The sequence below is a fragment of the Neofelis nebulosa genome, chromosome 7 (genome assembly GCF_028018385.1).
Source record: "Neofelis nebulosa isolate mNeoNeb1 chromosome 7, mNeoNeb1.pri, whole genome shotgun sequence".
NCBI lineage: Eukaryota > Metazoa > Chordata > Mammalia > Carnivora > Felidae > Neofelis > Neofelis nebulosa.
The window spans coordinates 73,483,607-73,555,695 of record NC_080788.1 but is presented as its reverse complement, the minus strand read 5'-3'; the positions used below and the strand labels follow the sequence as shown (position 1 = coordinate 73,555,695).

Here is a 72,089-nt window from a genome sequence, read left to right as displayed (position 1 = left end):
AATCTTAACGGATCTGGACAATTTCTGCTATCGGCTGGGAAAATGGGATGAAATACCCTACGTCATGGCCTTTTGGGATCTCAGGTCTCGCCCCAACCTATGTTCCTCCTGCCCCTCTGCATGCATGCTCCTTGCCGGCCCACAACCCCCCCATGACCCCACCTCACCAACTTCCCCCATCTCCGACCCCTTAGAGGATCTAGCCACGCTGCCCACTGGTCCTCGCCCCCCTCCGTACTCCCAACCCCCAGCCGCCCCGCCCTCGCCTCCCATATCATCCCAAACCCGTGCTCACGCCCCTCCCAGCGAACAGAACCCAGCGGCCATTTTTCCTCTCCGTGAGGTTGCAGGACCTGAAGGTCTAGTTCGAGTTCACGTCCCCTTCTCCCTCCAAGACTTATCCGCCATTGAAAAGGGGCTAGGGTCATTCTCGGCTGACCCCACCCAATACACTAAGGAATTCCAATACCTTGCCCAAGCCTACAGTCTCACATGGCACGACATCCATGTAATCCTCACCTCTACCCTCACCCCTGAGGAGAGGGAGCACATCCAGGCCTTAGCCAGGGAACATGCAGACCAAACCCACATGACCAACCCCACTATGCCTGTAGGGGCTGATGCTGTCCCGGCGGCCGACCCCAACTGGAACTACCAACTTGCACGCAATGGTCACTGGCGCCGGGACCAGATGATCCAGTGCCTACTAGCAGGCATGAGGGCAACTTCAACCAAATCACTAAATTTTAACAAACTTCAAGAAATAATACAGGACCCCGATGAAAACCCGCAGCCTTCCTTAGCCGGCTCACAGAGGCACTTACCCAGTATACCAGACTAGACCTTACCACCCCCACCGGGGCCACAGTATTGGCCACCTATTTTATTTCCCAATCAGCCCCTGATATTCAAAAAAAACTAAAAAAGGCCAAAGATGGTCCTCAAACCCCTATGGCCGACCTGGTAAAGATGGCTTTTAAAGTTTTTAATGGCCGAGAGGAAGCTCAAGAACAACGGTGACAGGCCGGTCTCCAACAAAAGGTACAATTACAGACCCAAGCCTTGGTAGCTGCCCTGAGGCCAGCCACAATAAAGCCCTCCGGACCACGGCCCCCTCCAGGGCCATGCTTTAAATGTGGCCAAGAAGGCCATTGGTCTCGTCAGTGTCCCCATCCCCAAAAGCCTACCAGTCCATGCCCATTGTGCCAGCAAATGGGCCATTGGAAATCCGATTGTCCTCACCCAGGGGACGACATACTCGCAAGGCCCCCACGTGGCAAGGCTTCACCCCGATTGTACTCTGCCTTCCAACTGCTGGAGATGGAGGATGACGACTGACGAGGCCCAGACTCAGTAACTCCGGTGACCCACACTGAGCCCAGGGTAAAACTCCAGGTAGCGGGTAAGTCCATCTCCTTTCTGTTGGACATGGGGGCTACCTATTCCATCCTGCCGAGCTATTCCGGCCCCACCACGCCGTCCTCCGTTTCGGTCATGGGCATAAATGGCACCCCCTCCGTTCTCCCATGCACACCGGTACTCACCTACTGCCTGGATGGCTTCCACTTCTCCCACTCCTTCCTAGTCATCCCCTCCTGCCCCGTCCCCCTGTTGGGCCGAGACATCCTCAATAAATTAGAAGCCTCAGCCACCTCCCTATCCTCCTTACAAAGGCAGATCAACACACTAGCACAGGTCACTCTACAAAACCGACGAGCCCTAGATCTCCTGACAGCAGAAAAAGGGGGAACATGCCTGTTCCTGAGGGAGGAATGTTGCTACTACCTCAATGAATCAGGCTTAGTTGAAACCAATATAGAACACCTAAAGGAAATCCAAAAAACTCTATCTGCCCACCCAAGATCCTCACACCCCCTAACCTCCTGGTGGCAATCACCCCTCCTAACTTGGCTCCTCACCATAGTCACCCCACTAGTTGCTATCTGTATAATACTTATGCTCTTACCTTGTTTTCTCCGTTTTGTACAAAAACGAATTCATGAAGTTTCCCAGGTGGTCCAGCCATATTCCCACATTCCAACCTCAGACCCCACATACCATGACGTCGCCCTTACACCCGTAGGAAGCAGCCAGATCAGATCCATCGCCCATTATCACCAATAAGAGGTTAGAATGTTAGGATGTCCTTGGAACCACAGTAGAGGGGACGGCCATCTTGCCAGGGCAATCCAACGAAAAGCCCCGAGCAGCGCGCCAGAACTGGAGGTCAACCAGTCACTGAGTGACAGCATGACCCGACACAAAAAAGGCCCACCTGGACCTAAACCCGGAACTTAAAAACCCCACCACACCTGGGGGCGACTTCCCTGACTCCTCTCTCTCTCTCTCTCTCCCTGAGTCAGGGAACCTCCCCCGAGACCTTAGTTCCCAAATATAGCCTTTGACTGCTAACATTTTTTAGCCTCTGACTCCTATCTTTACCCTACCTTACGCCTGACCCTAACAGCTAGAACATAGCAAATAGTTGATTAATATTAGCTATTATTGGTGCAATTTTCCTTTGGCAAGTTAATCTACTTACTGATTTTAAAAAGCTCTATATTTTAAAGTTACATTTTCCCTGTTTTTGAATCTTTTTATTCCATTTTGGCATTTGCATTTGGCTTTTTAATGGTGTTTTTCCCATGTAGAAATGTTTGCTTTGATGTGCTCTTATTTATTGCTTACTTATTATTTTGCCTGAAATTTGAAATTTGAGTCACGCTTAGAAAGTCTTGATTCATGCCAAAATTGTTTTTTAAAAGTCCTAAAATTTTCTATTATGTTTAAATTTTAATATTTTCAGGCTACCTCTTGGGATTACTTTGATCTAGGGAGTAAGGTTAGGGGTCAGGTTTTTTTTTCAAATGGCTGGTCAGTTGCCCCAACATTATCTGCTGATCCATTGTCTTCTACTTGATACAAATTACCTTTGTGGTATAGTAATTCCCCATTCAGAATTTGCTTCTATTTCTGTCTTCTCTCTTCTCGTCCATAGTCACTCTTGTTCTACATTTGCTAGTACTATTTTTAATTATTCCAGCTTTGTAACATTATTTGATGTGTGATACAGCTTTGACGTCACCACATTCCCATTATTCTTCTGTTTCCAAATTGTTTCTGATTTTCTGCATATTTGTCTTCACTTGAATTTTAGAAATAGCATGTCTTGTTTCAAATTTCACAAATAAATATGTAAGAGTTTCAAAGTAACATATTATAGACAGTCTCATATTACATACAAAAATAAGAGCTATTGAATTTAGAGAGTAGCTAATAATATTTCAATACTGATATTGAAATTACTAACACTGGACTAAGGTATCTATGGCAAAACTAATATTGCCTAATTTGTTTGATTCTATGACACTCCATTGGATTTTGTCATTGAAGATGTGTTTACCTTGGTGAGTTACCACCATTTGTGTGAGTTGTCCTCAGACTTGTCCAAACAGCATGCTTTGCTCTCTGTTAGCTACAACCCAGAAAAAAAAAGCATCAACTCTCAGATGCACAGCTTTGATGTTGTTACTCCATCCATTCTCTTACTTAGTAACCAGAAAATAAAAGCTACCCAGAATTTGTAGTACTAATAGTACAACGTTCATTGCTTTTTGGCTTTTTCTTTGAGAATTAGGTAATTTCTCAGTGATCTAAAAATCATTGTGCTAACTTGTATACTATTTATTATCTACTGATATGATTTATTGTAGCCACACTTAGCAAACTCTGACTGCTATAAATCATATTTCACAGGCAGTTTTTCTCTGTCATTGAGTGTGTGTATCTCAGAAAGAAGGTGAGAAAGGTAACTGCAAGATTAGTGCAGGAGCTCTGTGCAGGAAAGGAACTACAAGAACGGAGGAGCTGAATTGGTGATGTGTAACAGAGCCAAAGGAGACAACTCAGTTGTGAGTTTGATGAGAATTTTAACTTTGATGAGTTCAACTTTAAAAATATTTTTGATTTGAGGGGCGCCTGGGTGGCGCAGTCGGTTAAGCGTCCGACTTCAGCCAGGTCACGATCTCGCGCTCCGTGAGTTCGAGCCCCGCGTCGGGCTCTGGGCTGATGGCTCGGAGCCTGGAGCCTGTTTCCGATTCTGTGTCTCCCTCTCTCTCTGCCCCTCCCCCGTTCATGCTCTGTCTCTCTCTGTCCCAAAAAAAAAAAAAAAAAAAAAAAAAAACGTTGAAAAAAAAAAATTTTTGATTTGAAATGATTATAGATTCATGGAAGCTTCAAAAAAACATATAGGGAGGTCACACATACTCTTTACCCAGTCTACTCCAATGATACCTAAATCAGGAAACTAACATTGGTACAATCCACAGAGCCTACTTAGATTTCCACAGTATTGTTTGTACTTGTGTGTGTGTGTGTGTGTGTGTGTGTGTGTGTACTGTGCAATTTTATATATGTACAGAGACATGAATTCATGTGTATTATATGTATAGATCCTCTGTCACAATCAAGATGCAAAACCAAACCTTCCTCATGCTACCCCTTTGTAGCATGACATCATTAAGCTCTGACAATCACTAATCTGTTCTTCATATCTACTATTTTATTTCAATAATGCTGTGTAAATAGAATTGTATAGTCAGAGCATATTGAGATTTTTTTTTCATTCCACATGAGTACAAAAGCATAAAATCTCTCCAAATTATTGGATATATATATAATCTGTTGGTTCTTTTTTATTTCTGAGTAGTAATCCATGGTATGGATGTGCCACAGTTTGCTTAATCAGTCACTCATTGAAGCACATTTGGGTTCTTTCCAGACTTTGTCTGTTAGGAATAAAGCTGCTATGAATATTCACATACAGGTTTTTGTGTGAATATAAACTTTCATTTCTCTAGGATAAGTGCCCAAGTATGCAATTGCTGGATCATATGGTAAGGCATATCTAGTTTTTAAGAAACTACCAAACTATTTTCCAGAGTGCTTTACCATTTTACATCCCCACTTGTGATTTGTAAATGATCCAGTTTCTCCACAGGTTTGTCAGCATTTGGTATTATCACTAATTTTTATTTTAGCCATTGTGATAGGTGTGTAATGATATTTCATTGTGGTTTTATTTGTTTAATGCTTATTTATTTATTTTAAGAGAGGGGAATGGTAGAGAGAAAGGGAGTGGGAGAATCCCAAGCAGGCTCCACACAGTCAGTGCAGAGCACAGCATGAGGCTTGATCTCACAAACTGTAAGATCGTGACCTGAGCCAAGATCAAGAGTTGGATGCTCAACTGACTGAACCACCTAGGTGCCCTTCATTGTGGTTTTAATTTGCATTTGTCTGATGAATAATCACATTGAACATCTTTTCATGTGCTTATTTGAAAAATAAGCTTATCTTTTCATTTTCTTAACGGGGTCTTTTGCAGAGGGCAAGTTTTTAATTTTGAAGTAGTCCAGTGTGTGTGTGTGTGTGTGTGTGTGTGTGTGTGCGCGCGCGCGTGCGTGTGCACGCACTTGTGCAATGCTTTTAGTGTCAAATCTAAGAACTTTAGTGTCAAATTTAGCTCCAGGTTATGAAGATTTTCTCCTATGTTTTCTTTTAAAAGGTTTATAGTTTTACTTTTTGTGTTTAAGTCCACAATTCATGTTAATTTTTTTTTATTTTATTTTTTTATTTTTTTTAACTTATTTATTTATTTATTTATTTTTGAGACAGAGAGAGACAGAGCATGAATAGGGGAGGGACAGAGAGAGAAGGAGACAAAGAATCGGAAGCAGGCTCCAGGCTCTGAGCTATCAGCCCAGAGCCCGACGTGGGGCTCGAACTCACGGACCGCGAGATCGTGACCTGAGCTGAAGTCGGATGCTTAACCGACTGAGCCACCCAGGCGCCCCTCATGTTAATTTTTTATAATTGTCTTTAAAGATTTTTTTTAAAAAGAGGAATGTGTATTATCTTTGTCTTAAGCTTTACCTTTATGCTGTGATCAGGTAACTAGCTCAAAACAGCACAACCAAAATGTAAGCTGAAGACTTCTTACAGAGGAGTGAGCCTGCAAATTTTTATACTTACTATGATTTCTCTACCTAAAAAGTAAATTTAAAAACATGGTACCCAAACCAAAATCTTCTCAACTCATCAGTCTCAGAAATGTTTTCTAGTATAGATTTACAAAGTGATTACATCTATGTTATGACAAAGGATAACTGTAATATTTCCTAACATTCACATTCTTTTAAACTTTAAATTCTCTGAGAAAAATTCCCATCCACCATCTTTAAATCTGAACTTTAAATTGAACTAAAAGTGAGATATGCCCTCCTTGTTTATAACTTCTTTCCTGGTAATTGAGCACATGTTTCTTAAAGAAAAGAATATTCTGTACAAACTCTCCGGAGAATGAAAAATTCCTCTTCTTGTTATTTTGCTAAAACTACATGCTTTTTTCTACCTGTTCCCACAGACATGTTTCCAAGGCCAAATAGCTCAGTTCCTCAAGGACATAGTGTTGCTTCTTCCTACCATCCTAGGGACAGAGTCTTGATTTTGCTCTCTTGGGGGATTCTGAAAAGATAAATATTACAATTGATGATAATACTTCCTTAAAAGTTTTCTTAAGGGCTAAGAATACAGGAGCTTTAAAGGATTCTTGACTGAAATAATTCAGGCCTTGGAACTAGAATCAGGAAATTAGAAAAACAGGCTCATTTTCGTTGTCTCAGGCTAGGACTTCCAACAATAGGAATATCTACCCAAAAGCTAAGTAAACCAACTAAGTCACTGGACTTGAAGGAAAAGATATACAATAAAGCAGTGCGATCAATGACAATGGTAAAGACACAAGGCAATGGATAGTTTGCCCGTATCCAGCTATACGTAGGGGCAGCATCTAGTGTATGGAGAACATCTACTGTATAAAGGTCATTAAATTTGTGTTTCAGAAATTAGTATTAAGTGGAGAAGTGTGGGGGTACAGAGAACTCAGTTAACTGTGATTTTCTTTCAACCTGGATGACCTTGTGCTCTGCCATTATCACCCCTAACTTTACAGGATTCATATCTCCAGCCACAGTAAATACTTGAGGCTCAAATCCTAAGACAAAAATCCTGGAGATCAAACCAGAAAAGAGATAAAACAGAGGGATGTCATCAGTAGCTGAAACCAAGAGGAATCAGCATACATACATGAGGGACATCCAAATTCACAAGAAACTGAATCAGACATAAACCTTCTTATAGTCTCACTCAGGTGATGAAGATGCCTCCATCTATACCAACAAGATAGAGACCATCTAAATCGCAAACCTGGAAATAGCACCATATGAGGAAAATCTGTAGAAACAGAAAAGGAATCTATGGCACATGCAAACAGAAAGAGTATTCTCATGGTCATGAGGAAAGGGCAAATACAAGAAATAATTGATCCATACTTATCTTACAACATCCAAAGGATTGAAGTTCAGTATCTGTTGATGTTATCAATGTATTCTTCAATCAACAAATAATGTGCAACCACTGTGTGCCAAATACTGTGTAATGAATAATATATACAGGTTTCCTGAGCCTGTGGAGCTTACAGTTATAGACATATCAGGCATTTTTAAAAAAATTTATACATAAATATAGATACAGATGTCAATATGTAGAAGTATATTAGTTACAATGTTTCTTTTTGTCTTGGTCTTTGGGAAAAGCCCTGAATACACAAGAACATGTATAGAGAAACAACAACACGTGCTTGGGGATGCTCACAAAACATACATAAAACCCAACTTTTAAACTTTCCTTGGCCTATTACCCAGACACATGAGATATATGAGATAAAGCTACCTGAGAAAACTGAGAAATTCTCTAAGGAGCTGGAGATCACAGGAGTGAGTCTGTGGTGTTGTGGTATTTCCAGTCTGCTCAGAGAATCTGCAATGAGCATCACGGAGTTCGGAGGAGTTAGAAATCACGCTAGGTTGCATGACAATTTCTCTCACTTTGCTATGTTTATGTACAGAATGCTGACTATTGTGTTATTTTTACCTGTGTATGTACATGGCCACCAGGTGACATACTTTTTTAATTGAGTAGAAGTAAGAAAAGTGTATGTCAGCTAACTTGAATTTAAATAAAATCTTGAAAGAAAAAAAAAAGAGAAAGTAGATCGTGAGGCCTGGCACAGAGATATAACTATGTGAGTCATATAGGCATGAATAAAATGTCATATAGAGAGGAGGGAAAACATAAGGAGAGGTGTGGAGTTATTTCTAGAGAAGGTATTGTAAGCCCTAGGAAAGTGAATGGAGTCATCGTTGAAATGTCAGTGAAGTTCTGTTCTCAAGCCTGCTGAATGTGATAGCACTATGAGAACAGAACCCCATGATCTCCCAGGAGCCTGTTAGGGAACAGACCCACTGTAACTGTTTAGCAGCCCTTGAAACTGTACATCTTCCCTACAGGCTTTCCCATAAACACCAGATGTGTGTTTGGTCTGTGTCTGGAGGCTCCTTGTGTATTCCTCCCATGCTTTAACATTCTTTGATTTTTATGTCTGGCGAACATGAAATAAAGACTATGTGCCGTTTGCTGCTACTGCTGTTTTGCTGCCAGAGGCAGTCCTGTGTGTCCACTCAGTCTAAGTGTCTGAGAACTTTCTCTTCAGTGTGAGGCTACAGAGAGGGCTTGGCCCAGGGCTAGCTAACCCTCGAGGACTTCCAACAGCTAGTGACTGGAAGGGAGATGAGAGTGTGCACAGGAGTCAAGGTGGCTCATCAGGGGAAAGGAAAAGAGAGCTTTAAGAGTAAGTGGTCACAACTCATGTGTCGAAAGTTTCTGAGAGGTCAGCTATGGGGATACCTGAAAATTTCTGTTGATCTACAACACAGAGGTCATTAGTAGTCTTTTTGAGGGCTTAACTAGTGGAGGAATTCAAGCCAGATCGATCTATGCTCTTTAATCCAGAAATTCCAATGGATAAGCACAACAGCAGTGTATAATTACATTCACCAAAGAACATGTTTAAGAATATTCATGCAGGGCACCCGGGTGTCTCAGCAGGTTGAGCGACTGACTCTATTTCAGCTCAGGTCATGATCCCATGGGTCATGGGTTTGAGCCTGCCTGGGATCCTCTCTCTCCCTCTCTTTCTGCCTCTCCCCTGTTTGTGCTCTCTCTCTCTCTCTCTCTCTCTCTCAAAATAAATAAATACACCTAAAAAAAAAAGAATATTTATGCAACACTGCAAATGAACAGGCAAACAGGCAAAACAAATCTATCTATGGGATTGTGGTTTCCCCAGAAGAGCAGGTAGTGACCAGAAGGGGACATACGGGAGGGCCATACATGACAGAGCAGCAGACGTAGCTTCAGTCTCTGGAAGATACTAAATCCTTCAAAGGAAGCTTCCTAAGAGTCCCTTTGACACCAGGACAGATCTGGGCTTTGACGCTACAGGCTGAAGCAACTTTGGCACTACAGGTCAACACAGGGAAGCCGTTTAGATTTTGGGTCTTCCGCTTTAATGTAATCATCACAAACCACTTAAAAAAATCTTTTGTGAAATGTCTACTGCGAGGTAAAGAATTGAAGATAAAGATGCTTTTGATGAATGACACTGTTTGATATGTTCTCTGAGCCAGAGAAATAGCATTTTCCTTAGAGTGAAGCATCCACCTGAAAACCCCCACTGCCTCAGGCACAGCCCCCCGCTTCTTCCTTCCACACCGCTGCTCTCCCTGGTGTCCATAGCTGGGGGATGCTTGAGATCTGAGGTTTTTGTGGGGCTCCCACAGGTGCCGCATCACTGTGGTGTCTCTCAGAGCACAGAAATACACTGCTGAGTCCCTGAGTTGTAATCCTGTGATGGTGAGGCTGATGGATCTGTCTGGTTTCTGGAAGTTCAGAGAATACCGCCCCTCTGTTGCATTCTGCTCACTGTAGGACTCCTGATAAATAAGGAGAATCATTTCCCCACTTGGTGGTTGTTTGTACCAGAATAGATAATAAGTATAACCACTGGCTTCGTATACACAATCCAAGGTCACAGCCTCCTTCTCTGGCATAGAAATTGCAGGTTGGGCTTGAGTTACCTTCTGTGCCATGCTGGCTCCTGCAAAAAGAGAAGAGAGAATTAGGCTGATTCTCCTGGTAGTGGCCCTAGGGTCTTAGGGAACTCAGGTAGGACTGAGAGTTCTGATTCCCCTGCCCATTATTCTACTCTCCTAAACCCCAGCAGACAATGATAACCTGCGTCTACCCCTGAACTTGGGACTCGGCACAGCCTGTCTGTGCTTGTGGCTGTCTTTACTAGCCCTACCAAGGCAGATGGAGGCTGTGACTATTCTCAGCAGGCTGGGGAGCAGCATGTTGGAGGCTCTTCCTGTGAGTGAAATGTGCCGTGTTCCGTCTCAAATTCAGGTCTAAATGCCTGCCCTGTGCCTCAGAGGGCGGACACACACACACACACACACACACACTGACTAAGCTGTAAGATGCTACCGTGCCAGAACAGGAAATGTAGTTTGCTATCAGTTTGCTTGTGTTGCGCTGTGGCTTTGTTGACATGGTGGGAGAGTCTAACTTGCCTATTAAGTCTTTTTCTAATTTAATTCACAACAATGATATGTATAGGAGTTAAGCTGAATTGTAGGACACTGATGGTAGAACCATTTGCCATATTCAGCCAATGCATCTACGATGGACTGGTAAATCTGAAAAGAAATACAATTTATTATGATTATGGTGACTTCTGAGAGCAAATAGTCATCCATCTTTTTGCGCAGTGTATGCTTCTTTTTGTCCCCAGCCAAAATCTACAGTGAAATATACTCACAGATTTTTCTTCTGGACAAGAAGATAAAACTATTCATTCTCAGTCATCATAACTTTTCTTCTTACACTGCAAGGCATTGGTTTCTGAGGAATTTTCCATTGGATAAAGCTCTTTGTCTGTTTAATGCTACCACAGCAAGTTTCCTGATTGACAAAATTTGGCTAACTGCACATGCCTAATAGCAATCAATAGTAAGTCTGTTAGAAAACTCTTGCTTTGGAGGTGCCTGGGTGGCTCAATCGGTTAAGCATCTGATTTCAGCTAAGGTCACGATCTTGACTTCGGCTCAGGTCATGATCTCAGGGTTGGTGGTGACAGCTCAGAGCCTGGAGCCTGCTTCAGATTCTGTCTCCCTCTTTCTGCCCCTCTCCCACTTGTTCTCTCTCTCTCTTTCCCTCTCTCTCTCTCTCCCTTCCTCTCTCTCCCTTCCTCTCTCTCTCTCTCTCTTTCTCTCTCTCAAAAATAAATAAACATTTTTTTAAAGGAAAAAAAAAAGAAAAATCTTGCTTTTAAATATTGCCCCCTCCAGTCATAATAAGGCCAAATTCACCAGGTCATGCATTCTTATTTTCTTATATCAAAAGTGTAGCCTTTCAAAAATTGCAAATATCACTTGTCTGTGTTGCAGCAGCTGTGGCTCAGAGGCTCTCACTGGACTCAGTCCCTCAATAGCTTCATGACTTAGCAACACGGAAGTTGGTGCCTGATTCGCTTGGCATCAATGTGCTGATTTATGACTGTGATTCAGTTGACTGCAGCTTTTAATTGCCTATTTATTTTCTCATCCCTAAGTGAATATATCAATTTAGTGGCATCTAACGTCCATGTTATATAATGAGAAAACAGAATTTTTTAGAAGTCCAGGATGGTTCAACTATCAGAAAAATGTTGTCTCTAAGAGGAGGGATTTGACTGGAAAGAGGCACGAGGGGACTTCTGAGGTGAAGGATAATTTCAAGACACACTGAACAGAACATGTAAAATCTTGCATTTCATTGTAGAAAAAATGATACCTCAATAAAAAAGTGAACTACAATAAAATAAAATATACAGAGAAAATTAATTCGTCCAGCTTTCTGTAGGTGTTGTAGAAATATATTTATACTTTTTAATTGCTACGGAACAGCTGTAGTCTGCTGTGATCACAGCCCAATTCCAACCCTTCTGACAACCACTCGAGACCAGGAAGCAACAAAGACTAGCGGGACATTAATATGCTGAGAGGCTAAATATACACAAAAGAAATGATTAAACAAAATGGAATACCATACAGCTCTCAGAATCAAGGTCCACACAGTTACACATAATTATACGAATAAATCTCGCAAAGGTAAGATCATCTAAAAGAAACCAGCTACGACAGTACATGCTAAATGATTCCTTTTATATACAGTACAAAAGCAGAGAAAACTATTCTGTGAGTTGATGTCAGCATAGTGATTACTGGGGGTGGTAGACACAGGAAGCAGGTCCAAGAGTGGCCTGGCACAGGGGTAATGTCCTGTTTTTCAACGTGGGTGCTGGCTCCAATATGTGGCAGTTCATCTAGCTCTGTAATTATTCAGGTCCACATTCTCTACCTGTAAGTTATTTCATTTATTTTGGTTCCTTTTTATTGAAGTATAATTTATCTGTAATACAATGCATGGTCCCTATATGTTCATTTCAGTGAGTTTAAGTATTTTATGTACTTGTGTAATCACCACCCAAACAAAATCAAGAACATTTACCTAACCCCAGGAAGTCCCCTTGTGACCCTCTCCAGTCAAACCTTCCTCCCCAGAGGGAACCACTTTCTACTTTTAACCAAGCTTAGTTTTTTTCTGTTCTTGAATTTCATACTAATGGAATCATACTGCATTTGGAAGGAAGGGTCTGGCTTCTGTCAGTTACCAGAGATTTTAGAGATCCATCCTATTATTGTAAATATTGGTTGGTGGTTCGTTCCTTTTGATTGCAGAGTAATATTCCCTATATACCATTAATTATTTACATACTCTCTGTGGATATTTTGGGTCGTTTCCAGTTTGTGGTAAATATGAGTAAACCTGCTACGAACATGTTTGTGTGTCATTTGTGGGTCTGTATTTTCATTTCTCTTCGGTAAATACCTATTCATGGACTTGGTAGGCCACAGCAGTTTCCCAAAGTGATGGCACCAGTTTCCCCTTTACCAGCAGGGCACGGAAGGTCCACTTGCTCCATGTTTTTGCTGATATTTGAGGCTGTTACCTGATTTGTTTGTAGGCCTTCTAGTGGAGGTGAATGACATCTGAATGTGAATGTAATTAGCATCTCCCTAATGATTAATAGTGTTGAGTGTATTTTATATACTTATTAGTCATCCTACTTAAGTATTTTATTATTGTTTTATCTTTCTATTGTTGGCTTATGAGAGTTCTTTATATTTTCTGGAAACAATCCTTTTCCAAATATTTCTTTCTAGCATACTTCTGCCTAGACTTTAGATTGCTTATTGATTTTCTTTCTTTCTTTTTTTAATGTTTATTTATTTTTGAGAGAGACAGAGCGTGAGCAAGGGAGGGGCAGAGAAAGAGGGAGACACAGAATCTGAGGCAGGCTCCAGGCTCGAACTCAGGAAATGTGAGTTCATGACCTGAGCCAAAGTTGGACAGTTAACCAAGTGAGCCACCCAGGTGCCTCAAGATTGCTTATTGGTTTTCTTAAAATTGTTTTTTGATGAGTAGAAATCTTAAATGTTGCTCATGTCCTATTTATTAATTTTCTTTTATGGTTAGTGTATTTTGTACCATGTCAAGAAGTCTCTTCCTACTCTGAGGTCTCAAAGATATTCTCTACTGTTTTGGGCTATTTTTAGTAGTAGCATCTGAAATTAAATTAAGCATCTTAATTTATCCTAGCCTGATTTCAAATAATATTATTTCCCTTTAATAAGAAAATGTTTTTTATTGCATCTGGATATGCTGTAATACCACAACACATTGTTTTTATGTTGCCTTAAAGAAACAGTGGCTTTTTAAAGTAAGTGAAGTTATTAAAATTACTAACAAAACTTAAAAATGTCCACTCAGGCATCTACCCTTTCTGGTATTCTTTGTGTCTTTTTGTGAATCTGAGTTTCCATGTGATATTATTTCCCAATAGCATGAAGTCTTTCAGCATCTCTTGTACTGCAAGTCAGGTGGAGACAAATAATCTTTGATTTTGTCTCTTTGAAAATATATTTAGGGGCACCTGGGTGGGTCAGACACGGTTAAGTGTCTGACTTAAGCTCAGGTCGTAATCTTACGGCTTGTGAATTCAAGCCCTGTGTCGGGCTCTGTGCCGACAGCTCAGAGCCTGGAACCTGCTTTGGATTCTGTGTCTCCCTCTCTCTCTGCCCCTTACCCACTCGTGCTTTGCCTCTCTTCCTCTCTCAAAAAAAAAGTAAATAAACATTACAAAAATTTTTTTAAAGAAAATCTACTTATACTGCTTTTATTTAAGGGTATTTTGGCAAGTGATGGAATTCTAGGTGGTCATATTTTTGTTCTTTCAGTACTTTGAAAGTGTTTTATTGTCTTTATACTACTGTTTTTGGTAGTAAGTCAGTTATCATTTGTATTTTTATTCCTGCGTGCATGTAATGTGGCTATCTTTTTCCTTTGACTGCTTTTAAAAATTTTTTAAATTAAGTTTATGTATTTACTTTGAGAGAGAGAGAGAGAGAGCGAGCACTCTGGGGAGGGGCAGAGAGAGGGAGAGAGGAAGAATCCCAAGCAGGCTCCACACTGCCAGTGTGGAGACTGATGTAAGGCTTGAATTTACAAACTCTGAGGTTGTGACCCAAACCAAAATCTAGAGTTGGATACTTAACTGACTAAGCCACCCAGGAGCCCTTTCCTTGGACCACTTTTTAAAAGCTGATCTTTATTTAATTTTTTTTTTTTTTCAGAATTTTGACTGTGATGTGCCTAGATGGGGCCTCCTTTGTGTTTATCATCTTTGGGATTCTCTGAACTTGTTTAATCTATCCATTAAGAATTTTCTTCAAATGTGAAAGTTCTCAGCCATTATCTCTTTTTGTGTGTATATATAGATATATGTGCGTGTGTGTGTGTGTGTATATACACCATATATATATACATACATATACATATATGTACATATATCATATATATACATATATCATATATATACACATATATATATATCATATATATATACATATATATACATATATATATATATATATATACACACATCCATTTTCCCCCTTCCTTATGGGAATTTTCAATCATTAATATGTTAGACCATTTGTTATTGTCCCTCAGATCTCAAAAACTTGTTCTGTTTGTTTATTCTTACCATTTTACCTTTTATGAAGTTGAGATAATTCTACTGACCTGCCTTCAGCTTCAGAGATTATATATATAATCTCTCCTAAACTTCTGCATCTCGGCATGCATATTGTTTACATTTCCTGTTAAGTCCTTTGGCATTTTTACCATAGTATTTTGTAGTACATGTCTGACAATTCCAACACCTGGGTCATCTTTTTGTGTCTGCTTCTATTAACTGTTACCTTTTTGACCATGGGTCACATTATTGTTTGTTTATATGTTTATTTGCTGCTTCTTTGGGTATCTCATAATATTTTATTATATTCCAGATGATTTATATAAACTAGAAATAGAAACTGAAATAAACAAAATTTCTCCCCCCAAATTCATGCCCTTCTTCTTCCTGCTGTTAAGGTGTATGTGTGGTAGGGGTAGAGTCTGAATCAATCTGATTTATGGTTCAGAGTCTTAAAGAAAATAGAATCCAACTTATGTTTGAAAACTTTTGTAGCTTCAGGTTTGGTATTTGTTGCAGCATTAGTTTCATTCAGGGTAAGGTCAGGACTTTCCATCAAAGGGTTTGGTATCAGCACGCTGGAAAAATTCCAGATATCTCTTCATGCTTTCCTACCAGATCTGCCTTCTTTCTCACCTATTGGAAGTCTCTCTCTTGCTTTATAGTCTGGGGGCCTGCTTTTGAGTCACCAGGGAGTTCTCTTTGTTTGTTTGTTTGTTTGTTTACTTATTTTGAGATGGGGAGGGGCAGAGAGAGAGGGGGAGAGAGAGAGAGAATCCTAGGCAGGCGCTGCACTGACAGTGCAGAGCTCGATGCTGCGCTCAGTCATGGCCCGAAGTCAGATGCTTAACTGACTGAGCCACCCAGGTGCCCCTAGGGACTTCTTACTGATTCCCAGCCCTGGACTTGGCTTTTTGCTCCCTGAGCAAATTCTTTCTCCCCTGCTGCCTGTTCCAGTCTTCAGAGAGCTCTTGATCTATACTATATAAAAGCCCAAAACGTCTCAGAGGATTTTCTCCCCACTCTCATCTTTTTCCCACGGCTTCAGCATGCTACCTATGAACCCTGTGAAGACCCATGGAGAAGGATTGGTGGATGGGTGTACACTTAGCAGTAGCTGGGGCTCTTCAGAATTCTAATATGTCTTAGCAGCCACCACATGGCCCTTAGAGGTTCCTTAAACGTTTGACTAATTTCCTCTTGTCCCTCTCTATAAAAGATTCCTTCTTCTTCCACTATTTCAGCAGTGATGAAAGTTGCCACTTTCTGGAATTTAGTTCATTTAGGTTTCTTTGCATCCTCAACTTTCTGACAGTTATTTGTTTTAAGCTAATTGGAAGCAGAGATTCACATATGTATTTTACATTAATAACAAGTTTTACTTTTTTTTAAATCAGAGGGATCAAATTTCTAATCTAATATTAACCATCAACGGCCTCTCCAAATCTCAGTTTTCATGGGAGTAATAGTAGTACTTGCCGTAAAGCAGTACTATAACAGAAAAATATAAGGGCACATGCCTGGTATGTGTTAGTGCTTAGAAAGTTTAATAACTAGGAAATATTGTTATTATTCCATAATACAATTCATATTTTTTTTAATTTTTTTTCAACGTTTTTTAAAATTTATTTTTGGGACAGAGAGAGACAGAGCATGAACGGGGGAGGGGCAGAGAGCGAGGGAGACACAGAATCGGAAACAGGCTCCAGGCTCCGAGCCATCAGCCCAGAGCCTGACGCGGGGCTCGAACTCACAGACCGCGAGATCGTGACCTGGCTGAAGTGGATGCTTAACCGACTGCCCCACCCAGGCGCCCCTACAATTCATATTTTTTTATAACAATGTGAGAGCGATGTGATAGTAAAATAATGAAGTTCTTTTTTTTTTTTTTATTTGGATTTGTGCAGATTTGGAAGATATATTTTTTTAAGTGAGTTCCACACCCAGTGTGGGGGCTTGAACTCATGACCCTGAGATCCAGAGTCACATGTTCCACAAACAGAGCCAGCCAGGTGCCCCAATTTTTGGAGAGTATCTTTAAAGCACAAGACTCTTAGCTCACCAAAGAAAAGGCTCGTGTACTTTGTAATAGCCCCAGAACCTAGCAAACTGCCTCTGTATAGCATTTCTTAAATAGATTCATTAACAAATGGGAATAATAGCATCTTACAATTGTATAATTCATTATTACTTAAATGATATTTCTACTTGTATATTTTATATATATATATATATATATATATATATATATATATATATATATAACATATTTTTGGAGAATATTTTTAAAGCACAAGAGACACACATACACATATATACATGCATACACAACATATATATACATAATATATATATACACATATATGTTTTATATATTAAACAGGTTATATTTATATATAACACTTATATATAAATATAAGTGTATATATATAATTTATGGTATATATAACTGGAGAGGCTTAAGTTAATGACATTTAAAATTTCAGTTTCTGAACTTGGTGAAGGGGATTAGAGAGAAGTTGCCTCTATCAGAACGGACTAAGAAGATTAAGACAGGCAGATCTAGAAACACAACCATAAACGATGTACTTAATGCAAGCATACAAAGTGGATACAGGCTGATGGACAGGGCTCAAAGGATCCCACAACACTAGGAACTTTAGAGCACAGTAGAGAACTTACCCTGGGTAAGGAGGTTGAGGGGAATGAGTCAGGACCAGATCCTAACAGAAACATAATCCAAATAAAATTCAAAAGTCTTTGTATCCCCTCCCTGAAATGGTCTCCTTAGGGGTATCTGGACCATACTTGAATGACAACAGCCTCACCCCTTACGAGGGCACACTTATTTATGTAACTTGGTTCCTGAAATACCTTCCTTCTATTTCTTGTCACATCATTGTTTTAATCCAGCTAAGTATTTTCTTCTAGAAAGCCAGATTTAGATGCTTAACATTCTTAGCCAGGCTCTCTTCATTCCAGAGGCATGTTGGTGGTATTTAGCTGCCTCCTGTTGTATTGTTTTATTAGAGAATTCAGGAATCTCAGCTAAGGGTTCTGTGTCAGTTGGCTTGTTTGTCTAGTTTCCTTTGTAATTATTTATGCTGGTGAAACAGCACAGATGTAAAAGGGTCATTTCCATAGCTTGTTATTTCTCTATTTGTCTAGATTGTGTTTACTTTATGCAAAGTAAGATTGTGTTATAGTAAGAAGTCAAGACGTTATAATTTTAAAGCGTTGGGATTTGTTATTACAGACAGCTGTGACATTTTCTTATGTAGGCTCTGAAGGATAGTGTCTTCGATACAATGACAATTGCTATGACCAAATCAGCTGAACACAAGAATCATCTTCTGATGACACAAATTCACCTTGAATAGATTTTCCCACCTATTGCAATGAACTTTGTTTTAACTCTTATTAAAATTAGGGTCTTGAGTAGAGATAGGCTGGCAAGGTTCTCCAGCTAAGCACATTACCTAGCTGCCCTTAAACTACTGTGCATGTTCAGGAATCCCTAAGCTCAAGCATTCATTCTGGAAATCTACAGTTATCTGTGATGTGCAAAACTCTGTAAAAAGCACATAAACCAAAACAAGATATGATTTCTATCTCAAATTGCTTTCAGTTGGCAAGGATCAGATAAGTGGAGCAAATTCCATTTCCTGCCTGTACTCCCTGTAGCCCAGGCCCAGGCAGGTGGAATTAGGAATCAGACAGGAAATAGATAGCTGAGGCATTTATCATTGAGCAAATAAACCCTGTTTGAATATCTTATTTCTAGTGTTTAGATTTATTTTTGCTGTTCCATCTCCCTCTCCCTTTCTTAGACCTGTTTATCGAGATGTTTAACCTGCACTGCTCAGGTATCTAACACCCAGTGTGAAGGAGTCCAAAATGTTAGGGAAGAAGGCAGTATTTACCTTCAGGGTTGGGTGTCCAGACATTCGCCTAGAACTTTCTCCTTTCTCATTTCATCACATTAGTTCTCTGACTTGCTTCAAGAAAGATTTAGTATTATCTAGCCTTGGAATAAATAAAATTAAGTTCTTTATTGATATATCTTAAATATTATACACTGAGTTTCAGAATCAAAAAGTTCTCCATTTTGCCTGCCATTTGAGTTATTTGAGAAATGATCTCTGGAATGTGATCAAATTGAAATTTATTTTACTGTGATTAATTAAATGGAGGTTCTTGAAGCTCATTGTCACTGCCTCTGCTGGCTTCCTTTGAACCTTTTTTTCTTTTTGTCTTTTTTTTTTCAATTTTGAGGCTAGGGTATGAAGGTAAAATTAAGGCCACCCTGGCCTTGGAAGGGCTCTTTTCTCCCTACTCCCCAAGGTAAATAGTTTGGAGGTGAAGTGATGTGTTTCTTCAGCTTTTACTACAGGAGTCTCATAGAGCCAAAGTAATATGCTTTTATCAGTCCTTGAGCTGAGTGGGGGCAATGTAGAAATACAATAACTTAGCTTTGCAGAGTGCCCTAAACACCTTGTCCAGTACTTGAGGGATACAAAGTGTAAGCACATTTTAAAAATGTATAATCTTTTGGGGGGTGGTAATATAGCCATTCCTCATAGCCAGATAATTAATTCTGTGTAGAAAGCTTGGATGAGCCTGGGCTGTACCCTTTGCCAAGTGCACTGGTTTAAGTCACCTCACCTCTCTGAACCTTTGGGGTTTTCATCTATGAAGTGAGATTAACTCTCTGTATCTTGGCTTGCTCACATGATGATGAGGAGCAAATGGGATAACGCATATGAAAGTGCATTGCAAAATTAGGTGGTACAACTGAAATACTTTTAAAAATGTTAGGTAACTTATCAAAGGCAATAATTAGTGGCGGGGCTTTTCACAGAAAAGGAGAGATCACTGTGGGCTGGAATGACCAGGACATTCTTCAGGAGGAATGGTCTGAGTTGGTCTCCAGGATTGGGAGGAGAAATGACGGTAAGTACTCAGGTCGAGGTGATTATGGGAGCAACAGGCTGTAGGCAGGGCTATTTAAGGAGGACAGCGAGTCCTCCCCAACTTCATTCTTAAAATTTTTTTTTAATGTTTATTTATTTTTGAGACAGAGAGACACAGCATGAGCAGGGAAGGGGCAGAGAGAGAGGGAGACACAGAATGTGAAGCAGGCTCCAGGCTCTGAGCTGTCAGCACAGAGCCCGATACGGGGCTCGAACTCACAAACTGTGAGATCATGACCTGAGCCGAGGCCAGGCACTTAACCAACTGAGCCACCCAGGTGCCCCCCCAACTTCATTCTTGAGTCAGACTTAATCTACCGAAGCAGAAAGTTCCTGAGAAAACTGTAGAGGCCACTGAGATCCACAAAAAGAGCTTTAACCTTATTACCATAAACAAAGGGTGGTCACTGAAGTTTGTTAAATAGTGGATTGATGTGATTGATGCTGTTTTTGTTTTGTTTTGTTTTAAAGAAATTATTCGCTGGGATATGGAGTAGGATCCAGGGAGGAGACGTTGGTAGTAAGGAGGCTAGTTAAAAGGCTGTTACAGAAAACCAGATGTGAGACGCCGAGGGTCTCATCTTGGGGCAGTTGTAGAGAGAAGCAAGCACTAGAAGGACGTTCAAGGCCACCTGGTAGCATGTTGTATTCCTGGAACTGGGAGAAGAGAATATTGCAACTATGTATCAGAAATAACTAAGTCCTTTATTGATCAAATATTTATGAAGACTCTGTTAAATGAGGGTACAGTGTGAGGGACAATGGGGATATGAAAATAGATTGAATGTGAGTTGTGTTCTCAGAATTCAGTTAATGGGGTAAATGTGTAACTTTTAAAAGCTTATTAAGGTATGATACACATAAATTTATAAAAATTAAGTGTAGAGCTTGGTGAATTCTCTCAAAGTGAACTCACCCATATTACTAGCACCTTCATTGAGAAATAGAGCATTATCAACATCCCAGAAATCTCCCTTGTTCAGTCTCCCGTTACTATCTACTCGTAAAGATAACCACTATCTCCACTCTCTCTCAACTTAGGATTTCATAGATTAGTCTTATTTATTTTTGAACTCCTTTTGTGTCTGCCATATTTCACTCAGTCATATTTGTGGGATTCCTTCTATACAGAGAATATGGCAAGTTTATTCATTCTCTTGCTGTGTAGTCTGTTATCAGAATCTATCCTTGAAATTGAGGATGGATATTTGGGTTGCTTTCTAGCTTTAGGGTATTACAATTACTGATGCTATACATGTTCTTACTCTTGTACATTCCTTGTGAATGCGCAGGGGTCACATTTTGGGCGGGGGTATATACCTACAAGTATAATTGCTGGACCTTAGGTTATGCATATGCTCAGCTTTAGTAGCTATTGCCAAATGTTTTCAATTCACCAATTTACATTGCCTCTGGTGGTACCTGAGAACGTTGCCCCACGTTCTTTTTTTTTTTTTTAATTTTTTTTTTCAACATTTTTTATTTATTTTTGGGACAGAGAGAGACAGAGCATGAACGGGGGAGGGGCAGAGAGAGAGGGAGACACAGAATCGGAAACAGGCTCCAGGCTCCGAGCCATCAGCCCAGAGCCTGACGCGGGGCTCGAACTCACGGACCGCGAGATCGTGACCTGGCTGAAGTCGGACGCTTAACCGACTACGCCACCCAGGCGCCCCGCCCCACGTTCTTACAGACACTTGGTGTCGTCAGTCTTCTTCATTTTACCCATTTTGTTTTCTGGTGTTGTTATAGGTATGAATTTTCAGGACCACAATACAAGGTATCAAGTGGCAAGAGCCAGGAAGGGTTAAAGAGTGAATGGAAAGCTTAGAGGAGGGATTACATCTATTGTGTTTGGTAGGAGAGCTAGGCCTCGTAAGGTAAGAATGGTGACTATATATTCTCCAGGACCACTCTACATTTTAATAATCGTGCTGAGAAATTATGAAATAACAATGACTCGGTGCCTAGGCCACATCTCCCAGCAGCAAAATAGATCTCTTTCTCACCTGCTGTGCTCCACATTTTCCTTCCAGAAAATATGATCACAGGAGGTATAGCCAGGTTGCCAGCCACAGAGATGCAGAGGAGATGCCCTGTGCAATTGCAACAACGGATCAGTGACCAAAGTAGCATCCATATTCCTGTTGATGAGCAGAGGAGTAAAAGGGTGTCTCGTGCTTTGGGAGTGGGTGATACTTTCTCCTAGTTTCTTGGAGCAGATTAGAAAGCTCATCCCACTCCCAAGAAAGCTTGCATTTTAACTGGATATAGGATGAGAGCATCCTCTTTGCTAACAATGACCTCATCTCAGGGAAAATTCATCCACCAGTCATATTTTAGGTATATCAAAAGGTATTTACATACTCTTAAAATAAGAGGAGAAAAAAACCCCACCATAACCTGTAGAGATTTAGTGCCTCACACCTTATCTGTTAGCTGCATATTTGCTCAGAGGAAAAAAATGCCATTTCCTTGTTAGCTTTTATCTTGACATGTGGAAGTTTTCTGGCTGTTCATTCCAGTAGCTCAAGGTTGAAACCAAATCAGTTTGAAGGCTGGTGTGACTACTGCTCATGTCTGAGAGCATTTCTTCTTTGGGTGTCAGCAAATGCGAGGAAATATACCTGAAATTGTTTAGGTAGGGGGATAAAGTGGCCCTGCCTACCCCTGAGTAGACATAGGAGCTACTGTCCAGAAAGTTCTACTCAGTCCCTAAGTATAGGAATTTCCGTTGTGACTCAATACACATACTTCTGAAATACCTCCTGCTCTTCCAAACCACACACATTAATTACGGTGGAAATAGGGAAAACCCTAAAAAGTACAACTCTAGCCAAAGCATTACCAAAAACAATAGAAATCCCATTAAAAAAATACCAGCAGAGTGCAGTACCTGTTAGCACTTGCCCTTTTCATCACACTCAGGAAATTCTTTGAAGCCTTAAATATTGGAACTTGTGTTTTGCCTCTCTAGATATAGGTCCACGAGAACATGTGCTGCCGGTAAGATCAGGTTCACCAATATTTTTAATGCCATTATTCTTCATAAATCAGCAGGAGAGGCAAAGACAGCCGCATGATCTTTTTATCCTCACTCTCAGTTTCATCAGGTAGCTTTACTTTGAAAACCCTAGAAATTCTTGAAGCCACTAAAACAAACTCGGCTAACACTAAAGTAGAGCTGAGGCTTTTTTTATAGTGAGAAATTTGTCCCCAATAGTTCTTTGATTTGAAATTATTATTAAGGTGCTTAGAAAAATCCATGAGAATAAATAAAACTTCCACATCATATTGACATTATACTGGTATTTACTAAATACACGAAAAGAGTTTGTTTTAATGAGATATATGCTGTAGCAAAACCAAAAATGTTGTGTCCTGCACTCTCAGTGAGTAGACATATTTGCGATATGAAGAATTTTTGTTTGTATTTGGAAAATATAATCCCCATTTCCATGGCAAGTACCTGTATGTCTCCTGATAACAGCCACTGGGGCTCAGCTGTGGCTCTTCAAATATGAGAGCTGTATTCAATCAGAGAGCATATGAGCAACTTCAGTGTTCAAGAACATAAAAGATGGTGACTGGGTTTTTTGGCTTATGTAGATATATATATATAGACTTCTGTGGTTGCCAAATGAGTAAACTGCAGCTTTTAATATTGCATTGGGTTCTTCTTCAAATGAAAACATCAACAATTATGAAATCTAAGATTACAGTTGAATTCTGGGAAAAAAAGAAGACAGATTTCTAGAACGTTCAACCAAATAGTTGTTAAAATATTGGTCACACGTCAGATTTGGGTCTGGCCAACTTCTGCTCCCAGCTGGTTATGTAACCTTGAATAAGTCACTTAACATCACTAAACCTCAATTTCGTCATCTGTCAAATGAGAATTTGGTAGTATCTAGGAGGGGGGGATTTTAAAGTGCTTAGCCCAGTGCCCATAAAACTGTAAGCACCATAGAGGTGCTTGGGCAGCTCAGTTGGCTGAGTGACCGACTCTTGATTTTGGCTCAGGTCATGATCCCAGGGTCATGAGATTGAGCCCCATGTCAGGCTCTGCACTAAGTGTGGAGCCTGCTTAAGATTCCTCTCTCTCTCTCTCTCTCTCTCTCTCTTTGTGTCTCTCTCCCCCAGTCACTCTTGCCCTAAAAAACAACAACAGCAACACCACCACCACCACCAAAAACCCAAAAAGCAGAGCTGTAAGCACCACAAATATTTAGGAACAAACACAGTTCAGTAAATGAATAAAATGATTTGTTAAAAAAAAAACATAATTTTAAGACTTGTGTGGTATTTTAATGCACTATGTTATAAAATCCTAAAGGAGGAGACTCTGTTACCTGAAATATATTCCCAATACTTATTAAAATGACTGGCACATATGAGTAGGTGCCAAATTTTCTTGAATGAATATATATATATATATAGCTTAGAATAATATCTTACTTTAGTATAAGTCATTATTTGTAAGGAGCATTTTCTCATATTTACTCAATTGCATAGCCACAAAGAAACGTTAGTCCCAAATAAAGCAAAAAACAAAACGAAAAAATACCCAGAAATCTCTAACTTAAAATATATTCAAGTTTGAAAGAGCAGAGCTTCTGTACATGAGTGTTTTCACAAAAAGTGGAAACAACCAAAATGCCCATCAACTGATGAATGGACAAAGAAAATATAGGGTATCCATACAATGGATTATTGCGCAGCCACAGAAGTACTAAAGTACTGATACATGGATACACCTTGAAAAGGTGATGCTGTGTGAAAGAAACCAGACACAAAAGGCCATTGACTATAGGATTCTATGTATAGGCATAATTATAATCTAAGTTTTCACCTACATTGCCTCCTTCCATTCCTAGCTCGAAGTAAAACTCGGGGTGCCTGAGGGCGGAGGCATCAGGTATCTGTTCCCTGGAGGCCGCGCCCAGCACAAGACTCTAACTAGAGAGAAATCATCATTCTCCCCTCCCAGGCTGCTCACATCCAGGGCCCTCCTGCGCCCCTCTGGGTTTGTGCTCGGCTCCCCCTGCAGGCGATCTCGCTGTGCCTCCTAGGACGCAGTAGTACACAGCAGAGTCTGACATTCTCACAGAGCGTTTCTGCAGGTGGAAGGAGCTGTCACTCTTAACAAGACTGGCGTGAAAACCGTGATGCTCTGCCCTCTGGTTTTCTGATAAGCCTTTCAGGAGCAATTGAGGAGCTTTGTTTTGGTACTGGACATACCAGAAAACAAAAACTGTGTAGCTACTCTGGTAAGTGCAATTCAGGGTCAAAGGTGTCCCCTCAAAGAGGGTAACAGAACCTTCTGTCTGGGTCACTGAGTCTCCATTGATCCCTCCTGGAAAAAAAAAAAAAGTTAAAGACTTTGTTATATTGATAATGTAAGGATAGTCTCCAGTTTGGCAGGGGTTAAAAGTCATCCTATAATCAAGGACTAGAACATCTTAGGAATTTTGAATAAATGTTACTTACTCAATATCAGCAAGATTGAAAGTCCTAAGTAGGAAGCAGACAGCATGGCCTGTGGAGAAGCAGTGGAAGGTTTCATTTGGGAATACACCCAAAGCTGAGAGGGTTGTTCCTCCAGTTTCTTGATCCTTTGGTGGAATCGCCTAGGAAATCTTGACTCCCGTGTTAAGCAAGCCAAACGGCCCTGCAAGGTCATATCACAGGCTCTAAAGAAAGATATACGTGCTCAGAAACACATGACGAATGTGTGATGAATTTGTGTCAAACGACTAACTGAAGGAAGCAGCGCCTCCCTGTGGTACCTCTCTGACCCTGCAGGCTGCTTTACAGCTGAACTGGTATTTACCCTGGAATGGAGTTTGAGCTGCAGGCATAGAAGGGAAATAGGTGTCTGGGGTGAGGGGTAGGCCTCCAGGAAGCAAACACCAAACACTTTTTGTAGACTTCAAGGTGGTGCCTAAGGCTGAGACAGTGGGTAATCCTCTGTCACCCTCTTTAAGACACAGGGCAATATGGCTCCTTAAATCTCCCTAATCCCAGCATCTAACGTCTGTTCTTGCTGAGTATTAAGCTAGGTTTAGGGTATCCTGAAAGCATATAAAAGAGCATGATTTGAGATGTTTGCTTGACATATTCCTCCGCTGTTCCCCTCGAACCAAGGGATTCTCTGCTGAGAATGTCCTCCCTTCTCTCTCCTACCTTTGCGTAAGTAACTTCTATTCATTCGTTAAGAACCAGTTCACAGGGAGGGGTGGGTAGCTCAGTAGGTTAAGCATCTGACTTCGATTCAGGTCATGATCTCATGGTCTGTGAGTTTGAGCCCCATGGCAGGCTGACAGCTCAGAGCCTGGAGCCTGCTTCAGATTCTGTGTCTCCCCCTCTGTCTCTCTCTCTCCCTCAAAAATGAATTTTTTAAAATGGATTTTAAGTTTTTTTTAAAAGAACCAATTTACACACCATCTCCCTGGGAAAGGATTCCCCTGGACCTGCTAGGGCAATCTTAGTGCCCCCTTCTTTTCCCACTATACCTTGCACACATATCTACACTGTCATTACTGCACCAGATTAGAATCATTTGCGTTTGTTTTTTTTTTTTTTCAAACTAGACTTGGTGCTCCTGAGGTCACGAACTTAATCTTATTAGTCTCAGCAGCCAGTTTCTCAAACTATACAGGCCATTAGGAGATGCTCAAAAAATATCTGAAGAACGAACGAATAAATGAATGTGTGGATATGTTCGGTAGATACATTTTACTATGAAGTATAGTCTCTATGAGGGCATATGACTCAGGCCTCTGGTGTGATCAGCTTCTTCCAGAGTCAGACCCCAGACCTGAAAAACAGGTTCTCAGTACTTCTCAACGTTGAGTAAGGTACAGCTCTTCATATAAGGAACCACTCTTATACTATTTTTTTAATATTAGGATGGCTTAATATAAAGCAAAATGAAATTAAATACAAATGTTTTAGGCTCCTAGGTCTCACGATTACAACACCAAACAAAAAAAAATGCAAGCAAAATATACACTTGATCAAATTCAAATTAAAAGAATGTGAAGGATCATATTTGCCCAAAACTAAAGGGTTGCTGGAGGCTGATTAAAAGAATACTATAGATTGTGTAGTTCAATAACTTACTTGATTGAAATGATCTGGAGCTTAATATACTATTGTCTAAATTATTATGTTTAGATATTACTAGTATATTTACTTTTCTATTCAAAATATCCGTTTAACCTGCCATTTTACCAATGTAAAATGACTGAATGTAATAAAACACCCCCAAAAAATCAGCGCTGAAAAAAAAATATTTGCATTTACTGCTACTCTTACATCTACTGTATTGTGTGTTGATACATGTAAACAAGAAATGTGACTGATACACCCTCTTCCAATGGAAACATTGCGGTAACTGTGGGAACAGGTTCTTGGGAGTTGGGCCTGTCTGTGGTACCATGTGCCATATCATAACCAAACTTTCCTAAATAGTTTTCTCCATTTAAACAACTGTGGTGCCTTTATTTGTAGAATGCCATTAGTCCATTTGTCTTTCATGTAGTGCAAGTGACATAAAGAGCACAAAAGTATCAAAACCAAGGGGAGTATTCTAAGTTGGTCACACAGATTATTAGAAATATGCCATTATTGTTTTGTTTTCATCAAACAGAGATCTCCAAATCTAAAAATTCTCATGTAACTCCTATCTCCCAGGGGTTGGCAAGCTTTTTCCTGTAAAGGGCCAAATGGTAACTACTTTAGGCTTTGAAGTCCTATCTCAGCTCAACTTTGCTGTTCTAGTACAAACAGCCATAGTCAATGCATACATAAGTGGGCATGGCTGTTTTTCCAATAAAACTTCATTTACAAAGACAGGTGGTAGACAGCTTTGGCCCATGGGCTATGCCAACCCCTGCTACATCCCAGGCATTTACCCATAAACTTCCAAAGATCCACGGATTACAGTCTGAAACACTCAGCCACACGTTCTTATTTGTGCCTTCACTGCAATATTATAAATATTATCTTTGAGGAGGCTTAAAATAAAGGAAGAATATTAAATAAGTTAATGGATAGAAAGGAGGACGAAGGAGAGTTGATGACCTTGATGCCTAAGATGTTTTGGTGCTGCAGATTCAGGAGTGAGAACACAGCTATGGCCCCTGCCGTTAAGGACTTCATGGAGTAGTAGTGGAAATGGCTTTTAATCAACTAATCAAAGAAATAAAGGAAAAACTGCAAGTCTGTAAAGTCAGAGGACTGTGATTCTGAAAGTACACATTGAGCTTTCCTCAGGTAATGACCCTTCGGTAGATGTACAAGAAAGAGCAGGCATGTGCTAGCTTTTACTCTTTTGAAGGGAGGGAAAAGAATTTTAAGAAAGGTAAAAAGAATAAGAATATCACCCAAAATTGCTTTGAAAGGGCCATAGAGGAGAAACAAAGTGCTTTTATGGGACTTAAATAAGACAAGTATTCGTGAAGACAGAGACAGAAAAAGAGAGTATGAAAGGAAGGGAGAGAGATGAGAGCATATTGTGGAATGAGGCTGGAGAGGTAGCAAGATCCTAAGTTATGCAAGGTTTTGTAGGTCTTGTCAAGAATAAAGAATTTTTCTTTATTCTAGGAGCAAATGGGGTTCCAGGTGATTGACACGGTCAAATTTTCACTCTGACAAGATAGTACAAAGGACTACGTTGAGTCATGAGGTCAAATGTCAAATGTGCCAGAAGCAGAGGAGCAAGGGATTAAGGTGGATTTTTTTTTAAGTTTGTTTACTTATTTTGAGAGACAGAGAAAGAGAAAGGGGAGGGGCAGAGAGAGAGGAGAGAGCAGAGCAGGCTCCATGCCATCAGCTCAGAGCCCAGTGGGAGCTCAAACCCAGGAGCCATCTGAGATCAAAGCGAGAGTCAGACACTTAACTGACTGAGTCACCGAGTCACCCCTAAGGTGGATTTTCAATTAGGATTGGGGCTGTAAACTGGGTTGTGGGCATTGTGATGTCTTCTGGAAGACTTTGAGGAGCCAAATTCAACAGACCTGGGAGATAGATTGGATTTGGTATTTCAAAAATAAATAATAGTGAATAGTTTAAAAGCATGTGAGTTCTAATATACCCTAAAGTGAGGGTGTGGCAGAAACTGCTAGGTTCCAACATGATGCCCATTGTCTCTTCTTTCTTTCTAATAGAATCCCAGTTTTAACAAGGGTGGCAACATGTTAAGATAAAAAATAGCCCCGATATCTCAGCCTCGTTTGCAGGTGGGAGAGAGGTTGAGACATTAAATAACACTGAGGTAAATGAAATGCAAGTCGAAGCCATTGGCTGTAGTTTCTGAAAAACGCTGACTCGGCCATCATGTGCCCATTTACCCTATTGACTTTCTCTTTGTTTCTGCGTGGAAGATGTATAGAGTGGACAGATTTCTAACAGTTTCTTTAAAGTATAAAACCAACAGTGACACCTTAAGGATGAGAGACAGTGAGCTACAAAGACCCTCGGTCCTTCACAACCTGATGAAGCTAGCATACCAACCCTTCATATACTAGAGCTTCTTTCTATAAGAGGCAATAAATTCCATCCTGTTAAAAAGATGATAATTTGAATTTTCTGTAAACAATCCCTAAACTAATCCAGATCATGTTCATTAAAAATACAAATTCATTGTTTTTTCAGATTGAGTGAGTAAGCTGGGATAGAGCCAATAATGCAGATCTTCAGAGGTGCTCTAGATGATTCTGATACAGGTGGTGTTGGTAGTTTAAGGTGTGGCATTTGAGAACCACTGCCTTGTATAACTTTTCCCCTACCATCCCCCACCTTTTTCACCAAACATGTATATAAGTACAAATGCCCCAATAGTCCCCACAAACACATTTTCAGCAGTATCAAACTTCATTAAGAAAACTACATTCATACCATATGATCCCGTAATTCCACTACTGGGTATTCACCCAAAGGAAAAGAAAACACTAATTTGAAAAGATACATGCACCTTATGTTTACAGTAGCATTATTTACGATAGCTAAAATATAGAAGCAGCCCAAGTGTCCATCAATTGATGAGTGGATAAAGAAGATGTGATATAGATGTGTACCTATAGATAGTGATATAAATATACACAATGGAATATTACTCAGCCATAAAAAAGAATGAAATCTTGCCATTTGCAATACCATGGATGGATCTAGAGGGTATTGTGCTAAGTGAAATAAGTCAGTCAGAGAAAGACAAATACCATATGATTTCACTCATATTTGGAATTTTCAAAAGAAAACAAATGAAGAAAAAATAGATAAACAAATAAAACCAGATTTAACTATAGAGAACAAACTGATGGTTACCAGAGAGGAGGTGGGTGGGGTAATGGAGGAAATAGGTGGAGGGGATTAAGAGTACCCTTATCATGATAAGCACTAAGTTATGCATAGAATCACTGAATTACTATATTGTACACCTGAAACTAATACAACACTGTATGTTCATGTACTTGAATTGTACTTGAAAACTATATTCAACATTTCTTTACCTTTCTAGGAACAAGATATAAATGAATGAAAAGCTACTGTGTATTTGATACTTTTTAAAAAACAAAATTTCAGAACCTGAACATACATCTCTCACTTGGATGGGGAAAAATTATGACTTTCTTATATGTTCTCATTTTATTAATGGAGAGATTGAAGCTTGGAAATCACACAACTAATAAATGGCAGAATGAGATTTGGATCTTTGTCTCTATCAGTCCTCAGCTTTAAAATGAAAAGTTTGGCTGAAAGAGTTCTAAGATCCTTTCTGATTCTCTTTTCTCTGCAGAAATTAGAGGAATGTAAAAATCATCTCACGCATCTCAAACACCCATGTAGGTCACCAGGAGATTGCCCATATAAGACCTTCTAATACTGAGAAGTCCTTCCTCATCCTCCACAAGTGTGCAGTGCTTAGCTTTTTCCCTAATAAAATTGGAACTTGAAGGGTCTTTTGGGCTCATCTATCCAAATCCTTCTTTTCAAGTAAAGGAAATTGAAGGCTGCTACGCCAATGATGTGCCCAAAGCCATATAGCCTGGATTGGCAGATCTGAACCTGGCATTTCAGTTTCTCATTCTAAACTTCATACCCTTTGCCCTGGTACAAAATGTTTCCCCCAAAAAAATCATGAATGTGAGAGGGTTCACCTTGCATCTTGCCTGCTCTTTGTAGACTCTCCTTCTTGGGAAGACATAACCACTAATGCTACCCACTATAGGGCTGCTAAGAGGCAGCTCTGGGGGAGTTTGTGGAGAGGCTGCAGGTGCTTGGTGAACACTGTGCGTCCGTTGCACAGAAGTATGTGGCAGTGTCTGCCGTCTGGGAAGCCGTGATGGACAATGAACTGCTTTTGAGGGAGGTGTTCAGCGTGACTCGTAGTCTTCCACTGGTTTTCTCTCTTTCATTTAAACGTATTAAAATCAGTAGGACAAGGCCTCTACCCGAGTCTTGTTTATACCACTGTAAATAGTTTATAGTAGTTTTATAACTGCAGTTCATGGTGGCATTTTCACCCTCCTGGATACTTAGGGTCTGATGATCCTGTTCCTGTTGGCTGTTCACCCCTAGGCAGAAACAGAAAGCCAAACGCCAGACATTAGTCACTGTATGTTCACTCTCTGCTGTTTACATTTCCTTCCCTGACTTTCTGGTACATTTTCAACTTAACAAGAAGACTTTGTCCCTCAGTCTTGAGGGCTCTGAACTTTGCTCACTCTGTTCCCACCACTGTGGTCACCCCTGTTTCTATTACCAAGAGCCCCAACTCACTGGCCAGTTGAAGCCATAGAATCATCAAAGACACTTCCAGGAGTTTCTCCATTCTTCTTCCTTACTGGGATCACAGAAGACTCGGCTCTGGGGCCTGAAGTGCAGCCAGGATCCTCAAGCAAAAGAGTTAGCTTTTTTATGGGGTATATTTATCTATTCCCTCAGGAACCCAGAGTCTCACCGAGCCAATCAGAGGCAAGCCCAGTCCTTTGCTTTCAGTACCTACCGACTGATCTCAAAGGAACAGAGTCTGAGGAAGAGTACTGCCATCTTGTGGTAGCAACATCATTTTGCAATAGAATGTGCTCTGAAAACATAAAGAATGCCATTCAGAAAAAATTACAAAGCAATGATGCCCACCTTGCCAGCATGTCCTCATATCTTCCTCCCTCTGTGTGTGTGTGTGTTGTCCGAACCTAACCTCTCCTCATAAGGACACCAGTCATATTGGATTAGGACCTGCTGTAACGATCCCACTTTAACTTAATTGCCTCTTTAACAAGGCTATCTCCAAATACAGTCACAGTTTTTTTTCAATATATGAAGTTTATTGTCAAATTGGTTTCCATACAACACCCAGTGCTCATCCCAAAAGGTGCCCTCCTCAATACCCATCACCCACCCTCCCCTCCCTCCCACCCCCCATCAACCCTCAGTTTGTTCTCAATTTTTAAGAGTCTCTTATGCTTTGGCTCTCTCCCACTCTAACCTCTTTTTTTTTTTCCCTTCCCCTCCCCCATGGGTTTCTGTTAAGTTTCTCAGGATCCACATAAGAGTGAAACCATATGGTATCTGTCTTTCTCTGTATGGCTTATTTCACTTAGCATCACACTCTCCAGTTCCATCCACGTTGCTACAAAAGGCCATATTTCATTCTTTCTCATTGCCACATAGCATTCCATTGTGTATATAAACCACAATTTCTTTATCCATTCGTCAGTTGATGGACATTTAGGCTTTTTCCATAATTTGGCTATTGTTGAGAGTGCTGCTATAAACATTGGGGTACAAGTGCCCCTATGCATCAGTACTCCTGTATCCCTTGGGTAAATTCCTAGCAGTGCTATTGATGGGTCATAGGGTAGGTCTATTTTTAATTTTTTGAGGAACCTCCACACTGTTTTCCAGAGCGGCTGCACCAGTTTGCATTCCCACCAACAGTGCAAGAGGGTTCCCGTTTCTCTACATCCTCTCCAGCATCTATAGTCTCCTGATTTGTTCATTTTGGCCACTCTGACGGGCGTGAAGTGATATCTGAGTGTGGTTTTGATTCAAATACAGTCACATTTTGAGGTACTGGGGATTAGAGCTTCAACATGCAAATTGGGGTGGGGAGACCATTCATCTCATAACAATGAATATCTGATATTTCTGTTTCTATGGCAAGAGGCGGTAGTGTACAAGAAGAGAACAAACTTGGCAGTCAGGCCATTGAGGTCAAATTTAGATCTGCCCATTCAGTAGCTGTTTATATCATGTGTGTCTATATTCTCCTGACTATAAAATATAGCTATGGATGGTGAGTAATAATACTACCTTTTTAGAGTTTTGAAAATTCTTGATGAGATAATAAAATGCTCTTTAGAGCACAGCCTGATGCTTACTGAGGACTAAAAAATTATTGTTACAAGAAAATGGGTCCTCATGCTGAGCAGTCAAAAGGAATGGGAGAGTGTTAGATAAATGTTTTCAAGGATGGACTTTAAGATCTTTTGTGTGTGAGATAGAGACAGGGGGAAGAGGGGAAAGAAAAAATATAAAGAAGGAAGGGAAGAAAGGAAGAAAGGAAGAGGTTGTGGGCTGGAAAATGGGGAGTACTAGGAGGTACTTCTAGAAGGTTTGTGTTGGGTGACTACCCTCTTTGTCACTATGAGATAAAGAAATATTAAAGCTTTTGAGCAAGGAACTGATGTTATTTAAGAAGTTTACATATTAGTCTGTCTTCTCTCTGCTACATAGTTTTGAAAGAATTTGTGAGGCAATGGAATACTACGTGGCAATGAGAAAGAATGAAATATGGCCTTTTGTAGCAACGTGGATGGAACTGGAGAGTGTGATGCTAAGTGAAATAAGCCATACAGAGAAAGACAGATACCATATGTGTTCACTTTTATGTGGATCCTGAGAAACTTAACAGAAACCCATGGGGGAGGGGAAGGGAAAAAAAAAAAAGAGGTTAGAGTGGGAGAGAGCCAAAACATAAGAGACTGTTAAAAACTGAGAACAAACTGAGGGTTGATGGGGGGTGGGAGGGAGGGGAGGGTGGGTGATGGGTATTGAGGAGGGCACCTTTTGGGATGAGCACTGGGTGTTATATGGAAACCAATTTGACAATAAATTTCATATATTAAAAAAAAAAAGAATTTGTGAGGAAATTTTTGACTAGTGGTTAAAAAGATGACCCCTGGATCTAAGAAATTAAGGGACTTATCCACTGCCTCACAAGAGTCTAGTTCTCTTATTATTTGTATCTATTTGGCTGTATACATAAAAAGTCTATGGAGAAGCAGAAAAAGGGAACAGAGACATTGCTGTCCTCTGGGGAGAACTGTGAGGTTAGTTAGTGATAGGGAAACATTTCATTGTAAGTGTTAATGGAAAACTACAACAAATAAAAAGGAAGGATTGTTGAGGACTCAGACCCTTTGAGAATGAAGGTTTGGGTCACTCCACAAGGAAAATAACCACAAACCAGCGACATTATGTCTGAGGCCAGGAGAAATATAAAATGGGTAGTAACATGGGGCATCTGGGTGGTTCAGTCAGTTAAGTATCTGACTCTTGATTTCAGTTTGGGTCATGATCTCATGACTCGTGAGTTTGAGCCTGGCATTGAGCTCTGCGCTGACAGTGCAGAGCCTGCTTGGGATTCTCTCACCATCTCTCTTTGCCCCTCCCCTGCTCGCTTTCTCTCTCTCTCTCTCAAACTAAATAAATAAACATTTAAAAAATGGGTAGTAACAAAAAAGAGTTGTCTGTGTCAGCTGTGGCCTCATGAACAAATCTGGAATCAAACAATGTAGTAGCTTTCTATATGTTCTCTTTGTTCTTTATACATGTGTGTCCTTTTGTATATGCTGCCATTTCTTTTTCTCTCTTCTCATCATTATTTCATATATATAAATTGTCAAAGGTTAACTTTATGATTTAGTCTGTATATAACAGCATATTCAGTGGCATTTCCTCTGAATTTTAGAAATGATTAATGTAGCAAGAGATATAGAGTAAGTATAGGTCTCCTCATTTTGGGGAAAGGGTAAGAACTTCTCTTGTTCAAGGACAGCTTTAGCTTGTTAGATGGAAATATAGTCATTTCGTTGTTGGAAGTTCAAATGTGTGTGCAGAGGTACGTATGAAAGATCAGTAACCAGAGGGATAAAGTGTGTCAATTATCAACTCATTGCCTTTCTCTCTTATTGCCAAATCCCCCTTCAGTGCCCCAATTGTAATACTGGCCCCGGATCCTGTGACCTTCTCTCCTTCACCTGCTGGCATGATATCAAGCTACGTCAAGCCCCCCAGAAGGGCCCTGCAGGAGGAAGAAGCTTCTCTTCTTGGTGCTGGTATGTCTTCACATTTCTTGTTCCTGCAGTTCTTGGCCAGCCTGTGGGACACCCAGCGACATTCACCTGCAGCAAGGTTCAGCCACAGCCCCCATTGGGCTTTCTGGCAAGTTTCACGAGTGCCCCAAGCAAATTCAGCAGCCAGCTTCCTATAAATTTTGTTGGGACCCTGGTCGGTGTTTTCCTGCTTGACAGCCTTTTTCTCTGGCACCTTAGCAAAATTCTCCACCATCCAGCAGGCTACAGCCATGCATTCCCCAATGAGACATGAATTCCTGGGGAGTATGTATTACAATATGTCACTTACTTGGGAACTCTGGCTTAGTCCTAAGATAAGAACTTCCCTCTACATATCTTATTTCTATGTTCTTTAGAGTTCTTTTTATTCATTGGTAGTTCATTCTCTATTATCAATTGATAAATATTTGTATTAAATTTTCCTTGTTCAGAATACCGTGGGTGTTTTTCCTTCTGATTAGACCCTGGTTGAGATAGTAGGAGTCCGTGAAGTGCATGAGAGGAAAGGCGTTATGTAGTAGGTTCAGCAATCACATGTCATGAAATGATATAGTTACTTTTAAAGAGCCGTGCTTAGGTACATGGTGATGAACACATGTGGATGGAATGGGGCAGCAGAGAAGAGGTGAAACCTAACCACTGGAGAGTGGATGTAGACCAAGAAAAAAATGTTTTTTTATGCTCTGTTACATAATCTTTATTTCAAAAGTATTTTTTCCAGGTACTACTAGACAGAATAAATACACTTACATCTTTAAAACTAATTAGAGTAGGTAATGGGAATTTCCTTGGACAAATTTTTGAGGTTAATCTATAGCTAACTGACAACTGATGATATTATATCTAAGAGGTAAACTCAATGTCAATGTCCAGAGAAAGAACGCCCCCCTATGGTGATATAGAGAACTTACACAGAAATATTTTCTGTAACTCCTAAAGGGTTTGTGCTCTGCTTCTGTTATGAAACCAGTTACTGTGTCACCCAGAACACAGTAATACATGGCTGAGTCTTCCTCTTGAGCTGATGGTTTCTTCAGATGGAAAGACATCTCACCCTGGTTGAGACTGGCCGTGAAACCTTTGACACTCCCGCCTGAGATGTGTTTCAGGAGTAACTGGAGGCCTTGTTTGGGGTACTGGACATACCAGAATAGCACAGGACTCCCAGAATATGAATAATTGCACTTGACCTGCACCGGGTCCCCTTTGAAGACAGAGAGGTGGTCCTCAGGCTGGGTCACTGTCTGGGCTCTTGTTCCTCCTGTAACACCAATTCAGGATCAGAGAGAGTCTTGTAGACTGAGGAGAATATTTCTTTCAACTGATTCGAAATCAGAAGACTACAGAAAGAGAATAAAAAGGGACTGTACTCACTGAGTATGAATATCGTCACAAATATAGAGAGGAGGATGGCCATCATGTCTGAGCTGTCGAGAAACAGGAGGCTCTTTTCTGGAAACAATTCTGCTACACGGACGTTGACAGAACTGTGAGTTTACCAGTGTGTAAAGCAAAAGCTCTTCCTCAAAGAGCTGGTTGCTTTCTGGCTTTCTACCAAGTTCAATTTATGTAACATCTTCCTCTAGAGGCCAAATTGGATACAACAGGTAATCTCGGTCTTCAGGAAGCCTTGAAATTCTAAAACAGAATGAAGAGGGATTTTCCTCCACAGTTAATAAGACAAAGTATAATGCTATGCTAATTGAAAAAGCATGTTACTATAAAAGTCCAGATAGAGAGATCAATGGAATGGAATAGAAAGTTCAAACGTACAAATTACTTATGGAAATTTAGTTATAATAAAAATGAGGAAAAGATAAATTAAAAAATTAAATGTGCCTTCAGAAATGGAGAGTGATTTAGAAATTAATAAATAAATATGGATGTCTTCTTTTTTTTTTTTTATTTTTTTTTTTTTAATTTTTTTTAAAATTTTTTTTTTCAATGTTTTTTATTTATTTTTGGGACAGAGAGACACAGAGCATGAATGGGGGAGGGGCAGAGAGAGAGGGAGACACAGAATTGGAAACAGGCTCCAGGCTCCGAGCTGTCAGCACAGAGCCCGACGCGGGGCTCGAACTCACAGACGCGAGATCGTGACCTGGCTGAAGTCGGCCGCTTAACCGACTGCGCCACCCAGGCGCCCCTGGATGTCTTCTTTAATATCTGTTACAAAATAAATTCCAAGTGAAATAATATTCAATGTTTTAAAATAAAAGATAAGTTATTTTGTACAAATTTAGGATGCTCATAGATTGTTTAAGTGTGACAGAAAGCATAAGAGATAAATGACATTTCATAGAAATTTAAACTTCTCTACAAGTATGCTAATGAAATGTTTAAACATTACCAGATCAAGTTATTTTCCATCCAGCATCATTGATTCTGACCTTCTCCAGACCACAAAATGGCCCTTTAGAATTTTAGTTCTACAAGTTTTTTTTTTTGTTTTTTTTTTTTTTTGTTTTTTTTTTAACTAGCCGTTAACAAAGGAACAACCATTTGGCCTAGAAAGAAGGCAATTCTAGAAAGATGGTAGATTGAAAATGTCCTTGTTCGCCTGTGCTTAGACAAGGAGCCTCTGTGGTGGCCAGGCAGGCTACACCAAGAGAGCTCAAGCGAGCAACCCTATTTGGGGTCGCATATAAATCTGGAATCAGGTATCAGGGAACTCCAGGATGAAGAGAAGAAAACTATGGGTTAAGAGAGGTTGACCTACAGAGATCAGTAGACCTCTAAGAAGGAAACTATTCTTTTAAAGCCTTTCCTTTAGAGCCCAAATAGCTGAAAAGAAAGTAACAGGTAGGCTGACTCCCATCTGTCCTTAATGGAGAGGAGTACAAGGAGATCAGAGAGAAAAAAGTTTTTTTCCTTTTAGTTTTTCAGCAGGGTATTGACATTACTGCTGTATCAGTGCCTTGCCATCTGCTACATTGCTGACCATCGGCACAGAAACATCTAGGCTCTTCATTCTCATAGGATTGCCTCCACATATACTGCCCCAGTAACCAGACATGTCAAGAGGGGAGTAAAGAAAGGGAAAGGAAACCTCAGAGAGAAATTAAGGCCTCATCTGGGTCCAGTATAGCCTGAAAAAATTATCAGGGTCAGTGACCCAGTTTCCTTAGCCAACAGTCAGGACGTGTAGTTTGAAAAGTGATTGAGAATTCACTTATAAGAGAGCTCTATCAAAGAAAGGATACACCATTGAATGCATTGTTTATTTATTCAATCCCTGTAAAGGAGTAAATATAATTAAATGTAATTAGGAGAATTCTTTAAGTCTCAGACTTGTGGTCATGATGAACAAATACAATGTCTCCAACAAGACTTGGGTTGATGGAAAGAAACAGAACGTGTATATCATGGCCACCCTGACCTTGTTTCTATCTCCCTTCTTCTCCTATCCAATGCTTTCCCCATATACTTGCAAGAACACCTGACTGATCTCTGTGACTATGAAGTATAGGCCACATTTTGAAATTCAAATAACGATGTCCAATTTCTTTCTCCCCAGTCTCTCTTCTCTTCACTCCCTTTTCCCCTCTCTACCTATGTTCATTACGTTTCTACCATTTCACCTTCTCATCTCCTTTTTCCCTGTTTTTCTAATCTCAGAAGAGATATAATAGAAGGTAGAAATCATTAGAATAATTTTGAAGTGAAAGTAAAGGTTCATACTTTAGCATTTTTAATCATAAACACCAAAACTGTAAATAGGCAATGCAGAGGTTTCTCCTGGAGCTTCCAGCTTTCCCATTGCTCTAGCTGATGCTCATTTCTGCTTGCGAGTCATTTCTGTCACACTCCTCACAGCAGCTCTCCCTGTTCTTATAGGATATGACTCATCCAGATGCTCCCCTAACTGCTGCTAGCCCTCATTCAAATTTTCACTAACTTTCAGCAGTGGAGAAAGAGTTGCTCGCTTAGAGCAAAGCCTAGAGTACCCCCTACTGGTCGAAAACCGTCACACCAACCAGCTCATCCACAGTCACCAGAAACCCCAGAGCCCTCATTCCATTCTTTCCTGACGACCATCCACAGATTAGCAGGAGCAAAAGAACTGCCAGGTTTGGATGAGGATGTTTTTTAAGTAAACTGGTTTCTTTGTCAAAATGCCATTTAATGAAGGTTACTATCTTAAAATATTTTGTCAAATTGTGCCAAACCTTTGTGCCAAAGTTTGTATGTAATTTCTCCAATCTGTTTCAGAGGAAGTCCACAGCAATTTATTGAAGGTCTTCTATAATAAACTAGATCTTGTGCTAAGTCTTAGGAAATTAAAAAAATGAATAAAACATTTTCACTACTCAGAAGACATTGTGGTACAGCAGGAAAGACAAACATGAAAGAGTGAGTATTCATATCCAAATAGCATCGCAAAAAAAGTACAAAGTGAACCCAAAAATAAGGAGATATTTCTTGTAACAGAAGACAGTTAGACAAAGATTTAATAAGAACATGATTATTTTGTCCTTTTCCCAGAAAAGATAGAAAGAAATTGTTTTCAAGAGATGAAGTAGAGATATTACCTTGGAAGTGCAATAGAGATACCTCCCAGATGAAAATAAAAGAGGGGAGAGATGGGGCACCTGGCTGGTTGGGTTGGTGGAGCATGTGACTCTTAATCTCAGGGTTGTATGTTTGAACCCCATGTTGGGTGTAGAGGTTACTTAGAAATAAAATCTTGGGGTGGCTGGGTGGCTCAGTCATTTGGGCATACATAGAATTCAGTCACGGCTCAGGTCATGATCTCACGGTTCTTGAGTTTGAGCCCCGTATCAGGCTCTGTGCTGACAGCTCAGAGCCCAGAGCCTGCTTGAGATTCTGTGTCTCCTCATCTCTCTGCCCCTCCCCTGCTTTCACTCTGTCTCTCTAAGAAATAAAATGAAAACATAAAAAAAAAAATTAAAAAAAAAGAATGACCTAAAATAGGTTCACTGGTTCTGTGTAACATAGATTGGAAATCTAGATATCATGATGTCTAATTTATTATAAAATATCTCAGTGTTATAAAATATCTCGGATATTATATATGTGCTAGAAGTTAAGCTTCAAATCCATGTTGAGACTCTATATTGCATTGATTAAGAGCCTATGCTGTACATTTGCCCTAGTTGAGAATATATGTGGCACAGCTTGTCAGCTAACATTATAACCAAGTACAGTAAAAACTTGGATTGCAAGTCACTTGTTCTGTGCATGTTCTGCAAGACGAGCAAACATTTCTAATAAAGTTTTAACTTTATAAGTAAATGATGTCTTGCAATATGAGTAGTATGTGACACCAAACGTCACATGATCACAACTGAGCCAATGGTTCTCTCTCTCGCTCGCTCTCGCTCTCTCTCTCGCCGCAGGATTCTGGGTCATCATCTCCCATGCTCGGATGCTCGGTCTCAGGCTGTGATGTTTGGCAGAAATCAGTGATTTTTCAGAAGGTTGGAAGGTGCCCACAACTGGCACTAGTGTATTTTTTTTGTTGTTGTTACTTCAAAGCACCTATGGGCAGTAGGAAAAGTAGCACTTTTCCATACAAGAGTGAGCTTAGGAATGCTGCACTTCATTCTAGGTCAGGCTGCCTGCAGATAGAGACCCTTTCCTCTGCTGCCTCATTGCTAGTTACATCAAACACAGTATATGACAAGAGTTTAATAATTAGTACTGTGGTCGCCATCCGTGCGATGGTATATAATGACCCCCATGCAGAAAAAGGTTGAAAAGAAAGGCAGTAAGAAGAAGGAGATGATTACACTGGAAGTTAAGAAGGAAATCACCAAGAAGTATAAATGAGGTATGCAAGTGGCCAAAATTGCAAGATTTTATAAGAAGTCTTCTTTTTGCATCTCATGTGGAGGAGAAGGAGAAAAAGGTGGAGGAATCCCTCACTTCAAATGAGATTAGGGAGATGTGTAAAAAGTTGGAAACAGTGCAAAATTTTGTAGAAAATCGCCACCTGAATAAGACTGTTGCAGTGCGAGCAGTCAGTCTGTTTAACGACGATGCAATGTCACATTTCTGTGACGTCCTCAAAAGGAGACAAAAGCAAGTGTCGTTGGATAGGTTCCTTGATAAATTTGCAAGAAAAGAAAAAGATTCCATTGAGCCAATAGATAGCAGTGATTCCGTTACTGATAGTGCAAGTCATCTTACACACTAACCCTCCTCTCTCTGGTCTCCCTCACACCAGCCACGAAGGTTTTCAAAGGTAAGTGCTGGTTAATTTGTTTATTTTTCTTTAAATTTTGTATTTTCTTTATTATTTTGTATTATATTACAGTATTGTGTTCATTTTTATAAGAATATTTTTGGGTTGTGGAACAAATCATCTGAGTTTCCATTATTTCTTATGGGGAAATTTGCTTTGATATACAAGTGTTTTGGATTACAAGCATGTTTCCAGAATGAATTATCCTCACAAACCAAGGTTTTACTATACTTCAGCTTTCCACATGTAGATCAACACCTGAGGCAATGTTAGCTAGAAATGATTTGTTTAAATAAAAAAGGCTCTTGCCTTTTTCACTTCAGAACTCTGGCACTTTATGATGTACTCTGAGTGAGAGCGGAGTAGGGAATGAGTGGGAGGCGTCCCTCCTGGAGAAATTCATCAGAAGACTTCCATCTGGAACAAAGTCTATCTGAATGTGGCACAGCATTGCTGTTGAAGCAACGATTCAGACGGCAAGCACTCCCCAGAGCCCAGCCTGTTCTGCAGTATTTGCCCTCACAGAAAAACATACTTCCCTGAAGATTCTCTCTTGGGTTCTTGAGTCATGAAAAGTCCCAAGGTTTGTGTTCAGCTCCCCCTGCGGACCCAGGCACCGTGTCGCTCACAGAGCAGAAGTACTTGGCTGCATCACTACCAAGGGCTGGGGATTTCCTCAGGTGGAAAGAGGTTTCACTCTTCTTAAACTCAGCCTCGAAACCGTTGAGGCCTTTAACCAGGGTGTCCCCTGATATGTACTTGAGGAGAAGCTGGAGTCCTTGGTTGGGGTACTGCACGTACCAGAAGACATAAGTCGTTGCACTAGAGGAATAGTTGCACTTCAGCTCCAGACGGGCTCCTTCAGAGACCAACACCTGGGCATCAGGCTGAGTCACTGACTGGGCTCCCGTTCCTCCTGAAACATCAATGCTGAGTCAGTGACACCAGGACAGACCTACCTATTAAGAGAAGGTGTCTTCATTCTGCATCCCGTCACTTTTGTGCAAAGAAGGAAAGGGAATGTTACTCACTTGGGGCAAAAATCACATCAAGCCCTGAGATGGGCAGGAGGAGCATGGCTGAGCAGTGGAGACACTGTGGGCTTTCAGAGCAAGAGGAGTGGGGAGGTTGGGCCGTACAGGTCCCTTGCTTTGACAAGTTTCAAAAACTGTTAGAAGGAGTCTTCCTCCCTTTTTTTTCCCCTAGCCTCTTGTCACAGTCTCCTCTTTGCACAGACATCAGTGAGGGTCCATCGGCCAGCTGCAGGGAGGAGGGGCTGAGTAGCTGGTGAGGACCTACAACCACAAGTGCCTCATTTGTGTGACGTCACCCACTGCCTCCAGGGGCAGGACCAAAAGTCCGAGAGAGCTAGCTGTCTTCTGTTCTCATCTCAGAGACATGACCACCAAAACTTCAAAAGAAAACGTTTCTTCCTCCCTGAATCTGTGATGATGTCACCTTCTGAGGTACATGGTGTTAATCTTAAGGGAGAAATGGGAGCTTTGTTAAAATAGAAGAGTCATTTCCTTCACTGAGAAATTAGTCACAGAAGACAATATTTTAGACTTTGGAATACAATCAAGAGACTTTACGTTACTTTTTAAAGCCATTCATTAGGCGGAAAGACTAAAATCAATTGTGTCAGCTGAGCTGAGCTTCATATGGCCTCGTGCTGCTGGCTGTGAGCATCAGAGTGGGGGAAAGAGATGATTCCTTTATTTGGTACTGAAAGGAAAAAAAAAATTAGACCAGAGACTTATAGGTAAAATCATCCTGGAACCGGTGGCATTATCTAATCAAGGCCAACTAGTAAAGGCGATAATTTTCTTTGTCAAGGAGAAAGTCTGAAGAAGACTCCTTGGTGAATACGTTTGATATTTGTTTAGGCTATAAGAAAATAGCTAGGGCACCACATTATTTAAGTGGAGAAAGTGAGAGTTCTGTTCCAATTGTCAATGGTCAGAATAGACTGACATAGTATGCCAAATTAAGGCTACCTCACCCTGGAAAGAACATTAACAAAGGAGCATTTGCAGAGAAGTGAGCAGAATTATAAATGTAAGGAAAATATGACATATAAGTAAGTGATTCTGGAAGGAATTAAAGAGAGAGGGGAAAAAGTGAATCCATTTCAACTCAATAAAGCTGGAAGGAGTGCAGCCAGCAGACTGGAAACAAGAGGAACGTCCTGCATGGAAGGAGCGTATAGAAGCCATGGAAGTAAAGTGTCAGGAACACTCGCCATAGCAAAGCAACACAGTCCCACACAGCTGGGACAGGACCTATCAAACAGGGGAAGTGTGTTCTATGCTCTAATAGTAAAACGAAACTCTGAAAGGAGAAGACTTCCCTACTCAACTTATTTTAGACCACTGAAACTTTAAAACTGAAGAAACTAGGGAGACACATCTCAGGTGAAATGAGAATCTGGTCAACAGAGCCCTTTTCAGAATGTCAGAAGGACAACTCACTCCTTTCTGAATACTCTGTTGACCTGCACCAGCCTGAAATCAGAAGCCTCTGTCTTCTGATTTACTTCTTGACCCTGCCTATAGATTTCTTTCACACATGAGACCAAATCACATTGAAATTTTAAATGTGGCTAGGGTGTGCTTCTGATTCGAAATATCTGATAACTGTATATACTCTCCTCCCTTCTCCCCCAAATTGCCACTGAAATGAATTTAGAAACAAACAGGATGAACTTAGATCCATAATGGGAAAATAAGAAAAAGACAAAAGCTGTCAATAATCCCATAAGAGGGAAAATAGATGTAATCACAGTGATGAGGGAGGCAGACAGGAGAAAAGAACACCCCAGAATGAACCATGAGAAGATGTCAGCAGAAATGTGAGTGAAGGAAATTTACTTCTGGGGCGCCTGGGTGGCTCAGTCGATTAAGTGTCCGACTTGGGCTCAGGTCATGATCTCGCGGTTCATGAGTTCGAGCCCCGCATCAGGCTCTGTGCTGATAGCTCAGAGCCTGGAGCCTGCTTCGGATTCTGTGTCTCCCTCTATCTTCCCCTCCTCCTCTCTCTCTCTCTGTGCCTCTCAAAAATAAATAAACATTAAAAAAAATTTTTTTTTGAAAAGGAAATTTACTTCTTAGGACCCTGAAGATGCTCTGAGCTGAAAAAGAGCATGATGGGGGCAGGAGGGACAGAACACAGGGGACAAAGTTAATGTCCCCTGAAGGTCACTGAAAGTCAATGTGTGGATTAGCTATGTTCGTCTCCCTCTATATGCTCTATCCAGCTACTGCGTTTACATGTGAGAAGCATAGTAATATACACATACATAATAATTATATATTATATGTAGTAATAATCATATATATTATGATTAGTAATATATCTAGTAATATATATTACTATGTTTCTGACACATAAATATATATATATATAATATATAACATATTATATATATAATCTCATTTAATCCTGAAATATGTATGGTAGAAATATATGTAATATGGGCCTAAGATCAAATGGCCCATTGATAGCATAAAAGATACTCAAACTGACACCACAGAGCAAGTTCTTTCCAGGGCACCATGACATCAGAAGGCACGTGATACAGGCGAAACTAGAATTCGAATATCTTGATTCCAACACAACTTCCTGCCCTTTCTCAGTGCTCTTCAAATCTGTCTTCCATGACTCAGAAATATTTGTGATGAGTCTTCAGTCCAAAGATTGAGAAGTTGAAACAAATTCTGACTCTGTTGCATCCTCTTAGCCAGTGAGTATGTGAACAGCAATCTTAACTGGCCATTTCTGGGTCTTCCCACCTTTTGGACTACATAAACAATGCCCTGTCTAAAAGATCACATCTTCAGCTTTATGATAAATGTGACTTTTACACTTTTCCCCTGTAATTGTAACATCTGTCACAAAGCCTTATTTCTATCAGGCCACAGATTTTTTTTTTTTTAATTTTTTTTTCAACGTTTTTTATTTATTTTTGGGACAGAGAGAGACAGAGCATGAACGGGGGAGGGGCAGAGAGAGAGAGGGAGACACAGAATCGGAAACAGGCTCCAGGCTCCGAGCCATCAGCCCAGAGCCTGACGCGGGGCTCGAACTCACAGACCGCGAGATCGTGACCTGGCTGAAGTCGGACGCTTAACCGACTGCGCCACCCAGGCGCCCCCAGGCCACAGATTTTTTCCTGGACTTGGACATAAGTTGTAGGACAATTCCAAAGTGCCAAGGAGTCAGGGGAGGGAGGTCTTCATATGATTTTTGGTGTTATCAACTTTCCTCCCAACATGTTCTAAGACATCTTCAATACCATATTATTTGTTTTTTTAATGTTTATTTTATTTTTGAGAGGAGGGGGAAGGAACAGACAGAGAAGGAGACACAGAATCCGAAGCAGGCTCCAGGCTCTGAGCTGTCAGTACAGAGCCCGATGCGGGGCTCGAACTCATGAACCGCGAGATCATGACCTGAGCCCAAGTCAGACACTTAATCAACTGAGCCACCCAGGCGTCCCCTGGATTTTGATAATTAATCCATGCAGGCCTTTAATCACCATAACAAAACTCCTCAGTGTCTAGAATCCTTTTAGGTACTTGCTCAGAGATCCTTCTCATGAAATCTGAAGCCATTCTGGGCTTCCTTGTCCTGCCTGTGTGTCTGGGACATTCTATGGTTATGGCTAATGCTCTTAATTCCCATTTGCATCTAGACAGCAAACAGAATTTCTTTACCCTGCAGCCTAGGCTCTACATCAGGCATTGCTGGGGCCCCAGCGGGTTTGGGTACAGACAGCAGGTGCCAGGGGAGCACTGTGTGCTCACTGCACAGAGGTAGGTAGCTGAGTCGCTGAGCTGGGAATCTCTGATGAACAGGGAGAGATATCGGCTTGCTTTATTGAGCAGCCCTGTAAATCTTCCTTCTTCTTTTTCACCATTGGAGTACATGTGCATCAGAAACTCGGGGCCCTTCCCAGAATACTGTCTGTACCACACGAAGTACTGGGAAGCACTGTCACTGTAACTGCAGTTGAGAAAGGCAGTGAGTCCCTCCAGAACAGTCAGAGGTACAGGACTCTGCTTCACTTCATTCTGGTGACTTCTCCTCATCCCTGTGCAAAAAGACAGCAGTCAGTCAAAGAAGATCCATTGGGTAGTGGATGCTTAGTCTTCAGAATTTAAATGATTTTTCACAGGGCCTCCACCTCTACCCTCCCTGAATACAGGCCCAGAATACATGATAACTCCAAATATTGTACTTTATATTCCCATAGAGATGCCCAAAACTCACAGGTTAACTGAAGCCACAGGATCACTAGGAAAACTCTTGAGCCCTCCATTATTCTTTCTTCCCCTGGTTCACTGAGGACTCAAATTTTAAGCCCTAAAAAAAAAATGAGTCTAACTCAGACATTTCTAGTTGTTCTGCTTTAGGAATCATAGAAGAAATTCATTCTACCAATTGGAAGAAAAGAGTCTTTTTCACCGCCCCTGCTACACCACCAAGCCCCACCTCTTGTCTCCTTCTGTCTGTCTCTCTCTCTCTCTCTCATACACACACACATATACACACACACACACACACACACACACACACACACACACGAAAACTTGAGAGCTTTCCTCAGTCCCTGAGAAAACACTGCCATCTTGTGGACTCATGATAGTGATCCAAAAGATGTCCAAAATATAGACCCTTGTTCTATGAACTGGTAACCATAAAAATCTGCCACTGTAATAAAGTTAAAAATTTAAGAATCATATGGCCCAAGTCAGCGTGCATGGGGAGAGGGAGATGTGTATGTGTACGTGTTTTACATCAAATGGCAACACTTGTCTGAGCAAAGGCACTTACAGAAAACAACCACCTTCCTGAACTGAAAAAGCAGTCACAGAGTATTCTGTTTTAGAAGTCAGGTGAGGTTCTTGTGGATTCAAGGAGCGTTTCAAATGGTGTAGCTCTTCTCCACATCAGGCCAGACACTGCCTATCTCATTCCCTCACCTCCAATTTTGAAAGAAATTGATTCTAACTCAAAAGAATCCTTTCGAGGCCGAACAGCCTAAAATCTGACCAAATAAACACGTTTTCAGCTCAAAACTGGGGCAATATTTTTTAACAAGGCCGAGGGCTAGAGAAACTAGGGATTCTTCATGCCGTTTTTGCACCAGTGCACGTGTGTGTCAAAACAGTGCTTATTTAGGCTATCACCACTACTGCTACAACAACGAAAGGGATGGGGCCGCCTTCAGTATCTAGACTGTGAATAACATCTAGTGTGTACCTACCCTTTTGTCTAATTTCTCTTATTCCCTTTTCTTGCAGAAAGCCCCAGGATCTAGGGATTAATCTCCACAAGTTATGGATCTGCTCTTGCTCTCTCTGTCTCTCCATCCTACCCTCGCCAGCAAAACCACATTTATCAGAGGGCAGGCTATGCCAGAAGCTTAATTGGGGCTATAGAGAAACGAGCACAGACAACAGCTGTCCCTTCTGCCTCGTATCCTTGCAGAAGCTGGTGGCTAGGGGTCCGCAGTGCAGGGGCCCTTTTCCGTTCAAGAGCCATGTAATCAATATCCAGCCAAGAGGCACCGGTCAGTCCCTTCCCATTCCCACTGCCAACTGTGTAGGAAACAGAGAGAGAAGGACGATGCTAATATTAAAAACCCTTTTGGGGCACCTGCGTGGCTTAGTCGGTTAAGCGTCTGACTCTTGGTTTGGGGTCAGGTCATAAGTTCACAGTTTTGTGAGTCTGATCCCCGCATTTCTCTCTCTCCTTCTCCCTCTGCCCCTCCCCCACTCGCACTGTCCCTGTCTCTCTCAAAATAAATAAACTTTATAAAGAATAGAATAAAATCCCTTTCTCTAAGAGCACATTACATTCAACAGAAACCACACAGCCATTTCTCAGTAAAGGTAAAACCCAAAGGGGAGGGCGCCTGAGTGACTTAGTCAATTAAGCGTCCAACTCTTGATTTCAGCTCAGGTCATGATCTCATGGTTCGTGGGTTTGAACCCCACATCGAGCTCCATGCTGACAGTGCTGAGCCTGCTTAGGATTCTCTCTTTGCTTTGCTCTCTGCCATTCTGCTGCTCTCTCTCTTTCTCTCAAAATAAATAAACATTAAAAAAAATGTGACAGCAGCATAAAATGGCAAGCACCAGTCTTAGGAAATTTATGAACACCAAATTTAAAGCCTCAAAAAATAGAACGTAGGCCTAAGGTACAGTCTTTATAAGAAGGACCCTGCCCTGGGGCACCTGGGTGGCTTGGTTGGTTAAGCGCCGACTTCATCACAGGTCATGATCTCTCAGCCCGTGAGTTCAAGCATCAGGTTCTGTACTAACAGCTCAGAGCCTGGAGCCTGCTTTGGATTCTGTGTGTCTCTCTCTCTCCCACTTGCATTCTGTCTCTCTCTCTCAAAAATAAATAACAAAACATAAAAAAAAAAAAAAAGGAAAGACCCTGCCTTTTTTAAAGATTTGTAACAAAAATTAATATAACTGGTTAACAGACCTAATATTGTGGTGGATACAAAGTCATGTCAGTGCTGGCGAAATGACAGAATCCATACAGCCGCAGTGCTGTCCTGTCTGCAAAGCTTCCGTGCCTAATGATGTCTAAAGAAAAATGGAACTCCTTCAGATGATTGAAGGACAATGTTAAGGTGATCAATCAAAAAGAAAATCCACAGTCCCTTCCCTCATTTGATTTAAGTAGTCTTCATTTTTTACAGCAGTACATTTTTTAGATATGTCTTGTGAACCTAAAGTACTGCAAAGCAGGCTCCCATTCAAAGGAAATTTATCTCCTGATATTGCAGATGCTAGTAATTTTGTGTCCATTTGAAATATATGAGCTCTACTATTAAAAACAACAATAAAGGAGATATTTATATATGTGGAAACACACACATCTTTACCCATTGTGTTCTCATTAGCATAACTGTGCTGTTGATGCATTTGATTTTTAAATCATATAGGAAACAAGAGGAGATACAAACAAAAAATACTGGCTTTATATTTGTTTGTGTAGTTGCCTTTACCCGGGTTCATTATTTTTTTTGGGGGGGGGGGGTATGGCTCCAAGTTACTGTCTAGTGCCATTTCATTTCAGACTGAAGGACTCCCTTTAGAATTTCTTGTAGGGTATTGGGGTGCCTGGGTGCTCAGTCAGTTGAGCATCTGACTTTGGCTCAGGTCATGATCTCTTGGTTTGTGAGTTCGAGCCCCGTGTCGGACTCTGTGCTGACAGCTCAGAGCCTGGAGCCTGCTTCAGATTCTGTGTCTCCTCCTCTCTGTCCCTCCCATGCTCATGCTCTAGAGTCTCTCTCTGTCTCTCAATAATAAATAAATGTAAAAAAATTAAAAAAAAAAAAAAGAATTTCTTGTAGGGCAGACCAGCAAGTGATGAACACCTCAGCTTTTGTTCATCTGGGGACGTCTTAATTTCTCCTTTATTTTTGAAAGGTAGTTTTTTGCCCTGTGTAAAATTGTGGGGTGACAGGTTTTTCTTTCAGCACTTTATTTTTTTTAACTATTTATTTTTAGTGTTTATTTATTTATTTTAAGAGAGAGAGAGGGAGAGCACAAACAGCAGAGGGGCAGAGAGAGAGGGGAGAGACAGAATCCCAAGCAGGCTCTGTGCTTTCAGCACAAAGCCAGATGCAGGGTTTGAATTCACAAACTGTGAGATGATGACCTGAGCCAAAATCAAGAGTCAGAGGCTTAACTGACTGAGTCACTCAGGTGAGGCAACAGCACTTTGAATATATCATCCGACTGCCTTCTGGCTTCCATTGTTTCTACAAGAACTTGAATGTTAATCTGATTAGGATCATTTGCATGTAATTGATCCCTTCTCTCTTACAGCTTTCAAGTTTCTCAATTTGCCTTTGTCTTTCAATAGTTTAATTAGTATGTGTTTCAATGTGGATTTTTTTTTTTTTTACCTTTATCCTACTTGGTGTTTATTGAGATTCTTAGAAGTATAGATTCAGTTCCATCAGATTTGAAAAGTTTTTGGTCATTTTTTCTTTAAATATTCTTCCTGCCCCTTTCTCTCTCTTCCCTCTGAGACTTCTATTATACTTATGTTGGTACATTTTACAATGTCTCATGGTCTCTCGGGCTCTGTTCATTTTTCTTTATTCTTTTTTCTTTTTGCTCTCAGACAGGGTAATTTCATTTGACCTGTCTTTAAATTTGTGGATTCTTTCTTTTACCTGCTCAAATCTGATTTAAATTCTTCTAGTGATTTTTTTCCCCCTTAAAGAATTTCCTCTGTGTAATGACTTCTCTGCCCTGAGGGAGTGCTGAATTGTACAATATACAGGCAAGCCTTTGCAACAGTTCTTTAGGGAGCCACCTGACAGGACAAAGCAGCTAAGCACTATTCTTTGATAACAAGGTCTGCTCTGCTCCCTCCACCACCAGGAACCCACACTGGGAATGCAGGCTGCCATCTAAAGACTGTCATGGAGCCAGTGATGAGAAGTTGGAGCAAGGATGAGTTCAGATGACACAGAGCTCTCTTATCAAGTTTGAGTTACCTTTTTCTTAAGCGTTGGCTTGGTTGCTATGTAACTTTCTGTGGTGTTTAGCTGGAGTAGACTGGTTATTATCTTAAGTATTTCTCTCTTTCTAGATTGTTCTCTTCCTGGTCCTTTGAGTAGAGAGAGAAGGCTTTTCTTGGACTTTTTAGTCTCCATCTATTGGCATTTCCAGGTTCTTGGCTTCTCCAGAACGCAAAGGTCAGTATGTCAGTCTAAATTCCCCTGCATAGACCATAAAGAATATTGTACTACATCCTAGTTGTCTATATCCTGGGACTTATTCACAGTTGACTAAATCTGGGATCCTAGGAGGCATGATTGAGGTTAATGCTGCAAATTAGTGTCATCCTGCTGCTTAGAGTTCTGCTAATAGCAGCTTTAATTAACTGCTATTTAAAACTAATTGAATGGATTTAGTCAGATAAATAAGGATGGCTGATGGACTGGCATAATCATGAGAAACATTTCTAGAAATACACAGCATAGGGCCTTGGAGTGGTGACTGTTGAAAGACAATCCACTGAGTCTTTCATACTTCTCCATATCTTGCTGGGTGTGCCAGTAACGTAAGGCTGTGACCACTCAACGTGACTCATTTTTTAGGACTGTGCTTGGCACAACAACCTTGAGTAATGAGGTCATGTTTTCTCTGAGACAAAGAAAAAGCTTGCTTGCTGCTTGCTAAAAAAGCAGTAAATTCCCCAACCTTGGTGTTCCTTAGCTATGACACAAACCCACTACATGCATAGCATCCTTGTGCACCCAGTATCTCACCCTGTGAGAATTAAGGGCAAAGGCAACTTAAGCAAATATGCAAATGTTCTTGCTTGGCACAGATAAAGTTCTTTGTCTCTGACCTAGGAGTCCCATGTCTTCAATGACAGCATCAAAGAAACAGTAAGCTTATTAGCTTGTAGGAAGGGTAAGATCCAAGTCCTGACAAACCCCCTCTCCCACATTTACAAATACTATAGTAAAGCCTTGAATTCCTTTGGTAAAGATAAGTTTCCCCAAACTAGTCTAGAAAGGAACTTTTTTGAAGGATGTGTTGTGTAGCCCCATATGGGACTTATTATCACTTCTGATAAAATGTTAGAGCAATTTTCTGATATACTTTAATGAAATAAAAACTCCTTCTGGGAAATTAGTGTTACACACTCAAATGATTATTAATAATATGAGGAACCTAATAGCCAGTACACAGACAGTCAGAAGTAGAATAACTATGAACCAGTCCTCTGCCCATACTAATGATCTTTAATCAGACTTTTTAAAACATCTAGTCTCCTACGAAATGTCTCTAACAAACCTAATTATTTGAATTTGTTTCCTGAGGAGATTTTCTCTTGCAGTAATTTGAAATAAAACTTTGATATGTGCTCATGTTTATTTGAATTGAAGTTACTCTTCTACTTTCCAAAGCCTTTTGTATATATCTTTTAGATATTTCACTGTGGGGTTATTAGCCTTCAGGTTGACCCAGCTCATCTAGATTATACCTGATAAAATAAGGTAAGTTGAGTGGAGACAAGCTGAGACCTTGAGTAGACATAATTAGTTGACAGTCCCCACTGAGCAAAGAAAGGCCAGGATCTGGGGATAAGGGCCAGAGAGAACTAAACTGTATCACATAACCAAGCAAAAAGAATATGCACAAAGTTGAGAATTGCTAGGGGAAGGATGAGAAGGAAAAAGGGAGAGAGAGAGAAGGGCCAAAACATTCATTCATTCATTCATTCATTCATTCAGTAGAACGATAAAGCAGTGACTTCCCTGAGTTTTCTTTTGCCTCATACAACTGATTACTATGGGTCAGTCACTGTTCTGTGCGCCAAGGACAAAGCTATGAACAAATAATAATAATAATAATAATAATAATAATAATAATACCTCTGACCTCACAGAGCTTGTATTCTAATTGAAGGTAAAGGCAACAAACACATTGACACATAAGTCAACAATAATAACTGCATGCTGAGCTTACTACCACAAGGGAAATAACCAGGGTGTTGTAATAGAGTTAAAAGGAGGTCTGTGGGTGGCTGTACTAGTCAGAGAGACTAGCAGAAGTCAGAAGGCTTTTTCTACAGTAGTGGTATTTGAGCTGAAACCTGAAAGGTGAAAATGAGTCAAGCTTGCTGAGATTTGGTGAAGAGCATTTCTTGCTGAAGAGCATTTCAGATGAATGAAAGAGCAAGACCAAATGTGGGAAAGGACATGGCAAGTTCAGAAAACCAAGAGATCAGCGTTGTTGCAGCACAGAGAGCCAGGGAGAGAGTTAAGAGCTGAGAAGTTCATGCCAGACCTTGTATATCACAATCTGGAGTTTGTATTTTACTGTAGGAGCAATAGAAAACCACTGAAGCATTTCAGGCAGGTAGAGGCAGCTTACACTTTAAACAATCACTCGGGCTCCCAGTTACACTGGTGCTTCTCAAACTTCTCCGTGATGGAATCACCTGGAGATCTTGTTAAAATGCAGATTCAAATTCAGTCAGTCTAAGGTGGGGCCTGAGCTTCTGCACAAGTCCCAATACTGCTGGTTGACATTTTGAGCAGTGAAGATGTGGGAAATACAGTGCCTCAGGAGAAAAGAGACCAGTTGGAAGGTAGTTTGGACCAGAAGAGTATTTTTCAAACTCTGTATCACATGTCTTATTTTATAAAAGGATATTTACTCTTTTTTTTTTTTTTTCAACGTTTATTTATTTATTTTTGGGACAGAGAGAGACAGAGCATGAACGGGGGAGGGACAGAGAGAGAGGGAGACACAGAATCGGAAACAGGCTCCAGGCTCCGAGCCATCAGCCCAGAGCCTGACGCGGGGCTCGAACTCACGGACCGCGAGATCGTGACCTGGCTGAAGTCGGACGCTTAACCGACTGCGCCACCCAGGCGCCCCTAGGATATTTACTCTTATTCTGTGTAATGTACCCCAGTGTTTCCGAATCTTACTGTGTTTTTTTAATGACAAAATGTGTAAACCCACAGGTTGAAAGAAAATTAAAACACTGAAAATGCTCACTTAGTAAAATGGAAACTACTTTAAAATAATAATATCCATATCTGGTAAAATGTTGGAAAATCAGCAGCCTCATATGCTCCTGTTGAAGTCACAGCTTGGTAAAAAAAAAAAAAATTCTTCAGGGGAATCAGGCATTTGGTGTCATGTCTTTTCCCTTGTCCAAGCCATTCCATTTCCATTAAAGCTACAGATTTAATGATGTTCACAAAAACACTGTTTTGGGGCACCTGAGTGGCTCAGTCAGTTGAGCCACTTGATTTTGGCTCAGGTCATGATCCCTGGGTCGTGGGATGGAGCCCTGTGTCGAGCTCTATACTGAGCATGGAGCCTGCTTGAGATTCTCTCCCTCTGCCCCTCTCCCTCACTTGCGCTTCCTCTCTCTCTCTCTCTCTCTTAAAAAAAAAAAAATGCCTATTATACTGGATAGTTGGAAATAATACCAAAAGGTGATTACTTTATGGTGAAATAGGTGATGGGGATTAAGGAGTGTGCTTGTGATGAGCATAAGAGTGTCGTATGGAATTGTTGAATCACTATATTGTACACCTGAAACTAATAAAACACTGTATGTTAACTATACTGGAATTAAAAGTAAATTAAGTTAAATTTTTTTAAATGGAAGAGAAGTGATTAATTTGAAAAATACATCTATATAATGGAAACCTAGCAGTTACTTAAAATTATGTCCTCAATATACGTTTCTTGAGGGCACCTGGCTGGCTCAGTCAGTAGAGCATGCAACTCTTGATCTTGGGGTTGTAAGTTCAAGCCCCATGCTGGGTGTAGAGATTTTTTAAATATATATTTTTTTCCTGGTGGAAATACCTACAATATAACGTTGAGGAAAAGAAATATATTAATAGGTATCACGTACATTATAAGTCCCTTTTATAGAAAAATATGGCTGTATGTGTGCACACACAAAAACAATTGAAAAATAATAATAGTCATTAGTTCTACCTCATGATATTATGGGAGTGTTCTATTTTGGAGGGGGTGTTTCTATCTCCTAACCTAAAATTAACATGTATAAAAAAACTTAGCATATATAATAAGTAATAAATTTTTACATTTCATTTAAATTTAAAGCACTTAACTCATTCTTTCAAACTCTAGACCCTACTTTGCATCTTTAGTGGAAGAAGTAATTTATAAGGGGTCAGAATATCTGGGCTCTACCTCTAGCTTCCATTTTGCTATAAGTCATGCTTTGCGTAAGTCATGCAATGCCTATAGATCCTAATTCTTCCATGCATTAAATAAAGGGCATGGCTGAATCCGTATTTCCTAAAGTGTGATTGATACCAGAGGTATGTTAGGAAGTGCATTTTTAATTGTTACATATATCATGTTGCTTTAATCTGCAATAGAAAAAATACAACCAGCACATCAAATATAGTTTCACAGATGGTGTGAGTTAAAACAAGGATACTTTTTTTTACGTAGTTATTTTTAACATCTGTTTAATATGAAATTCAATTTAATATTAAATTATTAAATAAGGGTATAAATGGTACATAAATATAGAAACTGTCATGAAGATTATAAACAAAGGAGTAAAATGGAGCTAGTGAGGGTACAACTTGGTGAAAATTTGCGTCAAGGACCGACAGCCTAAGCCACAGAGGGGTCTGCCTTCCCCCAGTGAAGGGTGCAGCAGTGGAAGGGATTCTGTGGGTAAGCAGGTCTAGGATCAGTGTAATCTGCAGTGAGGAATGAGATTTCAAAAGCAACCAAAGGAAATTTAAGTCAATATAAATTCAAATTCATCACATAGGGGAGGTGGTATATTATCCTTCACTTCTGTTTGGAGGCAAAAATTATATAGAAGATTCTTTCTGTAAATAAAGAAAACACCTGGGGTGCCTGGGTGGCTCAGTCGGTTGAGCGTTTGACTTTGGCTCAGGTCATGGTCTCTCGGTCCATGGTTTTGAGCCCAGCATCAGGCTCTGTGCTGACAGCTCAGAGCCTGGAGCCTGCTTTGGATTCTGTGTCTCCTTCTCTCTCTGCACCTCCCCAGCTCTCACTTTGTCTCTCTGTCTCTCTCAAAAATAAATAAACATTAAAAAAAAAAAAAGGAGAAAAGGAAACACCTTCACTCCCACCCACACCTGTCAAGAAGCCCAGCTGCTGGGTTCGTGGGACAGGCTACAGGTGCTTGGGGAACACTCGGCTGCGAAACACAAAAGTAGATAGCCGCATTTCCAGAATGACAGGCTGGGATATGCAAAACTCTAGATAACTTCTCTTTTCCAAGCAGTTCTTTTTTTTTTTTCTTAATGTTTATTTATTTATGAAAGAGAGAGAGAACAAGCAGGGGAGGAGCAGAGAGAAGGGGACAGAGTATCTGAACAGCACAGATCTGAACAGCTGACAGCACAGAGCCTGACGCGGGGCTCAAACTCAGAAACCCTGAGATCATGACCTGAACAGAAGTCGTACACTTAACTGACTGAACCACCCAGGCGCCCCTCCAAGCAGTTCTTTAGAACTTTTGTCTGCATGCTCTTCCTGGCTTGATTGAATTAAAGTTGAAAACACAAACCCTTTCTCAGAATCCTGCTTGAAGCAATGGAAATGTACAATTTAAATGGTGTGTGCTCTCTCCTGGATACCCAGGAATGAAGGACTCTGTTCCTATTGTATGTGAGCTGTTCGACTCTGTTTAAATGGAAACACAGACAAAGATTTATTAATGGCTGATTATTTTTTGAAAGAATAGATTGTTTTTTCATAATTGCCCTAGGTGAGCAAGGTAGCTCTAAACCACCCTTCCATAACTTCCAGATTTATGGCAAAGATTACTAGGATCTGCTCTTTTTATTCATATCTCCAAAGCCCATCAACTCATAGTGCAGCTGCCAGAAGAAAATAACAAATGAAAATCTCACAGACTTCTCCATTTTCCTATTCATTGGACTCATGAGTGACTCTCAGTTTGGAGTCTGAGAGCTCTCAGACACTACCAAGCCAAACAACTTATCCAAGTACATATTTATTTTTTTTAAGTTTATGTATTTATTTTTGACAGAGAGAGAGGAGGGGAGGGGCAGAGAGAGAGAAGAGAGAGTGCAAGTAAGCTCTGCACTGTCAGCGTGGAGCCCAGTGCAGGGCTCAAACCCACAAACTGTGAGATCATGACTTGAGCCAAAACCAAGAGTTGGATGCTTAGCCAACTAGGGCGCCCAGTACCCCCCTCCCCCTCCACAAGTACATATTTATACTTCTGTTGTTACAGGAAGCTGAGGACTCCTCAGCCAACCAAAAATTAGATGCATTCCTTGTGCACATATTCACTCAGCTACTCCTGATCTGTGAAGAGATAACATGAAAGCACACCATGTCAAGACCAAGTGCTGATTAGTTGGAGAGCTACCCCTATTGTTTCTCCCCAGGTTGTTCTCTTTCCTTTTTTCTTTTATAAAATTCTTCAGCATCTGTCATGTACAAGTTACACACTGAATAACGAAAACCCATCCCTCCCCCAAGGAAGACCTAGAGAGGTTCTTTTCTCTCTTCTCAGTGCAAAAATCTACTAAATGAGCCCCTAGATAGGAATCTGGTTATGGACACTGTAGCTCCTTCTAATGATCTGGTATCTGAGCCCTGCTCCATAAAGCTTGTGTGGATCCATCTTATAAATTACATTAAAATACACTAGAAGCAAGAAATTGGTGGGGCACCTGGGTAGCTCAGTCAGTTAACAGTGCTACTCTCAGTTTTCGCTCAGGTCAAGTGGCGTATTCTTACCACTCAAAGAGATTGCCATTTTTAATGACTCATACGTCCTTCTTGTTTTTCTCAGTTAACATATGCTTTTCAAATAAAATAAATAGTTATCTCATCCAACACTCAAACCATATTTAAATTTCTGTAAGCGTCTCAAAAAAGATCATCACAGCTAATTTGGGCAATCTAAGACTACCCTATAGCATGTAGACATTTTGTCCCTTACGCTTCTTTTCTAGGATACTATTAGCTGAAGAGTCTGGGACAGCTGGCCTGTTGCCTCGGAGTGACTGTGCCTGCCAGCCTCATGCTGGCATAATAGTCTGAGCAGCGATGTTCTCCAAAGGAGCAGCCGTGGATGACAATAAATGAGTCTGTGCCGCATCTGGAAAGGTGCCTTGATGTGAAGCACAGATAAATTGGTAAAGCAGATCTCTCCCCACAGAATGCATCCTGAGAACTTGAATAGCCATTAAATGAGGAATAAAAATCTGTCAAGGGGAAGGAAGCTAGTCAAATACTGTGATCAGCCCCATCAACTTGTTGCTTTTCCACTTCGTTGACAGTAGGAACTGGTCGCTGGACCCCAGACAGAGCCAATTTCTCTCTTTAAGACAAAATCATCATTTACTTCAACAGAAGTAAGGCAACATGGCAGTCTTACCTTTGGGAATAGCCAGATGTGGCAGTTAACTTTATGTGTTGAATGAGGGTAACTTTGTGCTGTGTAGACATCCTGGCTTCAGCTCAAACTCAGTCATGTGTAAGAAAGAAGTACCAGCTCACTAGTGAAAGTATATACAACATAAAAAAAAGAAAACAAACAAACAAACAAACAAAACAATGCTAGTACGTCACCTGCTAAGCGTCCTCAACAACCTGCAGGTGCAGGTTTGTGTACTGGCTGCAAGTGCCTGGGGAACACAGTGCGCTCACCACACAGATGTAGACAGCTGAGTCGCTGAGCTGGGCGGCTGTGATGTGCAAGGAGCTGTGCTTGGAGGTTGCATCCAGAGTCCCTGTGTACCTGCCACTTGGGTTTTTGCTGTCATCGTAAGTCATGATTATCAGGAAAGCAGGACTTCTCCCGGTGCCCTGCTTGTACCATTTTAAATGGCTAAAGGGGCTCACTGTATAGTTGCAATGAAATGTGCAGTTCTCTCCCTCCTGGATGATCTGGGATGGAGGATGCTGTTCCACTTGGTTTTTGCCACTCACCCCTGTTCAGAAAACAAAGTGAGATTTAAGAAATAGATGGTCCATTCTCAATGCTTCCTAATTTGCATCCCTTCCTTCTCTCCATAATGAAGCCCAGGTAAAATATAAAATGGCCCCATTCTCCTCCCTTCTCCTACCGCAGTGCAATACACTGTTGCTGAAAATCCTAAGAAAATGTTCCCTGAACTTCCTGTGTCAACCTGGCTAAAACTCTGGATTAACTTACAACAAAAATGAAGCCACAAAACCACCAAGGAGGTCCTCAGATGCTTCTCCATCTTTCTTCTGCACAGGGCTGCTCCCAAAAGCTGGCTGTCTATTCAACATTTTTTAACGCTAAACAAAGGATTCTCAGGGGGTGTGATCAGCCAATCAGAGACCACATGCCCGTCCCAAACACAGTCATACCTACAGGCAGGGCCACTGAAAACACTGCCTCTTGGGACTGTAGCTACAGTTGCTTGAAAGCTCTGATTAACCTTCTTGCTAGCTTTTCTCCTCACCATTTGTAATATGGTATAGGATATAAGCCATGATATGCCTGTTTAAGCACAGTAGACTAGTACTGAATAGTAGTGATACCAGATGGAAGAGTTAAACCTCAGCTTTTTCATCTGAAAATACACTTAGGTGGCAATTTTGAAAGATTTAGAAGACATGGTGCAGGCTATCTCTTCCTACACAGAAACACCAATTTAACAATGATATCGGTACCTTGAAGACAAATTCAGAATCCGGCTAAGAAATAAAAGCACCCCAGAGGAGCACGAACTGAGGACAGTTGTACTGATACAGGTAAGAAGAACAATTTCACTTTACCCACATCAGTCCCTCCACCAAATCAAGTTGGCTCAGTACCAAGAAGATTGCCAAGGCCCGTGATTTCCTCCATGGTGAGGTAGGTGTTTGGAGGGTGGGGAGTGAGAATGGAGTATGAACTGGGCTTTCTAGCCTCTCAGAGCCCCCTCTGTGGGGCTGAGTTCTATCTTGCCTCATCCCAGTGCTGAACACCAGGAGACCCCAACCTCTTGGGACAGGCAGGATCAAAAGTAAAAATAAACACATCATTCTACAGCTGGTACTGCTTGCAAGATTGAGAATAGGTGCAGAATTGAACCAAGGTTTTACCCCCACAAGGAGGCAAAGGAAGTGAAGGAGGCCTTATGCCCAATAATTCAAAGCACCCTCCATGAAGCCACTTTCTCTCTCACCTCATACAGAGCACTGAAAAACTGACAGGGCTTGATCCTCTCAGACAGCTAGCTAATTTTTTGGATATGACCCAAAAGGCACAGACAAGAAAAGCAAAAATAAACAAGTGTGATTGCATCAAACTAAAAAGCTTCTGCATAGCAAGAAAAAAAAAAAAAAGAAAGAAAAGAAAAGAAAAAAAATCAACTGAGCAAAAAAATATCATATGGAATTGTAGGAAATATTTGCAAACCACATCTCAGATAAGAGACCAACATCCAAAATATATAAGCCATTCAAACAACTCAACAGCAAAAAACCCCAAATAACCCAATTTAAAAATGGGCAAAGAACCTAAATAGCAATGTCTCCAAAGAAGATATACACATGGCCAACAGGCATATAAAAAGGTGCTCAGCACAACCAATCATCAGGGAAATGCAAATCACAACCATAATGAGATATTACCTCACACCTGTTACAAGGGCTATTGCCAAGAGATAACAAGCACTGGAGAGGATGCAGAAAACAGGGGACCCTTGTGCACTGTTGGTGAAAATTTAAATTAGTGCCGCCTCTATGGAAACCAGTATGGAGGTCCCCCAAAAACATAAAAATAGAACTACCATAGGATCCAGCAGTTCCACTTCTGGATATATATCCCAAAGAAATGAAATCAGTATCTCAAAAAGATATCTGCACCCCCATGTTCACTGCAGCACTATTCACAATAGCCAAGGTATGGAAACAACCCAAGTGTCCACCAGCAGATGGAATCGTGCCATTCGTGACAACGTAGATGGACCTGAAGGACATATAGTAAATGAAATAAGCCAAAACAGAAAGACATGAATCAAACAGTAGGAGGAATCTTAAAAAGTTAAACTCATTGAAGCAGAGAGTGAAATAGTGGTGTCAAGGTGGCTTGGGTGTGGGAAACATGGAGACGTGTTTGTTGAAGGGTGCAAAGTTTGTCATGCCAGACGAAAAAGTTCTGAAGCACTAATATACAGGATGATGACTATAGTTAATAGTACTGCATACTTGAAATTTGCTGAGAGTAGATCTTAAGTGTTTTTATCACACACACACACAAAATGGCAACTATGTCAGGTAATGGATATGTTAATTAGCTTTGTTCATCATTTCATAATGTATACATATATCAAAACATTATGTGGTACACCTTAGATGTAGACAGTTTTTATTTGTCAATTCTACACCAATAAAGCTGGAAGCAATTTAAACAAAAGAGATGATGCAGATAGAGCACTTACAGTAGGGAATAGTTTGGATTTAGCACGCAACTAAAATATAAACACATAGGGTATCTGTTCTGTTTTCTACTACATCCTCAGTTTGTAGAAATAGGCACATAACAAAGTTTTATCGATTGAATTAACAATAATTTTTTGTTCTAGTGCTGATAGTGGCATATTTTATTATTCATTTGTAATTCAACACATTTTTGTAGGCCTATTGTCTGCCAGGTATGGTGGTATGTGTTGAGAATAAGCAAAGTCTCTGCTCTCGTGGAATTACAATCTAATGAGAGAAAAGACAGGATATTTGAGCACAGATGCTGGTAAGTAGTAAGTTTAGAAGCTTGGGAAAATTCTCTTCTTTTGCTTCTATTTTCTGAATGAACAGTTGAGAGTGTGGATATATGAGGCTTTATTGCAAGTTTGAGATACAGTTCACAGAGCGTTGAATGCAAAAGATGGAAAGAAATATACCATGCAAACCCTTACCAAAAGAAACCTGGCATTGTTATACCCATATAAAACAAACTAGGCTTTCAGAATAGAATTTTTGGAGGTAAAGAAGGAGCAATGGTTAATTTTATATGTTTACTTGGCTAGGCCATGGTACCCAGATATTTGGCCAAACATCAGTCTAGAAGTCACTGTGAAGGCATTTTAAAAAAAATGTTTATGCTTGAGAGAGAGAGACAGACAGAGACAGAGTGAGAGCAGCGGAGAGGCAGAGAGAGAGGAACACATAGAATCTGAAGCAGGCTCCAGACTCTGAGCTGTCCACACAGAGCCCAACTTGGGGCTCAAACTCAGGAACTGTGAGATCATGACCTGAGCTGAAGTCAGATGCTTAACCAATTGAAGTCAGATGCTTAACCAACTGAGCTACCCAGGCACCCTCCTGTGAAGGCATTTTTTAAGGGGAGATTAATGTTTAAGTCAGTAGACTGAGTAAAGCAGATTACTCTCCATAATGTGAGTGGGCTTCATCCTATCAGTTGAAGATCTTAAGAGAAAAATATTGAGGTCCTGGAGGTAGAAAGAATTCTGCCTCCAGACTGCCTTTGGACACAGGCTGCAATATCAACACTTCCCTGCATCTCCAGTCTGCCCATCTGCCCTACAGAATTTGGACTTGACAGTTTCCACAATTGCATGAGCCAATTCCTAAACTCTCTGTCTCTCTGTGTCTGTTTCTCTCTGTACACACACACACACACACACACACACACACACACACTATTGATGTTATTGATTCTGTCTCTCTAGACAATCCTGAGTAATATAAAGAGTATTTTTTTTAAATAATGAAGAGATTTTATATTTAAAAAAATGCAGTCTTGAGGCACCTGGGTGGCTCAGTCAGTAGAGCATCTGACTTCAGCTCAGGTGATGCTTTCACAGTTCGTGAGTTTGAGCCACGTGTCAGGCTCTTTGCGAACAGCTCAGAGTCTAGAGTCTGCTTCGGATTCTGTGTCTCCCTCTCTCTCCGCTCCTCCCCAACTTGTGCTCTGTCTCTCTCACTCTCTCTCTCTCTCTCAAAAATAAACATTAAAAAAAATTTTTTTAAATCAGTCTTAAATTTGTATACACCTAAATAATATAGGTGGTCTGTCTGTAACTTTTATGTAGTTTTGTGAACATTTGTTGTGGTTCACACTAAAACTATTTTTAAGTATTGATGGTGAAGATATTGTGGTCCCAAGAAATGGTTGATCCCTTCGAGACATGCACTTCAGGGAAGAAGTAAAACACAGAATAAGTCCAGCAAACTCAGGAGGGAAGGGGCTGAGGGAAGAGAGGAGAGGATAGCAGGAGAGGTAGTGAGAATCTCAGACAACAGACCAGTCCATACCCATGCTGCTTAAATTAGGGGCATTATGTTTGAAATATAGTCCATTTTCTACAGCACCCGCAAGAGAGGCAATGATGGCCACTACAATGGATTTTCATAAACTTCATCAAGAAGTGTATGTGGTAACAGAAGAAAAGTCAGGAAATTTCCTCCAAAGCAATGACAGGATCCAAAACATTGAGGCAACAGCGGATTTCAAGACATTTCGGGCAGCTGGGACTCTTCTGAACTCCAAAGGCAAGTCTTGATTATTTAATTCCTCCTCTTAAAGAACACAGAAGATACAAAGTTGCCCTTGTTCTCCGAAGTTGGCTGTTGACTTCACATTCTCATGTGGACCATTCATGAGCATGGCATCAGCTACTTTCTATGGATCCTCTCAATCCAAAACAACTGACAGAGTCAGGAAAACAGGCAGATCTTGTCCAGTCATGGGCTGGGCTTATCTCTCCCTCCTCCAATGGCATTTCTTCCATATCATTTTCTATGTATTTATTTCTAGAATGGGCTAAAGGTTGAGTGGACATACATATTCTTTACAATCCAGTAAACTATTGGCATGAAGCACCAATAATATTAAAGTATAATTTTGGATGAAAACACAATGGCTAGGTTAAACACCTTAATAAGGAAAAATTTTAAACTGGGGAAAAGACAGAGAATATTTAAAATCAATGAAGAAAAATTAATTCAAGAATAGATGTTGAGCCTTGGTAGTTGCCTCAAAATAAACAAACAAACAAAAATTAAGGAAAATAGAAAGCCTTGAAGCTCACTTCACTTCACATGCATACACACACACATAAACACACACACACACACACACACACGCATCTAAATTAAAGATTTAAAGAGAAAAGCAATTTGAGAGAAGCTAAAGAAAATATGAGATAAAATGTTATCATTTTAGAATGCTATGGATTTTTAAGCAGGACACATGACTCAGAATCCATAAAAATTTTTTGTTACACTTACTACATACTATTTTAAAAATTCTGAATGGCAAAAAAATAAAAAAGCCCATGCAGTCAAAGGATAATAATAAACATTTTAAAAAGATGCATGTATATGACACCCATATTACAATTTTCTAAACAGACAATGTTCCTTCAAATCTGTATATTTAAAAGACAGTAACCTAGTAGGAAATGGATGGAGATAGAGAATTTATAGAGAAAACATGTAATCAGCTTTGAAATATATGAAATGAAGCTCCATCTCCTTCATAATTAAAGAAACTGTTAATAATAAAAGAAATGTAACTGACAAGCAAAGCTCAAAAACCTCAGTTATACACAAGGTGTGGGGGAAATAGGTATTCTGCCCAATCACCGCTATTAGTGGTATATCTTACTAAAATATACCTAGAAGACAATTTGAGTGAAACCTATAGACTAATATGAGTATGTCCCTTTCTTTCTTTAAATTTTTTTAAGTTCATTTATATATTTTGAAAGAGAGAGCATGAGCAGGGGAGGGGGAGAGAGAGAGTCTCAAGCAGGCTTTGCAGGGTCAGTGCAGAGCCCCATGCAGGACCCGAACTCATGAACCATGAGATCATGACCTGAGCCAAAATCAGGAGTCGGACACTTAACCGACTGAGCCACCCAGGTGCCCGGAGTATGTTCCTTTATTGAACAATGTTTTCTTTTCCCTGAAGTGAATAATTAATTACGATATTTTTCTATTTTAATTGTTTTGGCTTCCTTTTTGAGGTGCTCTTCCTCAGTTCATGACTAACTTCCATTCATCTGCAGGGTTTGAGAAGCGATCCTTGCTAGATAGGCTCAGGTAAAGAACGTGGGCTGCCCACTACTTACATATTTTCTATTCAGTCCTCCTAGTATCCTCCAAACTTCCCCCAAACACACACACACACACACACACACACACACACACACGACACTATCTCAACTACTAAAATACAATAGGTGCTTCTTTTTCCTAACCCTCTGCTGAGGGAACAGCACACACTAAGTCGTTTCACCGCTCTGCCTCCTCGGTTTCTTCTTTATTCGGCCAGCTGAGCGAGTTCGCACAGCTCCATATGTTGCTCACCCTTGAACATTTTTCTGACATTACTATCTGCTGTCATCTGCTTTTTCCGTTCTCTTTGGGGGTTCATATATTTCACAATCTCTTTACTCTCTTTTTAATAGGGCTTCAAAGGGTACAGAGAGGAATATGTATGCTGCATCTTTCATTGGCCCTACAAAACCACCCCTCACTCAAGGCCTTCTTGTTAGAGAGCCAACGGATCTGCGTATTGGCCAAGAATAAAAGGAAGGACACAGGTCATGATTTAGGTGCATCATTTCCTCAATTATGTGTCTGCCCCCTCCCTTCATTTTGAATATCAGCCTGTGTCTACCATCTGTCTTACTAGAAAAGAAACCAGGACAAAAGTCCTTTGTCTCTTTTTTCATTGCTCACTTACATATGTTCCCCTCCTTTCTTCCCTCCCCTTCTTTCTCTATTCAAACCTGGTTTGGGGCTGCAGCTCTCCCATCACCTCTCCAGCCCATCCTCTGTCAGGAAGACTTGGGACGGACACCACCTTCTCGGGCACACCCTGGCTCTCTCAGTGTGTCATTGGACACAGCAATACCCACCAGGGGGGCCTCAGCAGCTTGTGGGGCTGGACTTTCACTGCAGGGTGAGCAAGACACCACTTCAATGTTATGTGGTTTCACCTTGAAATTACTTAGGTCCTGGCTTAGGAACTATTGCATTTATATTGCACTAATGAACAGCTGGGTTTGGGGAATGTTCCTTCTGGTTCCCATGCTCTAGCCATTTGTACGACTTTTGTATCAAGCAGACACTGAGGGGCAAACCACCATACGCTGTGCTGGAACCAGAGAGGATCAGTCAGAGACGCTCAGCATCTGGGCTCCTGTTCTGCTCAGAGTTTGTGCTCAGCTCCCCCTGCAGTCCCTGTCACTGTGTCACTCACAGCACAGTAGTACACAGCCGAATCTGACGCTTGCACTGAGGACTTCTCCAAGTGGAAGGATTTGGATTTGCTGTCGTAGGTGGCTTCAAAACCTTTGTGACTTCCCTTCTCCTTGTCCCTCAAGGCTTTCAGGAGGAGCTGTGGACTTTCTCTGGGATATTGGACATACCAGAACAGAGTGGGGGTCCATGTTGTTGAATAAGTACAGTTTATAATCAAGGACTTCCTTTCAGGAATGGTCACTGGGCCTTGCATCTGGGTCACTGAGTCTCCATCTCCATGGGTTCGTCCTGGGGAAAAAGAAAAGAGACCTGTGTCACCTTGGGCATAAATCTCCTGTATAAAATTATAGTTATAGGTTTTGCTGTCACAATAGATGAAACAATCCAAATACTAAGAGGCATTTTACTTACCAAGCATCAAGAGTACCACAGTCACGAAGCCTGGAGAAGAGTTCATCTCTAGAGTGTCACCTAGATAATATGTGCTTCATTCTTAGCAGGAAGAAGCATTGGAGAGACAGAGCAATGATCAGTGGAAGCCCACATTTCTCAGGAAAGGTGTTTGTGTTAGGAAGCTGCACCCCCTGCTGGACGGGGACTGAAACAGGATGCATGGTGGCCAGGGTCCTCCCAGAGTCAGCAAGATGTCTTTGTCCCTGACTTTATGAGGCACATGGCAGTCTTCAGGTGGCACTTGGAAATCTGAACAGCAGCAATCCTGACCTCCCAGGTCTACTTTCTTCTTAGGACACTACCTGATGTGGAAGTTCTTTACCAGAACATCCCAGCACGTTTCTGTAGCTGAGAGGATAACAGTCTCTAAAGCATTAAATACAGTACTTTATGTTTTCACGTATCCATTGTGAGCCAGTCTAAAATCTACTGACTCCCAGAAAATAGTTGGGGTTGAATACAGAGAAAGTAATAAGAAGTGAAGTTACTGAGTTATTATGTGTTTTTCAGCAATGTACCCCAATATTTAGAACACTGTTCTTTTTTAAGCACTTACTGAATATTTCTTAAACAAAAATAATTAACATGTGGAGTTTAATTAAAACACAGTGTTTACTTGGTCCTAAAATATTACCAATGTAAAATACTATCTTTTCAATAAAAGCCTTTCAAAAGAAAAGTCACACTATTTTATAGTCAAATATTTTAGTAGTCAAATATAATTGATTTTCTAAATCATTAAAAAGTGAAAAATATGAGTTCTACACAGAAGAAACATCATAAATGAAGTTGTTGAATCCCTACAGAATGCTCTGAGGTTCTTATCTTATTCCCTCACTGTTTTGCTGATTCTTATATGTGTAAGGTGACTCTTTTATGTGAATTAGGCAACAAATACTAATGCTATACTCTTAAGAGGGTTTAACTTGAAGGATGCTTTTCTATTATTATTTTAGAGAGAGTGTGTGAGTGGGGGAGAGGGGCAGAAGTAGAGAAAGAGAATCTTAAGCAGACTCTGATATGGGACTCGATTCCACAACCCTGGGATCACAACCTGAACTGAAATCAAGAGTCAGACGCTCAACCAACTGAGCCATGCAGGTGCCCCAAGGATGGTTTCTAATACCATCTATTTGTCACATTTTGTTGCCAAGCTTTAATCAAATATTTTTTCCCCACAAGGTAAGGAATCAGGATTATCAGGATAAAGTTTTGTAGATGGACACATCTGTAACTCTGTAAACTTTTATCTCTAGACACATAGACGGAAGCTTAGCTCAGGCTGTTCTCTGGAGCCCACTCTCCACGGATTCACATCAAGGAGCTTCATGAGTCGAGAGACTACATGGGAATGTTTTCCCAGATGCAGAGGGAAGTAAGAAATTCAGGCCTGGATACTTTTTGTGTTCACACATCCCTTTTCTTCTTCTCCACCTTCCAAATCACATTGTCAGAACCTGCCTCAAAACTCTGCTAGAAGGGGTTCAGGACAAGCAGCATTAATTCCTCTATTCAGATATAGAGGAAGATTGCCAGATAGGTCGGGATGATGCTGGCTTCAAAATAAGCAGTATACCACATGGATTCAGAAAGCCATCATCCATAACTTTTTTAAAAACCATTGTTTTAGGCCAATGAAAACCTACAGGAGAAATATTTTGTATTTGAGGTCACACAAGAAGACTTGCACAACATGGAGGGAAGATACATAGTAAATTTGCATCTTTATGGCTTTATTAAGGAGTAATTTTCATAAAAATAAACTGTACAAATTTAAAGTAAACAATTCTATAAGATTTGGCAAACATATGTATTTGTGAAGCCATGACCACAATCGAGGTAATGAACATATGCATCACCTCAAAAGTTGCCTCATGAACCTTTGTAATCCTTCTTTCAACCCTCTCCCTCCTGCCTCCAGGCAACACTTCTGTCATGAATTAGTTGGCATATTTTATAATTTTGTATGATGGAATCACATGTACTCTTTTGTCTGGCTTCTTCTCAGCATAATTATCTTGAGATTCTCCCATGGTTATAATTATCAAGAGTTTGTTGCTTTTTGTTGCTGTGTAGTATCCCATCATAAGCCTATAAAACAATTTGTCTATTCACCTGCTGATGACCATAAGATTAGCCCCAGTGGGGCTATTACAAATAAAGCTGCTATGAACATTTGTGTAAAAGAATTTTTTTTAATTTTATATTTTATTTTTTAAAATTTACATCCAAATTGGTTAGCATATAGTGCAACAATGATTTCAGGAGGAAATCTGAACCATTTAGCCCATCCCCCCTCCCACAACCCCTTCAGTAACCTTCAGTTTGTTCTCCATATTTATGAGTCACTTCTGTTTGTCCCCCTCCCTGTTTTTATATTATTTTTGTTTCCCTTCCCTTATGTTCATCTGTTTTGTCTCTTAAAGTCCTCATATGAGGGAAGTCATATGATTTTTGTCTTTCTCTGACTGACTAATTTTACTTAGCATAATACCCTCCAGTTCCATTCATGTAGTTGCAAATGGCAAGATTTCATTCATTTGATTGCCAAGTAGTACTCCATTGTATATATATATACCACATCTTCTTTAGCCATTCCTCCATCGATGGACATTTGGGCTCTTTCCATACTTTGGCTTTTGTTGATAGTGCGGCTATAAACAAGGGAGTGTCCCTTTGAAACAGCACACCTGTATCCCTTGGATAAATGCCTAGTAGTGCAATTGCTGAGTCATAAAAAACTGAGTCATAGTCATAAAAAAAAAACCTATTTTTAGTTTTTTGATGAACCTCCATACTGTTTTCCAGAGTGGCTGCACCAGCTTGCATTCCCACCAACAATGCAAAAGAGATCCTCTTTCTCCATATCCTCGCCAACATCTGTTGTTGTCTGAGCTGTTAATGTTAGCCATTCTGACAGGTGTAAAGTGGCATCTTATTGTGGTTTTGATTTGTATTTCCCTGATGATGAGTGATGTGGAGCACTTTTTCATGTGTCAGTTGGCCATCTGGATGTCTTCTTTGGAGAAGTATCTATTCATGTCTTTTGCCAATTTCTTCACTAGATTCTTTGTTTTTTGGGTGTTGAGTTTGATAAGTTCTTTATAGATTTTGGATACCAACCCTTTATCGGATATGTCATTTGCAAATGTCTTCTCCCATTCTGTTGGTTGCCTTTTAGTTTTGCTAATTGTTTCCTTCACTGTGCAGAAGCTTTTTATTTTGATGAGGTCCCAGTAGTTCATTTTTGCTTTTGTTTCCCTTGCCTCCGGAGGCGTGTTGAGTAACAACTTGCTGTGGCCAAGGTCAAAGAGGTTTTTGCCTGCTTTCTCCTTGAGGATTTTGATGGCTTCCTGTCTTACATTGAGGTCTTTCATCCATTTTGAGTTTATTTTTGTGTCTGGTGTAAGAAAGTGGTCCAGTTTCATTCTTCTGCATGTCGCTGTCCAGTTTTCCCACACCATGCTGAAGAGACTGTCTTTATTCCATTGGATATTCTTTCCTGCTTTGTCAAAGATTGGTTGGCCATATGTTTGCAGGTCGATTTCTGGGTTCTCTATTCTGTTCCATTGATCTGAGTGTCTGTTCTTGTGCCTGTACCATACTGTCTTGATGATTACACCTTTGTAGTATAGCTTGAATTCTGGGATTGTGATGCCTCCTGCTTTGGTTTTCTTTCTCAAGATTGCTTTGGCTATTTGGGATCTTTTCTGGTTCCATGCAAATTTTAGGATTATTTGTTCTAACTCTGTGAAGAATGCTGGTGTTATTTTGATAGGGATTGCATTGAATATGTAGATTGCTTTGGGTAGTATCGACATTTTAACAATATTTGTTCTTCCTATCCAGGAGCATGGAATCTTTTTCCATTTCTTTGTGTCTTCTTGAATTTCTTTCATAAGCTTTCTATAGTTTTCAGTGTATAGATATCTCACCTCTTTGGTTAGATTTATTCCTAGCTATTTTATGGTTGTTTGTACAACTGTAAATGGGATCGATTCCTTGATTTCTCTTTCTGTTGCTTCATTGTTGATGTATAGGAATGCCACCAATTTCTGTGCATTGATTTTATATCCTCCAACTTTGCTGAATTCATGAATCAATTCTAGCAGTTTTTCAGTGGGATCTTTAGGGTTTTCCTTGTAGCATCTGCAAAGAGTGAAAGTTTGACCTCTTCCTCACTGATTTGGATGCCTTTTATTTCTTTGTGTTGTCTGATTGCAGAGGCTAAGACTTCCAATACTATGTTGGATAACAGTGGCGAGGGTGGACATCCCTGTCTTGTTCCTGACCTTAGGGGGAAAACTCTCAGTTTTTCCCCATTGAGGATGACATTAGCATTGGGTCATTCATATACGGCTTTTATGATCTTGAGGTATGCTCCTTGTATCCCTACTTTCTTGAGGGTTTTATCAAGAAAGGATTCTGTATTTTGTCCAATGCTTTTTCTGCATCTATTGAGAGGATCAGGTGGTTCTTGTCCTTTCTTTTATTCATGTGATGAATCATGTTAATTGTTTTGCGGATATTGAACCAGCCCTGCATCCCAGGTATAAATCGCACTTGGTCGTGGTGAATAATTTTTTTAATGTGTTGTTGGATCTGGTTGGCTAATATCTTGTTGAAGATTTTTGTATCCATGTTCATCAGGGAAATTGGTCTATGGTTCTCCTTTTTAGTGGGGTCTCTGTCTGGTTTTGGAATCAAGGTAATGCTGGCTTCACAGAAAGAGTTTGGAAGTTTTCCTTGCATTTCTATTTTTTGGAACAGCTTCAAGAGAATAGGTGTTAACTCTTCCTTAAATGTTTGGTAGAATTCCCCTGGAAAGCCATCTGGCCCTGACTCTTGTTTTTTTGGAGATTTTTGATTAATAATTTTATTTCTTTACTGGTTATGGGTCTGTTCAAATTTTCTATTTCTATTTCTTCCTGTTTCAGTTTTGGTAGTGTATATGTTTCTTGGAATTTGTCCATTTCTTCCAGATTGCCCGTTTTATTGGCATATAATTGCTCATAATATTCCCTTATTATTGTTTTTGTTTCTGTTGTGTTGGTTGTGATCTCTCCTCTTTCATTCTTGATTTTATTTATTTGGGTCTTTTCCTTTTTCTTCTTGACCAAACTGGCTAGTGGTTTATCAATTTTGTTAATTCTTTCAAAGAACCAGGTTCTGGTTTCATTGATCTGTTCTACTGCATTTTTTTGTTTCAATAGCATTAATTTC

The 72,089-nt window shown here is 40.4% G+C and overlaps 7 gene segments (V, D, J or C); all 7 read right to left on the bottom strand.

Moving 5' to 3' along the window:
• Window positions 1-9,580: 9,580 nt before the first annotated feature.
• On the bottom strand, window positions 9,581-10,355 carry LOC131516913 (T cell receptor alpha variable 14/delta variable 4-like). The segment is given in 2 exon segments: window positions 9,581-10,057; window positions 10,265-10,355. Coding segments are annotated over 2 exon segments (467 nt in total).
• A 13,012-nt stretch (window positions 10,356-23,367) lies between these two features.
• On the bottom strand, window positions 23,368-26,094 carry LOC131516905 (T cell receptor alpha variable 18-like). The segment is given in 2 exon segments: window positions 23,368-25,429; window positions 25,564-26,094. Coding segments are annotated over 2 exon segments (576 nt in total).
• A 5,100-nt stretch (window positions 26,095-31,194) lies between these two features.
• Window positions 31,195-32,011, bottom strand: LOC131516919 (T cell receptor alpha variable 17-like). The segment is given in 2 exon segments: window positions 31,195-31,652; window positions 31,858-32,011. Coding segments are annotated over 2 exon segments (393 nt in total).
• Window positions 32,012-42,212: 10,201 nt separating this feature from the next.
• On the bottom strand, window positions 42,213-42,581 carry LOC131517950 (T cell receptor alpha variable 8-4-like; the record flags this gene model as incomplete). The annotated part of the segment is given in 1 exon segment: window positions 42,213-42,581. A coding segment is annotated over 1 exon segment (369 nt), but the record flags the coding sequence as incomplete, so codon positions are not given.
• Window positions 42,582-46,155: 3,574 nt separating this feature from the next.
• Window positions 46,156-47,142, bottom strand: LOC131516916 (T cell receptor alpha variable 12-2-like). The segment is given in 2 exon segments: window positions 46,156-46,738; window positions 46,918-47,142. Coding segments are annotated over 2 exon segments (411 nt in total).
• Window positions 47,143-57,854: 10,712 nt separating this feature from the next.
• Window positions 57,855-59,561, bottom strand: LOC131516917 (T cell receptor alpha variable 10-like). The segment is given in 2 exon segments: window positions 57,855-59,155; window positions 59,380-59,561. Coding segments are annotated over 2 exon segments (411 nt in total).
• A 6,799-nt stretch (window positions 59,562-66,360) lies between these two features.
• Window positions 66,361-67,079, bottom strand: LOC131517949 (T cell receptor alpha variable 9-2-like). The segment is given in 2 exon segments: window positions 66,361-66,701; window positions 66,825-67,079. Coding segments are annotated over 2 exon segments (387 nt in total).
• Between the last annotated feature and the right edge of the window lie 5,010 nt (window positions 67,080-72,089).